The sequence below is a fragment of the Ascaphus truei genome, chromosome 1 (genome assembly GCF_040206685.1).
Source record: "Ascaphus truei isolate aAscTru1 chromosome 1, aAscTru1.hap1, whole genome shotgun sequence".
NCBI classification, from domain to species: Eukaryota; Metazoa; Chordata; class Amphibia; order Anura; family Ascaphidae; genus Ascaphus; species Ascaphus truei.
This window is the reverse complement of record NC_134483.1, coordinates 256,598,420-256,667,118: the sequence shown is the minus strand read 5'-3', so window position 1 is coordinate 256,667,118 and position 68,699 is coordinate 256,598,420. Positions and strand designations below refer to the sequence as shown.

General features: G+C 42.7%; 1 long non-coding RNA gene across 1 annotated transcript; it reads left to right on the top strand.

The window, feature by feature from the left end:
* The first annotated feature begins 17,101 nt into the window (after positions 1-17,101).
* LOC142496625 (uncharacterized) lies at positions 17,102-23,661 on the top strand. Its single transcript, XR_012802072.1, has 2 exons — positions 17,102-17,812; positions 22,906-23,661. It is a non-coding gene; the product is annotated as an uncharacterized LOC142496625 (long non-coding RNA).
* The last annotated feature ends 45,038 nt before the right edge of the window (positions 23,662-68,699 follow it).

Genomic DNA, 68,699 nt, shown 5'->3' with positions numbered 1-68,699 from the left:
GAGAGAAAGTGAGGGAAAGGGGGGGAGAGAATAGGAGGGAAAGGGGGGAGAGAAAGGGAGGGGAGAGAATATAAGGGAAAGTGGGGGACAGAATAGGAGGGAAAGTGGGGGAGGGAATGGGAGGGAAAGTTAGGGAAGAGAATGGGAGGGAAAGTGGGGGGAGAGAATAGGAGGGATTGTGGGGGGAGAGAATGTGAGGGAAAGGGGGGGAGAGAATGTGAGGGAAAGGGGGGGGAGAAAGGGAGGGAAAGGGGGGGAGAGAATGGGAGGGAAAGGGGGAGAGAATGGGAGGGAAAGTGGAAGAGAGAATGGGAGGGAAAGGGGGGGAAAGAATGGGATGGAAAGGGGGGGAGAGAATGTGAGGGAAATGGGGGAGAGAAAGGGAGGGGGAGAGATTAGGAGGGAAAGTGGGGGACAGAATGGGAGGGAAAGTTAGGGAGAGAAAGTAATGGAATGTGGGGGGAGAGAGTAGGAAGGAATGTGGGGGGAGAGAATGGGAGGGAAAAGGGGGGGAGAGAATGGGAGGGAAAGGGGGGTAGACATGGGAGGGAAAGGGGGGGGAGAGAATGGGAGGGAAAAGGGGGGGAGAGAATGGGAGGGAAAAGGGGGGGAGAGAATGGGAGGGAAAGGGGGGAGAGAATGGGAGGGAAAGGGGGAGAGAAAGTGAGGGGAAAGAAGGGGAGAGAAAGGGAGGGAAAGTGGGGGAGAGAATGGGAGGGAAAAGGGGGAAGAGACTGGGAGGGAAAGGGGGAGAGAGAATGGGAGGAAAAGGGGGGGAGAGAATGGGAGGGAAAGTTAGGGGAGAGAAAGGGAGGGAAAGTGGAGGGAGAGAAACGGAAGGAATGTGGGGGGAGAGAATGGGAGGGAAAAGGGGGGGAGAGAATGGGAGGGAAAGGGTGGTGAGAGAATGGGAGGGAAAGGGGGGGATAGAATGGGAGGTTAAGGGGGGAGAGAATGGGAGGGATAGGGGGGAGAGAAAGGGAGGGGAGAGAATAGGAGGGAAAGTGGGGGGAGAGAATGGGAGGGAAAGTGAGGGGAGAGAAAGGGAGGGAAAGTGGGGGGACAGAATAGGAGGGAAAGAGGGGGAGGGAATGGGAGTGAAAGGGGGGAGAGAATTGGAGGGAAAGGGGGGGAGAGAATGGGAGGGAAAGTGAGGGGATAGAAGGGTAGAGAAAGGGAGGAAAGTGGGGGGACAGAATAGGAGGGAAATTTAGGGGAGAGAAAGGGAGGGAAAGTGGGGGGAGAAAATGGGAGGGAAAGGGGGAGAATGTGAGGGAAAGGGGGGAGAATGGGAGGGAAAGGGTGGGGAGAGAATGGGGGAGAAAGGGGGGGGGGTAATGGAGAGAATTTGTGGGAGGGAAAGGGGGGGAGAGAATGGGTGTGAGGGAAAGGGGTGGGAGAATGGGAGGATATAATGGGTGGAAAGGGGGGGAGAGAATGGGTGGGAAAAGGGGGGAGAGAATAGGAGGGAAAGGGGGGGAGAGAATGGGAGGCAAAATTAGGGGAGAGAAAGGGAGGGAAAGGGTGGAGAGAATGGGAGGGAAAGGGGGGAGAGAATGGATGTGAGGGAAAGGGGTGGGAGAATGGGAGGATATAATGGGTGGGAAAGGGGGGGAGAGAATGGGTGGGAAAAGGGGGAAGAGACTGGGAGGGAAAGGGGGGGAGAGAATGGGAGGGAAAGTTAGGGGAGAGAAAGGGAGGGAAAGGGGGGAGAGAATGGGTGGGAAAGGGGGGAGAGAATGGGTGGGAAAGGGGGGGGAGAGAATGGGAGGGAAAAGGGGGGGAGAGAATTGGAGGGAAAAGGGGGGGAGAGAATGGGAGGGAAAGGGGGGAGAGAATGGGAGGGAAAGGGGGGAGAGAATGGGAGGGAAAGGGGTGAGAGAAAGGGAGGGGAGAGAATGGGAGGGAAAGTGAGGGGAGAGAAAGGGAGGGAAAGTGGGGGGACAGAATAGGAGGGAAAGGGGGGGAGGGAATGGGAGGGAAAGGGGGGAGAGAATTGGAGGGAAAGGGGGGGAGAGAATGAGAGGGAAAGTGAGGGGAAGGGGAGAGAAAGGGAGGGAAAGTGGGGGGACAGAATAAGAGAATAGGAGGGAAAGTGGGGGGGAGAGAATGGGAGGGAAAGGGGGGGAGAATGGGAGGGAAAGGGGGGAGAATGGGAGGGAAAGGGTGGGGAGAGAATGGGAGAGAAGGGGGGGGTAATGGGAGAGAATGGGTGGGAGGGAAAGGGGGGGAGAGAATGGGTGTGAGGGAAAGGGGTGGAGAATGGGAGGATATAATGGGTGGGAAAGGGGGGGAGAGAATGGGTGGGAACAGGGGGGAGAGAATGGGAGGGAAAGGGGGAGAGAGAATGGGAGGGAAAGGGGGGAAGAAAGGGAGGGGAGAGAATAGGAGGGAAAGTGGGGGGAGAGAATGGGAGGTAAAGTGAGGGGAGAGAAAGGGAGGGAAAGTGGGGGGACAGAATAGAAGGGAAAGGGGGGAGGGAAAGGGGGGAGAGAATTGGAGGGAAAGGGGGGAGAGAATGGGCAGGAAAGGGGAGGAGAGAATGGGGAGGGAAAGGGGGGAGAATGGGAGGGAAGGGGGGGAGAGAATGGGAGTGAAGGGGAGGAGAGAATGGGAGGGAACAGGGGGGAGAAAGGGAGTGAAAGTTAGGGGAGAGAAAGGGAGGGAGATTGGGGGGAGAGAATAGGAGGGAATGTGGGGGGAGAGAAAGGGAGGGGAGAGAATAGGAGGAAAGTGGGGGGAGAGAATGGGTGGGAAAGTGAGGGGAGAGAAATGGAGGGAAAGTGGGGGGACAGAATAGGAGGAAAGTGGGGGAGAGAATGGGAGGGAAAGTTAGGGGAGAGAATAGGAGGGAAGGGGGGGAGAGAATGGGAGGGAAGGGGGGAGGGAAGGGGGAGAGAATGGGAGGGAAGGGGGGGAGAGATTGGGAGGGAAGGGGGGGAGAGAAAGGGAGGGAAGGGGGGGAGAATGGGAGGGAAGGGGGGGAGAATGGGAGGGAAGGGGGGGGAGAGAATTGGAGGGAAGTGGGGGAAAGAATGGGAGGGAAGGGGGAGAGAATATGGGGAAACGGGGGGAGAGAATGGGAGTTAAGTGGGGGAGATAATGGGAGGGAAGGGGGGAAAGAATTGGAGGGAAGGGGGGAGAGAATGGGAGAGAATGGGAGGGAAGGGGGGGGGGCACACACAGACCAGAGAGAGACAGATATGGCAGGGGCAGTGTCAGTGTGGGGGGGGGGGATTTTTCTTAACCCTTTTGCTGTCAGAGCAGCCGGCATCAGATTTCAAAGCAGTGAAAGGGTGAAGCATGAGAGAGCAGTAAGAACAGGATGGGTAGGAAGGTGTCCTGGATAAATAAACACACTAGTTATTTACATTTTTAGTGGCCCCTTTTTATGATGTTACCAAGTATTAGTGGCCCCTTTTTATGATATTACCAAGTACCTTTTTATTCCTGTACTCATTGCTTTCCTTAAAGTAAAAAGTACATGTTCTAACAATCTCCTATCTTGCTTTTGATAGCAGAAAGACAGACACACACACACACACACACACACACACACACACACACACACACACACACACACACACACACACACACACACACACACACACACACACACACACACAAAGACACATACAGAGAGACACACACAGACACATTCAGAGACAGAGACACACACACACACACTCAGACAGAGAGTGACACACACATACACATACAGAGACACAGACAGACAGAGAGAGAGAGAGAGATACAGAGACAAACACACAGAGAGAGAGAGAAAAACAGAGTGATAAACACATAGAGAGAGAGAGAGAGAGAGAGAGAGAGAGAGAGAGACACAGACACACACATACAGAGACACACAAACATATCCAGAGACACACCGAGAGACACAGCTACCTAGGCACCTCCTGCTTTTCACAAGGGATTCGGGAAGGGGGGGGGGCTTCTGGGCAATGGATGTGCCCTGACAGACATCTCCGATCCCTCTGCACCTCATGGGGAGGGGGTGATTGCAGCCATGTGCTGTTTCTGCAGACTGTGAATATCCCGGACGGCATCTGCAGCAGCGCCCCCTAGCTGATTTTTTTTAAATACTGTACATCGATTCTAAAACGCAGACCTATTTCAGCCATGTGAAATAGGAAAAAAAGTGCGTCTTAGAATCGAGGAAATACGGTACATTTTTTCTTCATATAGTGCTCAAGTATTTTCTTTATATAAACACCAACCATAAATGTGTATTAGACACCACAACTCCACTATAATTTGATTAGCTGGCTAGGGTTCCACAAGCACTACAGTAAGAACCTCACAACTCAGTGTCCAGACATATAAACATTGAAATTGAGAGTATAAGTGATGAAAAAACAGGAGAAATTAATAAACTCACATTAGGTTGGTGTTTGTCCTCCTGGATCCAATGTCAATGCTCCATATAGGGTGTGCTTCCATTTTCCGCAACCAGCAAATAGATGAATACGTGAATGAGTGCGTACCAATTAAAATAAGCCTTTAATGGATCATCAAAAAACAGCTAAATCACGGGGCCACAAACCCCCACCAACGCGTTTCGAGCGTGAGCTCTTTTTCAAGGTGACTAGTTTCAGTACTCACCAGTGAGTTTAAATACCCGCAGTCCGCGCCATCGTCCACTCCCCGTACACTTCCTGATTCTGGAGTGGCGTGGGCGTGATGACGTCAGCGCACGCTAGCGGAGTATCAAAGTCATACAACTTTATTAACAAAACTACAGCAGACACAGATAACCTAATATGTGAGCATAAAACTGGTGGTATCCCGTGTTGGCATAAAATACAGACACACTACACAGCCTAAACAAATTAAACTAAACATATTAAACTAAACTATATGCCTCTACTAAAAGAAAAACCCCTAGACATCAATGAGATATATAGCTACTACTGACATAAACCAATATGTATATCTAGCAATAGGATGATAGAAACATAATTTGAATGTATGCAGATCTCAATGAAAGAAAAAAGGGTTCTATATATAAGCTGAAACACAACAGGTACAATGAGAGCAAATACATAAAGGGCAATGTGGAGAATGGTAGGGTATATTTGAGCCAATATAAATCACAAACAAATATATATGAAAAAACATACGTAATGATAATATAATCTTATACAAGTGGACATATATGTATATGATGAACAAAACATCAATCTTAGGTAAGTTATTATATATTAAATGCTACCATACATATTACATAAAATTCTAACCATCCATCAGATAACAACATGTCCACATACAGTACATATAACCTATGAAACCCTAATTAGACTCCACACTAATCTGTAAAATATAACCCATGCAACAGCATTTGACAATACAAATAATCACATAACCCTATCACAAATATGAACCAAAACCGTTACACGCTCAAAGAGATATAATATGAGTAGGTATCTACGCAACAATCCCAAATTAAAAGATTAATTAAAGGATTTATAGGTATGTGTTGCATATATAAAAACCCATGATCAATCATCTTAAGCATTGTAACAGGGGACTTATCCCTGTTCAGTAATGTGCCTTTAATCTAGCAGTGTGGTGGTTAACTTCTGGTAGTTAATTACTGAACACCACCTGCCTGATTTAGATTGCTTACAAAAACCTGACTGTTCAGACTGGAAGGGACTCCTTAGCTCACTTTTGAGCTGACCTTTGGAGGCATCACATGTCTTGAGCTCTGTCAGAAAACACAGCAGAGCTGATTTCAAGAAAAAGGGAAAACTACTAAACCTGAAGCTGACAAACCCTGAGTGAAGGGAGCTGAACCAGGAACTGAGAAGATTTTCCCTCCAAGAACCAAATAAGACTTCTAAACTTGGACGCTGATATTTTCTGTGCACGCACGGGTGCGGTTCCAGGAGAACAGAGAAGCTTACTCTACAGCTGATAAACAGATAAGACTTTCATTATTAAGAGACTGCTTATATCTGCTTATTTTCATGCTATATGTTTTGGTGCTGAGAGAAATGCTTGACTAGGGAGATGTGAATTAATTGCATAGTGTTTTCACTAGAAATACTCCCAAGTGAATGGAAGCTTTGTTCCCCCCCTTATTTGGATGTTTTCCTGATAAAAAAGGAAAAGGCACAATAAAGCCTTATTATAATTTCACCTTATAAAAGCCTCCTAATTGTGTACCTCTGTGAACGTTCCATCTACATATGGTGTCCGAGGTGGGACAAGAGGTGTCTTTGAAGTTAAAAAGGACCGGAGATTTTTATGTGAAATTTTTTTGTTATGCTTTTTGCCTACAAACAGTCTAAACAACTTGAAAAAAACAAAAAGAAAAAAAAAAAACCTCTCATGCAGCAGGGGTACTGATTTTGCAAATAAAGGTTGCCACACCGCATAGGGCTACCAGCTGTGAATGGAGTATATGCAGAAAAGTGTGAAAATTGATACAAAGACTGTACTGAAGCAGGGGAATTTTTAGCAAACAAATGCTGAGTGTAAAATTGCCCTATAAGGGGAAAAGGTATTTTAAAGCCAATTGCTGAGTGTTGAGTCACCCTGCCGGGAATGAAAGAAATAGTCCACTGCAAAGAATGTTTTTCTGCAAGTAAAAAAAAGTCTGCCTATATACTGTACAGTATATCTTGGGAGAAAAACAGATACCCAAAGTGTGAAGTGTGAATGCCATAATACCCAAAGATGAGACTGAAAATTACTGAACTCAGGCAGAAAACCAAATACTGTTGCTGAAGCGGAGGGATTGCACCTAGCAAGAAAATGGTGTAAAGCAAATAGACTTTTTTACCTAGCAACTGCACATCTTGTATACCTGATAAGAGAAAATGCATACACAGTACTGCTGATATTGTAAAACTTATCCAAGAAACAGATATTCTACAGAGATGCCTGTGAGAGCTACGACCTCTACACGCAAAATATGCCCAACTGTAGGACTAACACAATTGGGGGTTCTAGCAAATACAGTGGCAACAGCTGCAATAGCGCCTCCTGAGGTCAGGAAGAAAATGACACCTGATAGCCTAAAAATGGAGGACAAGATGCAGCGTTCCTGTAATGAACCCTACCCCACTGAAGAGTGGCCCCTCCAGTCCAATAAAGAGGAAGACATCTCTTACAGGGAACCCGAACCGAGTCACACCCACAAAACACCCCAAGAATGGTGGGGGTGCCTGAACTCGGCACGAACAGAAAAGACCGCTCCCTTTGATGACGAATATGATCAGCAGGAGACAGAGCGGGAGCAGTGGATCACCAAATATTTCCATCAGCTATTACAGTTGCAAGAAAAGCCGGGTGGATCCAGTGACGCTGCTAAAACTTCAAATGAAGATGGAGACCCCAGTATCCCTGAAGGGACGGTGTCATCCAAATCAAAAAGGAAGAATAAGAAAAGCGGTTCGTCACTTACCGTGGAAGTAACAGACACGTCCGCAGATCCTGTGGAGAAAAAGGGGGACCGAGTTGCCCTGCAGCCTAGAGAAAATGGAGAATTTGTCCCACGGTTAACCGAATATCCAGAGGGCCCAAGGCAGAAGTCGTGTACCCCAAAGAATTGTCTGTCCGGTGCCAACAGTGAGGAACCCTCAACCAGTAATCCCAGGGAAGCGGAGCCGGAACCAGTGAGTGACGATCCCTTGACCAGCCCTGAAGACGCCCTGAAAATTGCCAGGCGTGACTATGATCTACTTCGAGAACAATTGAAACTTGAGAGAGCAGATAATGCTGAGTTACAGATGGTGCTGCTCACAATGTACTCTGAATCTGGAACAGAATTGGACGATCTCAAGACTGAGCTAGATACTGCAAATGCTATTATTTCTGCCATGGATGAAAAGCAGAGCCAATCTGATAAAATGGTGGCTACGCTAAAGCGGAAGTATGAGGAGGCACTGAAGCAGATGACAGTCTTCCAGCAAGAGGTTCACACTCTTCATATAGAGCTGAATCCCTCACAACAGGAGGTCAACAGTGTCCGGATAGAAGTGGACATATCTCAGAAAGAGGTTCAGACACTCCGCAGAGCACTGGATGCCTCACATCATGAGACCAACAGCTGCCGCACAGACCTGGATGTTTCCAGAAAGGAACTACACAGTCTCACTGAGGAGCTGGACATTGCTAAAGAAACTATTGGTAATCTTGATACAGATCTCAAAGTCTCTCAGAAGGAGCTTCAGACCCTCAACCTAGAGAAGGAAGTCTCACGCCAGGAGATGGTCATTCTCAAAGCAGATGTGTGTAAATGGAAGGAGGACTGCAAAGAAGCCCTGAAGAATACAGAGACTGAAAGAGGAGAAAATTCAAGATTAAAAAGAGAAAACGTAAAACTGAAAGAAGAAAATTTTCAGTTGACAGAAAAAGTCAAGGAAAAGTTTGACGCAGAGCACCGACTGCAGAACCAACTGCAAGGTCTGCGTATGCACCTCGAGAAGGCAGAGGAGAAGCAGCGAACTCTGCAGGATGACAATCTGCAGGCTGTTAAAGAAATTCAAGTGCTGCAGGAACGTCTGATGACCCAGTATGTCACCGCAAAGCAGCATGAGAAACTGAAGGCTACCCTGAGCATCACCAAAGCAACTCTAAAAGCCAAGCTTAGAACCCAGGTGACGCGGCACAAAAGGGAGCACAAGAAGGTCCAGAAACTGAAACAAGTAACTGTGGCCCAAGCAAAAAAGTTCATAGTGCTTCACAGTGCAATAAAAATGTGAATGCAAGCTCAGAGAAAGCAAAGCATGCAGACAAATTCCCTGAGAAGAGACTTGCAAGACGCACTCAAAAAACAGGGATCTCTCGCGGATGAGATTACAGTCCTATAAGGACATGTAGTGACCCTTACTAAGCGTCAGTATCCCACAGCCTCAAAACCCATGAAGACAAGGGTACAGTGAGAGCTGGGAATACCGCTCATCTAAAAGACAAGGTTGCAAAATTTGAACCACCTAAACAAGCACTAGCAAAACCTTCAGCCACCCAGCAGGCAACAAAAGAAGGTACATGTGCTGAATAAAAACCAGAACAATCCTTAGCTGATGAAGCTGAAAAGATGGGACATTCTCTGGAAGTGGGTGTGGAATTGCAACTTAATCTAAAAGGGGCTGTTTTTAAATGCTCTGCCACTGGTGCCATACAGTATGCCTACAATAAGACGAGCACCCGACGCGAGGGAAATCTCATGACCGCGCACGCAGAAAAAAGACTATACTTGGAGAAAGTCCTCCTCGAGCGACTGAGGGGTGCTGATCTCAAACACCTTCAGGAGGAGACACAAATAAACTGGAGAAAGGGCTCCAATCCCAACAGGACTGAGTGTTCTCTTCCTCCATCCACTCTCATTCAAGTCACAGAGATATCTAGAATGAGAGTGGAAGGATGGGCTTTGGCCGTGGTAAGCCCGAGCTTCCCACAAACAGGGGAGGTATGTAACAGGGGACTTATCCCTGTTCAGTAATGTGCCTTTAATCTAGCAGTGTGGTGGTTAACTTCTGGTAGTTAATTACTAAACACCACCTGCCTGATTTAGATTGCTTACAAAAACCTGTCTGTTCAGACAGGAAGGGACTCCTTAGCTCACTTTTGAGCTGACCTTTGGAGGCATCACATGTCTTGAGCTTTGTCAGAAAACACAGAAGAGCTGATTTCAAGACACAGGGAAAACTACTAAACCTGAAGCTGACAAACCCTGAGTGAAGGGAGCTGAACCAGGAACTGAGAAGATTTTCCCTCCAAGAACCAAATAAGACTTCTAAACCTGGACGCTGATATTTTCTGTGCACGCACGGGTGCGGTTCCAGGAGAGCAGAGAAGCTTACTCTACAGCTGATAAACAGATAAGACTATCATTATTAAGAGACTGCTTATATCTGCTTATTTTCATGCTATATGTTTTGGGTCTGAGAGAAATGCTTGACTAGGGAGATGTGAATTAATTGCATAGTGTTTTCACTAGAAATACTCCCAAGTGAATGGAAGCTTTGTTCCCCCCCTTGTTTGGATGTTTTCCTGATAAAAAGGAAAAGGCACAATAAAGCCTTATTATAATTTCACCTTATAAAAGCCTCCTAATTGTGTACCTCTGTGAACGTTCCATCTACAAGCATATATACAAGTTTGTGAAAATCCTGAGAGGTTTAGGAAAAATTGACATGAAAAGCAGTTTGATATTGCAGGAAAAAAAAACATTCTTTGCAGTGGAATATTTCTTTCACTTCCGGCAGGGTGACTCAACACTCAGCAATTGGCTTTGGAATACCTTTTACGCAGTTCAGCAATTACTTTTTCCCCGGTAGGGCAATTTTACAATCGGCATTTGTTTGCTAAAAATTCCCCTGCTTCAGCACAGTCTTGTATCAATTTTCACACTTTTCGGCATATACTCCATTCACAGCTGGTAGCCCTATGCGGTGTGGCAACCTTTATTTGCAAAATCAGTACCGCTCGTGGGTCACCATCTGTATTCACTGCTTCAGCGAAACTTTTGAAAACAACAAACACCTATCCTTTTTAAGGGCTGACTCACTTCTTGAACCCTGACTATGGCTGGAAGGCAAAACCCCTATTTCAATGACCATATTACACTTTGTGATAGGCAAATAAGGTTTAGCTGCTTCAGCAGTCTCTCTCCTCTTGGGATTGGGGAAAAGAGTCCATCTGTGGTTTTGTAGGTTTCAGTGCAGTGTAAGTTTCCTGCCTGGGTGTGTATCCCTTTAACTCTGGTCTCTGCTGCATGAGATTTTTTTTTTTTTTTTTTTTAAGTTGCTCAGACTGTTTGTAGGCAAAAAGCATAAAAAAAATTCACATAAAAATCTCCGGTCCTTTTTAACTTCAAAGACACCTCTCATCCCACTTCTGACACCATATGTAGGCGGACGCTCACAGAGGTATGCAAGGGAGACTGATTAGGGTGAAATTAAATAAGCCTTTTATTGCGCCTTTTCCTTAACATCAGAAAACCATCCAAACAAGGGGTAAACAAAGCTTCTATTCACTTGGGAGTATTTCTAGTGAAATACTATGCGGTTCACAGCTCCCTTAGATAAGCATGTCTCCCAGCCCCAAACATATAGCATGAAATGAACAGATATAAAAAGTCTTGTAAATAAAAGTCTTATCTGTTCCTTGTGGTTTGGAGGGGAAATCTTCTCTGTCCCTGGTTCAACTCCCTTTTCCTCAGGGTGTGTCAGCATTCAGGATTAGAAGTTTCCCCTGTGTCTTGAATGCAGCTCTGCTATTTCTTCTGGCAGGACTCAAGAGAAGTGTCCCTTCCTTGGTTCAGCCCAGTTGTGGACTAAGGAATCTCTGCTCTGTCTCCAAAGTTCAGCTCAGGTGTAAGCAAAGGAGTCTCTCTTCCTGTCTCAAAAGACAGGCTTTTCTAAGCAATCAGGCAGGTGGTGTTTGTTAATTGACTACCAGCAGTTAACCACCACACTGCTGGATTAGAGGCACATTACCTGAAAAGGGATAACTCCCCTGTTACAGACCCCTGCGTGGAATCCCAGAGCTCTCGGATTTGTTTCCGATAGTTAGCGTATTTTCTTATTCTACTGGGAGTGGGGGGGGAGGAGCGGTGGGCTTCCGGGCTTTATTCCAATACAGTTCACTTAGAGATGTTGTGTGGAATAGGTTTAGACAAGTTTGAAGGACTGTTTGCACACTTTTGGTTAGCAGTGACTGTCAGGCCTTAGATGCCCTTAGTTGTCTTCTTAGCTCGGAGGGGGGGTTCTTGAGTGCTATAGGATCTGTCTTCACCAGGTAAGTGTGTGTATGGACTGTGGGGGGAGGGGGGCCTTGCCAGGCCGGAGCGGTCACATTCTGATCTTAAGCAGGGTTTGAAGGGGGTGAGGGATGTTTAGGATGGCATCCCCGCACTCCCCTACTGGGTCACAGTGGAGTGCTGAGGCAAGATGGCCGCTCCTCCTCAACCTTTGAGCCTCTGAGACAGCCACGCCGGTGAGCAGTGCATCTCTGGTAGTTCCCCCTCTTACCGGAGCGGCAGACCTCCGCTAGCAGCGTTCTCCCTCCCTGTCTCCCAACCTTTCTTCCGTGCGGGGCCCCCTCCTCTGGCTCAGCTGGCTGTAGGTCTCCGGGGCCTAATCGTGTCCCTTTGTAGCGGAGCCGATCAGACCTGCGTCTGTTCAGCTCAGAGTCCTGGCCATGCTCCCGGCCTCTATGAGTTTTTAGTGATGCCATTCGGGATGAGGAATGCCCCGGCTACCTTCCAAAGCCTAGTCAATAGGTTACTGGAAGGCATACAAAGTTAAGCAAGGGTATACCTGCATGATATAGCTGTATTTAGTCAATCATGGGATTCACATCTAGTGCCGTAGCAGCGGTTCTAGCCAGAATTAGGGAAGTGGGGTGCACATTGAAACCTACCAAGTGCTTAGTCGGAATGGCAGAGATATTGTACCTAGGGCACAGGGTGGGCGGAGGGCATCTTAAACCTGAGCCAGCTAAGGTTGAGGCAATAGTGCAGTGGCCCATCCCTAAAACTAAGCAGCAGGTTATGACTTTTTTAGGCACTGCTTGCTACTGTAGAAAGTTTGTACCGCAGTACAGCTGTGGCTAAACCCCTGACTGACTTGACCCAGAAATGACTCTCAGTACTGGTTGTCTGGTCTCCCGCCTGTGAAATTGTTTTTCACGCATTGAAAACCGCACTGGCCAGTGCTCCAATCTTGGCTGCAGCAAACTATTCAAAAAAGTGTTTGGTGCAGACCGATGCCTCTGACTTTGGTATCGGTGCAGTGCTCAGCCAAGTAGGGGAGAAGGAAGGAAAGCATCCTACACTTTGAGGTGGGGAGGTCTGACGGTGAAGGGGTACCAGGCCAATAATAAATTCCTGTGCTATTGGCTGCTGCTGCGACTGATACTGGGAGCCGTCACATGAGGTTTCCAGTTTGGAATAGGGTGTACCCGGAAGTTCTGTGTTCGTGGAGGGCGGAGGAACCGCAAGGTGCATGAGTCCTCTGCAGTACAATGTCACAAGTTGGATCACCTACCCCATTACCAGGACGCTATTCTGTTTACCATGCCCATATCCAGGGTATTCCTGTGAGTTTGCATTGCCTACCGCTGCTGCGTTTTTTCTGTATGCCAATACACTCTCATTATCTCCTGCAAGCTTTTTGGAGTGGTCTGTTTGTGTGTGTATGTTGATATAAGTTTTCACCAATACATTTTCTCTCCTGTGCCATTCAGCACATACCTCACCATTGCTGGGATGACTGGAATATACTGTGTGTTCTCCCATCTATTTTATCGGCAGATGGGAGACTTGCCTATTTGTACCTGTTTCACTGAAGTCATTACTGTGTACTAATATAGGTGTTTCACGCTTATTTAGACAGAGTTGCACTATTATTGTGTGTTTTGTTTTTCATGTCAATACTGGTGATCTGCGCGCTCCTTGACTCCTCCACATCATAACACTCTAAGGATCAACAAGGAAGATCCAGCGAAGGTTGAGCTGCATTCTGTCACCATTTGTATTTATCCCTTTCAATTGCACCAATTACTGTGGTTTTTATATTGTTTATCCGAGACACCCATAGGAGCGCCTGATGAATTTCTGTTTCAATAATAAAGGTAGTATGCCCGGCTGGGTGCCCCTGAGCCATAAGGGGGAATTGTGAATGTCAGCTCTTCAACCCAATCATGGCATGTAACTGCATTTGTAATGAAGATGTATGTGTATTTTTACTGTTCCAGGCATGCCAACCAGCGGGGTGTGCAGGGCGGGAGTTTCAGGGGTGATTTTACAATAAAATGTTGTCAGGGTGTGTTTGGGTAGAAGGGGGCCAGTGTTGAGGGTTACCCCTCAGATTCCTGAGGACATGAGGAACACAGACCACCGGACAAAATCCTCCCTAGAAAGCAGTTTGCAGCTCACCGCCAAAACTCCCTGCTTCAGCACAGATCAAAATAGTAAGACCGGGCAGGGGAATCAATCACATTCACAGTACCCCAGTATATGCCAACAAACCCCAGGACCCAGGTTTGGGTTCAGTGTATCTCCCACCAGGTATAAGGTGGCGAGAGTTATATGTTTTTTAAGTTCAAGTAATGTTCAGTAGGGTAAAAATCCATTTGCATGGGAGACAGAGTGGCTACTCTGCCCTCTAAGCTTCAAAGGCAATCCAGGATATAGAAGTGTTAAACCAGTTGTTAGCTTGCTTGGTAGGGGAAGAGAACTTCAATAAGCCATCCTGGCAAAATGTCACCCTGCCCAGACTGAGTGGAACCAGGTAAGAGGGGCAGGGTGTCAAATGCTAAGCGGCAAAGGGGCAGCAGTGAGCAGGGCAGAATGAGAAGCCCCCTCTGCCAGGTTTGCAAAGTATTGGCAACTCCGTGATAGGGGGACGGAAATATTCCCCCACAGAGATAAGCTGCACTACTTAAGTATAGCAATGTTAACCCTATAAGAACCCATGCAGCCCATCAGGAATGAGAGTCATCATGCTGTAACAGATTCACCTAAGATTCATCATGCTGTAAGAGATTTGTAACATCATAACAAAGATTCAGCTAAGCTTCAAGTGTTCGTAAGAACGAAGGTTCCAAGATCCAGTACTACAAGAACAGAACGAAAGAAGCAGCACCGAAGTAGTAAAAGTGCAGTGGCAAGTTGCGCTGCTTACCGAGGACTGTTTCAGGCTCTTTTCGCAAGCTACTCCCGCTCCTGGGAAATTTCTCCTAGAGATTTTGTTTAGCAACATTTAGTTTTGGAAACAAGATATTTCGTTTTACCCCATTCCAGTACATGTATTTTCATTGTAATTTTAAACCAAGCTGTGTACTGTAGTGCCAACGGTTATTCTAACACAAACCAGTGGCAATTGCCAAAAAGACCCAGGTACATGCTGGGTACATGCTGGGTCGTTTTTAAGGAAAGTTTAAGGCATTTCTGCATTGAGTAAAGGCCCATCAGATTAATAGCGAGGGTCCCTGGCAGTCCCATTCAAACTGAATGGGACTGCCAGGGACCCCTGCTGTGTTAATCCGATGGGTCATTAGTCAATGCAGAAATGCCTTAAACTTGCCTTAAACTAGCCAGGTTACACCCAGCATGTACCCAGCATGTAACTGGGCTAGTTTTAGGCAAGCCTTAGAATACTTGTTGTCTCGTCTGTATGTTCCTCCTGTAAATAAATCTAAATGTATTTTATCTCTTGCTTTGCTCAATCAAAGGATCTGGGTATTTTGGTGTTAAAAGTTCTGGTCTATCGTGACAGTCCCTTTTCTTCTTCCACTTTAATTTCATAATTTCTTACATACCCGACTCAAAAAATTGTGAAGGTAGGCGCCCTCTCTTTCATATTTTGAGTAGAAGACAAGGTCGAAGATCGAGAGGAAACCATGCTCATTCCATCATGTATTATCTCCGCCAATACATTCGACTCGTTGGAAGACATCATAAAGGGCCAGTCCCAGGTTCTGGAGGGTCTCCAAGTTCCAGAGGGACATCTCTTTACCGCACCTGCATATCGTAGAAAGGTACTAGAATGGGGTCACTCTTCTAAAAGTTCTGGACACCCGGGTACCAAGAGAATCATCGATCTCCTGGAACGGAGCTTTTGGTGGCAAGGCATGCGTAAAGACATACAATGATTTGTCTCCGCATGTCCCACCTGTGGCCAGAACAAAACTCCCCATAACAGGCCTCCTGGTTTGCTGCAACCAGTCCCTATCCCGGATCGCCCATGGACTCTCCTCTCCATGGATTTCATCGTGGAACTATCTGTGTCCAAATGTAGGAACATCATTCTGGTGGTAGTCGATCAATTTTCGAAACAGGCCCACTTCATACCTCTCAAAGAGCTACCTAATGCCCTTAAACTTTCCGAAGCCTATATTAAAGAGGTGTTCCGCCTTTATGGGGTTCCCCAGGTGATTGTGTCTGATTGAGGCTCCCAATTTATCTCGAAGTTTTGGCGGGCCTTCTGCAAGCAACTAGGGATCTCTCTGCACATTTCTTCTTGCTATCATCCTCAGACTAATGGTCAGACGGAGTGAACTAATCAATCACTGAAACAATTCATCCGTTGCTTCATCTCGGACACCCAGGACAACTGGACGGATCTTTTATCCTGCCTTGTTCTCTCAATAATCTTCGCAACAAGTCAACCCAAGACTCACCGTTCTTTACCAACTTCGGCTTTCATCCCTCAGCTCTTCCTACTGCAGGACCAAGGTCCGGGGTACCAGCAGCAAATAACCAGATTCTGCATCTCCAAGATTCCTGGTCTAAGATTCAGGAGAATCTATGTAAGGCAGTCTCTATGCAGAAAAAATAGGCTGACAGACATAGTCGCGAGACTCCTATTTACAACGCGGGACAAAAGGTATGGTTGTCCACAAAAAACATCTGATTGAAGGTTCCACCAGCTAAATTGGCACCGAGGTACATTGGCCCTTTTCCCATTATTGAGCAAGTCAATCCAGTGGCCTACCGGATACGGTTGCCAGCTTCTATGAAGATTCCATCTGTGTTCCATACGTCACTGCTCAAACCCTTCATAAAGGAACCTCAGTCCCAAGCTTCGGTCTCCTTGCCTGAACCCCTCTTGGTTGAGGGACAACAGGAATTTTAAGTACAAACCGTCTTGGACTCCAGACTCACCTGTGGCAAAATCCAGTACCTGGTTCATTGGAGGGGCTTCAGCACCGAAGAGTGTTATTGGGTCCCTAAGGACCAACTTCACGCCCCTAGGCTTGTTCGGGCCTTTTATCTAAGGTTTCCCTCCAAACCGTCCCTGTCATGACCGAAGGTTGCCCCTGAAGGGGGGGGGGGGTGGGGCAGTAAGCAAATTTGTGATTTAAGCATTCCAGCGCTGGATCTATAGCTGATTATATACGTAATACAATTGTATAAAAAGAGGCACAGTGCTAAGGGCTAGTGACGTACAATTAATAACAGTGATTCTAAATGAAATATAAAGTCCTAAGAGACAAATATTCCCTGAAAGTTAAGACTAATGGGTTGTAGCCCATTCGTCAAAACCTCATTAGGATAGTCCCTGGACTAGTATTGGTACATGAGATACACTTAGTAATACAGTATATAGCTATGTACTGACGAAGTTGAGACATTAGGGGGTCTGGCATAACAACATAACAGCATTTAGGATGAAGCCATTTTGTGTGAATATTGCAATCCGCCATTTTGTCTTGTCTTTGTGAGTCTAATTTCTGTGTTTCATTTCTGTATAAACAAATGTGTGAAGCAGAGAAAGGAATGTTTTCGCTCTTATTGACTCTTCCTCATCCAATCAGCTTCAAATTGAAAGTGTAAACAGGCTAAAAGTTATGAGAACCCATGAGATAAGTTTAGATTCTTGCAGTAGAATTTATTCTCATAACATATTGCTAGGCGACAGAATAGGCACATCCCATTTAACCCCAGAATGGTTTCTAGCTGACAGGTAGTTATACAATATTGTTATGTATTACAAAATGACATCAACTTTAATATTGTTATGTATTACAAAATGAGGTAATGTTTAGTGACGTGCAAGCCCCCCCATAAAGGGGTGGAGCTTTAGGATTTAGGGTATAAATATATGGCATATCGTGTTATTATTTAGAGAGCTTTTGTTTTGAAGCTGTCTCCGTTGTGCACTTGACTTGAATAAATTCACGTGTTATTCTGTTTCAAAATAACCTCACACTGTGTTTTTTATTTACGCTTTCCACAGATGGCGCATTCCGAAGTAGGGACTCAATATCATCGGAATCGAGCACCCGGATTAATCACTCCTCCATCACTCAAATCTGAGCTCACATATGAATCAAGGTAAGGCTACCTGCATTTTTTAGACAAACAGCCTGATTAAATTGTTTTGAGTGGTGCGTGGAGCTGATTTTTGAACGGTGTCTTATCTGATGTGACGAGTAAGAATCCCTAGCAGTTTCACGTGAATTTATTATTCTCTGTTCCTGTATTCATTTTAAAGTGTAAGAGTTGTTAAGAGTTGTTAGGGGCTAAGGTAAGAGTCCCGTTAAAGGTTTTGGTGTTTTGGTGATGAAAGTGAGTGTTTTTGTGCTTAAAGGGATTGTTTTCAGACCGTCCTGGGTTGTGATAAATATTTTTGTTGTCGGAGCAGGACGGGTCCCTGATTGTACATTTGCTCTGTTTTGTCATTTACATACCAAGTGAGTTCATGGATATCTGGTTAGAAGGTCTTATCTGTATCCATGTTATAAAAGTATAAGGTTTATCAGGACTGGGTTGGACCCGCTGAAGTGATTCAAGTTTTTCTTTGGTATAGTTATGGTGAGAAAATGTGATTGGGGAACAGTCTCGTGACAGGTCCTTATCTGCATATTTACACTATTCAGAACAATAACATGCCAAAAGAGTTGTATGTAATCAGCTTGCGTTGATTATTGTAACGCTAAATTGTACAGGTCAATTAACAGTTGATTGCTGTAGCCGAAGTATTGTACAGGTCAATTAAATTTGATTTCTGTAACCGAAGAAGTATTGTACAGGTCAATTAAATTTGATTTCTGTAACAGGGGAATAATGGGAAACCAAAAATTCTCAAAGGATTGTGTGTCTGCAGACGAAAATAATAAAGAATGAATACAGAGAACGAAAAGAGACAATATAAATATTTTGTTGGCCAGTGAATGGCACTGTTTTTGTTTGTACTATTATCAACTAATTGCGCAGATGTTTAAATGAAAGAGGGGTCTTTTTCTGTGGGATTGATAGGCTCAGGGAGCGCCGTCTCATGTGTTTTTGAATCCCACAGGGAAACATACCTTACGTTAATATGGGTCAAAAGAATTATGTTGAGGGACAGAAGGATCCCGCTGTATTAATTTTTACTATTGCCAGGACAGAAGTTAATATAATAACAAGTGAAAAAGAAAGTGAATAGGAAAGAAATAGCAAGTGAATTTGCCGATAGATAATTAAGGCATATGTGGTGTTGAGGAAGTAGAGGGTTATTTTTATGAAAAGTTTATATGCAAAAATTGGGATAAAATTAGAGACTGTGTGTATATTGTTTGGAAGGGACATAAAGTGTTATAAGTGTAAAAAGGTAGGACATGTTGCCAGTAATTGCAGAGCAGCCCTAAGAGAGAGAGTAGAAGAAAAAGAATAGAATTGAAAAGATTTGTTCGTACTGGCCACACGAATAGGTCTTTTGAACCAGAAAATATTCTTTTTCCTTCTGTTCTAATGGCAACTAGAAAGAGAATAAAAGCAGGTTATTTATATGAGAAGCTGTGTAGGAGAGAAGTTTGTGTCTATGTTCTTTGGGTGTCTGTATTGTGTGTGTTCTGTATTGTGTGTAACCAGTAAAAACACTTGGAATATTTTGTGTTTAAAAATATGGGTAAAAGCTCATAAGCATTGTTTCAAGTATATATTGTATTGTATGTTTTCATGTATAGAACGCCATTAATAGGCTCAGCGCTTCACAGGAGTAGTGCATGTCGTAATCATATAGTTATCAAATGGTAAAGGTAAGAGGTCATAGAATAAGTGATCCAGACATAAAAGTAAAAGTTGAGCAAAGAGAAGTCACTGCTCTGAGGAGCTTACAATCTACTTGGTAGGTAGGGAGAGCATATAGAAACAGTAGGACTTGATTAGAAGCCAGGAGAGGAATTTCAGGAGGGGAAACGCAGAATCAGAGTTTAAAGAGTAGAGTGATTCTCGCAGCAGCGTTTGGGATAGATAGTAGGGAAGACAGGTGAAAGTCAGGAAGCTGGGATAGCAGGGGATTACAGTAATCAAGAGGGGAGATAATAAGGGTCTGAATCAGAGTTTTTAATAGTTGAGCAACAGAGGAACAGGTGTATCTTTGTGATATTGTGGAAGAAAAAGCGACAGTTATAGAAATGTTTTGAATGAAAGAGGAGAATATGAGAGAGGAGTTGGGAGTGACCCCTAAGCAGCGTGCTTGAGCTACTGGATGGAAGATTCAAGAGTAATGTGGAAGGAGATAATAGGGTCAGGTTTGGGAGGAAGTATGAGGAACTCTGTTTTTGCCATGTTTAATTTAAGGCGAAAGAGGATCTTCCAGGATGAGATAACAGAGAGACATTCAGAAACGTAGGTTTGTATGGCAGGTGTAAGGTCAGGGGTTGAAAAGTAAATGAGGGTGTTGTCAGCATAGTGGTGATATTTAAACCTAAGAGATGTTATTAGGTCACCTAGAGAGAGTGTGTACAGAGAAAAGAGAAGAGTGTAGTCCACAGAGGCAAATGCTTCAGAGAGGTGGAGTAATAGGAGCAGAGGGTAATGACCTCTGTCTTGGGCAGCATATAGGTCATGAGTTATTTTAGTGAGAATTGTCTCCGTGGAGGGAGCAGTGCAGAAGTCAGATTGTAGAGGGTTAAGGAGAGAATGGGTGTGAGAAAATGGAGCAAACAGGAGAATGCAAGACAAGTTCAGTAGTTAGAAAGAGAGGTACACTGGCGACACACTTTATTCGAGCTTGGCTAGTCCCACGAATTCGGGTATACCCGGGTGTATTGAGGTTTGTGACTGTTTTCTGCCCGAGTGCATTGAGTTATTTTCCAAGCAGGGATTGAAGCATTTTATTCCCACTGGCTGCAATACTGCACAGTATATATATATATACTGCATTACAATTCATGAATTTATGCCATCTGGTAGACACGCGAAGCATTGCAGCCTATTAAATCCTAATCATTATCATTTAACAGATCAGCCGCCCATCAGCCAGGCATGAACCCAGGCTGGGAAGGCAAACGCAACGGGGCTTGTCAGAGGTGAGGAGCGGCGCATTCCAGGTATCTGCCAGGTACATACCGGGTATTTGCTCGAATAAAGTGTGTCGGTGCAGTAGGGTCAAGCTTGCTATTTTTGAGTCATGGTATAACTATTACATGTTTGAAGGAGAATGGAAATGTAGCAGATTAGAGGGAGAAGAGGAGATCAACAGTGATGGTGACACTCTTTTGAGACAGTGGAAAAAGAGTCAAGGAAAGCAGGCAGAGAGTTGGAAGCAAAGTAGGATAGGAGGAAAAAGAGGGAATGTTCTGGTGTATGGATTCAACCTCTTTCTTAAAAATAGTCAGCAAAAGTCCTGAGGTGAGATGAAGGAAGAATTTGTGTGGGGTAGACTTATGAGTGTTGATTAATGGAAAGAAATAGGTTTGTGTAGCTTGAGAAAGGACAGAATTGCAACAGGATAGCATAAATTTGTAGTGAATTAAATCAGTGAAACTATGAAAGTTCATACAGAAGGCATTAAAGAGAACTGAGTGGAGGGAGATAGCATGAGCGTGTGGCGTTATTTGTGTGTTAAGAAGTTATATGAACCTCAGCTATATAAAGGCCCGTTGGTTAATTTTTGAAAGGTCATAAAAAATGTAGTTCTTAGGGCTCTGGATAAAGCTCCATGTATTTAAACTTTAAGCAAAAGTTCCAATCCAATAATAATTATTTTTAGGAGGAAGCGGTGGTGTGTCATTATCTTATCTTTTCAGGGTCAATTGGCGAAACGCCCAGAAACAAAATGGCTCTTTGCCCGGAAACAAGTCTTATAGAAAATATTTTTTCTTTAGTCAGATGAATATGCAGAGTGTCTTTAAAATGATAAAGCTGACCGTGTGCTCAGCACTGTGCAAAGAGATTATATAAAGCAAGACATTAGTGTGAAGTCTTATACAAAATCATTTGTCTATTAACTGAATATGTGATATATTTTATAATTTTTAACCATTTATTTTTCCATTGGTGTTCTATTTTATTATAAGAAGTAGTTATTGTTAAAATATTTTTAGAATGTTTTGCCAAAGTGGTGCATTTGGAGTCACCTCTCGTTTTTGGATATGTTCTAGGTATAGAGTTAAAGGACAGGTGATATATAGTGGCAAATACAGTTACATAAGTGAGCAGAGTATATATTATATGCAAGGCATTTCACATTTTAGCAGAATAGTTACAATGGAGTGTTTGGGGTGGAGGCCTGACTGGAATTGGCTAGGGGTATTTGTCTTAGTATAGTAATTGTTTAATTGGGAGTGAACACATTTTTGTCCATGACTTTGGATAGTAGTGTATTGCAATGTATGACTTTATATATATATAGCGTCAAAAATGTTCTCAGCACTTCATAAAGAATACAGTAGAGGGAATTATGATAGAATAGTAAGTGCAGCAAAATCAGACAATAGGAAAGGAAATCCCTGCCCTTAAGAGCTTACAATCTAAGGTTTAAGGGAAATTTACAGAGATAGCAGGTGAGGGAATAAGTGCTGTAGATGGCAGTGCTTGGCCACAATGGGTGTGGTAGGAGTGACTGTGTGTGAAATAATAGCCATGAGTGCAGGCTATTGGGATGTTTAATTTGTGGGGCAAGTTTTAAGGTTAGTTAGTATTTTATGAAAAGGTTGATACCATTTGCATCGGAGGAGATGATAGTGAGGCATGAATGAGAGCAAGTGTGTATTGGGAGAAGAGATATTGGTCTGTAGTTTGAGACAGTGTTTTTGTCCCCACTTTTGAAGATTGGGACAGCTCTGGTAGTTTTCCAGGTTTTAGGGATATGGCCTGTAGACAGGATAGAGTTGATTATGGAAGCAATTGGTTTGACAATGACTGAGGCCCAAAGCCTTAGGAACTTAGATTGTAGTACAGTAAAGTCCACATTAGCTGCTTAGTTTTAAATATGAGGAGCATTAATCGGAGATACCTCTGTCTATATGTGGATGCTAAGACAGGAGTAAACACATTGATACAAGAATTTAGTCCTAGGTATAAATTATCTCCCTATGAGACACTTATGGGATGACTTATGACTATCAGTAGTTCAAAGGAACAAATTAAGGACCATCTATTGGTAATAAAACAATTAATAAGTATTGTATGCCACTAATATATTTTTTGAGTCTCTCTAGGCATAAGGTATGATAAAAGTGCACCTACACGAGACGGAGTTAAAGGTCAAGTAGTTCCTAAACAAGCATGCTCTTCATCCCAGATGAAAGGGCCCGTACTAACCACCAATACAGCAATTAAAGTGGCAGAGTTCTTTCCCTGGACCCAAAGTACAGTAAAGCTCATTCCAGCTCCACCAAAGACCAAAGGCATCTAAAGCACAGCCGCATCAAGTTAACGTTTTGACGAGACATAAACTTTGACCGTTAACCAACGAGGAAAATAAGATACCAGGCAGAGGCCTGGTCTTATCAGGAACATTTCATTTTTTCAAAGACTCAAAACATTCTATTTTTTAGAGACTCAATATTCCTGATTTCTATCAGAACATTTCATTTTTCAGAGACTCAATATTTTTATTTTTTAGAGTGTGTTTAAGTTAGAAATTTAAGGTGTATGTAGAAATGAGCCTTGATGGGAGGATTGGTTTCCTGGAAGTGAGGCTTGTGAAAACTCTTGTATGTGTTTTGGCAGTACTCATCACTCTCTATGTATGTGTCATATGCAGCAAAACTTTGATCCAGAAGTGTGTTGCACCTCCAACGAGAGGAGGGGGTCACCCAGGGGGTGTGTCAGCCACAAGGATAGGATCATAAGTCAGCCATGTTGACCATCGCAGACATTGTCTGTTCTGATATTCAGAGTGAATGATGTATACAATGCGTGCAGGGGTGAGGATCATGCATTTCGCTTCCACAGATACCAAACCCCTTCAATTCTCAGTAATAGCTGAAAGTATATGATGATAGAGATAGATGCAATTTCCTTTATCTAGCAACTGCATATCCAAAGAAAGGTTGCTTGCATAAAATAAGGTTTTTAGTATTATGTGTATAATTTCTGTATTTTCCCATTTTTTAAGGGAACCTCTTTAAAGGGTGTATCACACACTAGGAACAAGAATCAATTTATGGGTCAAGTGTCTCCACCAACCAATGAAACCTGTGTAAAAATGTATGTTCAGTCAGATAACAATTTACAGGAAGGATGTGGCCTTAATTTTGCAGTTTTTAATTTCATCATTAAACCAAGAACAGGTTCAGATCAGGCTTATGGCCTTACAAAACAGAATGGCTTTAGATTACATTTTAGCATCAAAAGGAGGTGTATGTGCCCTAATTAAAGAACAATGTTGTGTTTTCATCCAAGATCAGAGTGGCTAGGTACAACATGAGTTAGATAAGATAGGAGAAATTCAAGAAAGACTTAGGAAGGAAGGTGACACAGACTGGGACCCTTTGGGGCTGACTGGATTGGTGGGATCACTAGGAGCGAAATTTTTGAATGTGTATGATTGTGATACTCGTTGTCTTCTATGTTTGTGTTACGTTTGTCAAAGGCATGATCCACAAATATGCAACCCCCTCTGCAGACATGATGCCATTGTTTGCAGAACCAATCTACAGCAGTCCCTTGAAGAAAGAAGATGCCAACAACAATGTTCTAACTCCGGAAAAGAATTTGGCTATAACGCCATACTACGAGACTATGACTACATTTGGCAGGCACCCTCGTGCACTGTCCTATACCCTCAAGCAGCATTATGAAATGATGGAGCACCCTTGTGCCTCCCAACGTGTTTCTGGACTAAAATCATACCAATAATTCTCAAAAAGCAATGTTTTAAAGAATCAGAGGAGGGACTGACGAAGTTGAGACATTAGGGGGTCTGGCATAACAACATAACAGCATTTAGGATGAAGCCATTTTGTGTGAATATTGCAATCCGCCATTTTGTCTTGTCTTTGTGAGTCTAATTTCTGTGTTTCATTTCTGTATAAACAAATGTGTGAAGCAGAGAAAGGAATGTTTTCGCTCTTATTGACTCTTCCTCATCCAATCAGCTTCAAATTGAAAGTGTAAACAGGCTAAAAGTTATGAGAACCCATGAGATAAGTTTAGATTCTTGCAGTAGAATTTATTCTCATAACATATTGCTAGGCGACAGAATAGGCACATCCCATTTAACCCCAGAATGGTTTCTAGCTGACAGGTAGTTATACAATATTGTTATGTATTACAAAATGACATCAACTTTAATATTGTTATGTATTACAAAATGAGGTAATGTTTAGTGACGTGCAAGCCCCCCCATAAAGGGGTGGAGCTTTAGGATTTAGGGTATAAATATATGGCATATCGTGTTATTATTTAGAGAGCTTTTGTTTTGAAGCTGTCTCCGTTGTGCACTTGACTTGAATAAATTCACGTGTTATTCTGTTTCAAAATAACCTCACACTGTGTTTTTTATTTACGCTTTCCACAGTACTCACATAATGTTGTACCCCCTGTCCTGTTCCCCTGTCCTGTGTCTATGTGTGCAGCCAAGTGGGCAAAAATAGATTTTTGGGGGCGCAAAGCCAATAGAGTGGGTTACAAAAATGGAATAAGTAAAATTGAATACTTTATTGGTCCATGGTTAAAAAAACAGAGGTAAACACCCTTGTAACAGGGGACTTATCCCTGTTCACAAAGGTGCCTCTAATCCAGCAGTGTGGTGGTTAACTGCTGGTAGCAAATTAACTAGCACCACCTGCCTGATTACAGGTAGTAGAAAAAGCCTGCCTTTGAGACAGGAAGTGACTCCTCCCTAGCTCTGACTGAGAGCTGACCTTTGGAGAGACAGAGCAGAGGTTCTTGAGTCCCAGGAGAGACTGACCAAAAGAAACCCAGATCTCTGGAGCTGAGCGGTCTTGAGCTCTGCACAGCAGAGCTGAATTCAAGACACAGGGAAAACTACTGCACCTGAAGCTGAACCAGGAAGTGAGATTTTCCCTCCAAGAAACAGATAAGACTTTTATTCTTAAGAGACTGCTTATATCTGCTTATGTTCATGCTATATGTTTTGGGGCTGCGAGAACTGCTTGACTAAGGGAGATGTGGACTAATTGCATAGGATTTCACTAGAAATACTCCCAAGTGAACGGAAGCTTTGTTCCCCTCCCTGTGTTTGGATAATTTCCTGATGAAAAGGAACAGGCACAATAAAGCCTATTATAATTTCACATTATAAAGCCTCCTAATTGTGTACCTCTGTAGTTAAAAAGGACCGGAGAGTTTTTTGTGAAATTTTTTGTTATGCTTTTTTGCCTACAAACAAGTCTGAGAAACTTAGAGTAAACAAACAAACAAAAAAAAAACCTCATGCAGCAGAGATCAGAATTAAAGGGACACACCACTGCACTGAAACTTACACTGCATTGAAACTTACAAAAACACAGATGGACTCTTTACCCCAATCCCAAGAGGAGAGAGACTGCTGAAGCAGCTAAAACTTTATTTGCCTATCACAAAGCGTAATATGGTCATTGAAATAGGGGTATTTGCCTTTCAGCCATAGTCAGGGTTCAAGAAGTGAGTCAGCCCTTGGAAAGGGATAGGTGTTTGTTGTTTTCAAAAGTTTCGCTGAAGCAGTGAATACAGATGGTGACCCACGAGTGGTACTGATTTTGCAAATAAAGGTTGCCACACCACATAGGGCTACCAGCTGTGAAGGGAGTATATGCAGAAAAGTGTGAAAATTGATACAAGACTGTGCTGAAGCAAGGGAATTTTTAGCAAACAAATGCTGAGTGTAAAATTGCCCTATAAAGAAAAAGGGTTTTCAAAGCCAATTGCTGAGTGTTGAGTCCACTGCAAAGAATGTTTTTTTTTCTGCAAGTAAAAAAGTATGCCTTTTATCTTGGGAGCAAAACAGACACCCAAAGTGGGAAATGTGAATGCCATAATACCCAAAGATGAGACTGAAAATTACTGAACTCAGGCAAAAAAACAAATTCTGTTGCTGAAGCGGAGGGATTCACCTAGCAAATAAATGGTGTATAGCAATTAGACTTTTTTACCTAGCAACTGCACAATCTTGTATACCTGATAAAAGAAAATGCATGCACAGGACTGCTGATATTGAAAAAAAAAAAAAAAAAAAATACCCAAGAAAGAAAAATCTACAGAGATGCCTGTGAGAGCCACGACATCTACAAGCAAAATATGCCCATCTGTAGGACTATCACAATTGGGGGTTCTAGCAAATACAGTGGCAACAGCTGCAATAGTGCCTCCTGAGGTCAGGAAGAAAATTACACCTGATAGCCTAAAAATGGAGGACAAGATGCAGCGTTCCTGTAATGAACCCTACCCCACTGAAGAGTGGCCCTTCCAGTCCAATAAAGAGGAAGACATCTCTTACGGGTAACCCGAACCGAGTCACACCCACAAAACACCCCAAGAATGGTGGGGGTGCCTGAACTCGGCACGAACAGAAAAGACCGCTCCCTTTGATGACGAATATGATCAGCAGGAGGCAGAGCGGGAGCAGTGGATCACCGAATATTTCCGTCAGCTATTACAGTTGCAAGAAAAGCCAGGTGGATCCAGTGACGCTGCTAAAACTTCAAATGAAGATGGAGACACCAGTATCCCTGAAGGGACGGTGTCATCCAAATCAAAAAGGAAGAAAAAGAAAAGCGGTTCTACACTTACCGTGGAAGTAACAGACACGTCCGCAGATCCTGTGGAGAAAAAGGGGGACTAAGATGCCCTGCAGGCTAAAGAAAATCGAGAATTCGTCCCCCGTATAACCGAATATCCAGAGGGCCCAAGGCAGAAGTCGTGTACCCCAAAGAAGTGTCTGTCCGGTGCCAACAGTGAGGAACCCTCAACCAGTCATCCCAGGGAAGCAGAACCAGTGAGTGACGATCCCTTGACCAGCCCTGAAGACGCCCTGAAAATTGCCAGGTGTGACTGTGATTTACTCCGTGAACAATTGAATCAAAAGAAAGATGGTTAGGTGGAGCTACTGAAAAATAACATGAATCTACAGGAATATGTGCTCGCAATGTACTCTACAGCCAGGACAAAATTGGACGATCTCAAAACTGAGCTAGATACTGCAAATGCTGCTATTTCCGCCATGCATGAAAAGCAGAGTCAATCTGATAAAATGGTGGCTACGCTAAAGCGGAAGTATGAGGAGGCACTGAAGCAGATGACAGTCTTCCAGCAAGAGGTTCACACTCTTCGCATAGAGCTGAATGCCTCAAAACAGGAGGTCAACAGTGTCCAGATAGAGGTGGACGTAGCTCAGAAAGAGGTTCAGACACTCCACAGAACACTGGATGCCTCACATCATGAGACCAACAGCTGCCGCACAGACCTGGATGTTTCCAGAAAGGAACTACACAGTCTCACTGAGGAGCTGGACATTTCAAGGAAAACTATCCTACATCTTAACTTAGATCTCAAAGTCTCTCAGAAGGAGCTTCAGAACTTAAACCTGGAGATGGAAGTCTCACGCCAGGAGACAGCCCGCCTCCAAGCAGATGTGCAAAATGGAAGGTGGACTGAAAGGAAGCCTTGAATAGTATACAGACTGAAAAAAGAGAAAATTTAAGATTAAAAAAAGAAAATTCTGAGTTGACAGAATACGTCAAGGGAAAAAATGAAGAGCTGCAGGCTCTTAAAGAAATAAATAAACTTTTGAAAGAGGAAATGTTTGAAGCAGAGCACCGACTGCAGAACCAACTGGAAGGTCTGCGTACACACCTCCAATATGCTGAGGAGAAGCAGCAAACGCTGCTGGAAGAAAAGTTGCAGGCTGCAAAAGAGGTACAAGCGCTGTGCTGAATACCCAGTACGTCCCCACAGAGCAGTATGAGGAGCTAAAGGCCACGCTGCATGTCTTCAGAGCATCATTGGAGGCGGAGCTTCGATACAAGGTGACTCTGTATGAGAGGGAGCGTGAGAAGGCTCAGAAACTGGAGCAAGAGCTGGAGAGACAGAGAGACTGTTCCATTCCCTTGAGTCAGTACACCAAGGAGGAAACAGACGCAGCGGCAACCTTGACAACAAAAATTACGGTGCTCCAGAATATGAAGGAGACTCTAATACAGCCACCTAAGAAGAAAGCACTAGCCAAACCTACAGCTACCCAACAGGCAACAAACAGAGGTAGGAGTGCGGAATCAAAGCCAGAAGAATCCTTAGCTGAGGAAGCTGGAACAATAGGACGTTCTCTGGAAAAGGAGGTGGAGGTGCAACTCAGTCCCAAAGAAGGTGAACTGGTGACTCAGTGGTGTGGAGAAGAGCAGAAAACTCTAAGGGCTAGTCCTAACTGTTCTACAACTGTTTCCATACACTTTGTCTATAAAAAGAGGAGTGCCCGACGCAACAGAAATCTCATGACCACGCACACGATAAAAAGACTTTACGTGGAAAAAGTCCTCCTCGAGCGACTGAGGAGTGCTGATCTCAAGCACCTTCGGGAGGAGACAAAAATAAACTGGAGAAAGTGATCCAATCCCAGCGGGAGGGTTCTCTTCCTCCATCCACTCTCATTCAAGTCACAGAAAGATCTCGAATGAGAGTGGAAGGATGGGCTTTTGCCGTGGTAAGCCCGAGCTTCCCACAAACAGGGGAGGTATGTAACAGGGGACTTATCCCTGTTCACAAAGGTGCCTCTAATCCATCAGTGTGGTGGTTAACTGCTGGTAGCAAATTAACTAGCACCATCTGCCTGATTACAGGTAGTAGAAAAAGCCTGCCTTTGAGACAGGAAGTAACTCCTCATATCATACTTTGAGGGGATTTCACCCACCACCCTGGGAGTGCTGAGGACAGACACCATCCTGAATGAGATCTTGCATCATCGCAGATTGAACAGGATACCTCTGAGTACTAGCACTCACACAGGGCCGTGTGAGTGAAAATTATATATTTATTTACTCTATCATATCTTCAGGTGCAGATGTTGGCACACAAATTGGTTCTATTAACCCCTTCTAGTGCCGACACTGAGCATTTATAATACACCATACTGATACTGGCTGTCACTCTGTGCATTCACACTGAGGGGGGAGTCCAAGTAGAAACGGAGTGTGCAGTATCCAGACGTAACCAGCAGGATACCTTTGAGTACCAGCACTCACACAGGACCGTGAGAAGACCACCTGCCAGACATCAGAACACAGAAGTGGAAGACGACCATGTGGGCTCTACCTCAGAAGATTTCAAGATACCTTTATACAACAGTGCTCACACAGGGCCATGTATGTAAGAATTTATATTTATTTGCATCACTCATTTCCCAGTTTGTTGCTCTAACTGGGCCTTAGACACTCTGAGCAGCAAGCACAGTACTTATAATTTGTTTGCTTTGATTTCACCTCAATAGGGTTATTATATCCCCTTATCATTTATATTGTGCTCCCCAGTTCCTCTTTGTCTTTTTTATGTTAAGGATCCTGGATAGATCCTGGTGGGGGTGAGCCATAGGAGGAAACTCCACACACATGGGTATGTATCTCCCAAAGTAGTATCTTACTGTATCTACATTGCATTTATGGTTTTCTCAAGAGAGCGCCAAGGTACCATCTGTTCTTTTATACCTCCTAAAGACACAGGTAGTTATTACATTAGAATCATAACGTAACAAAACTATAAATATACCATTTAACCTTCTGAAGTTGTTATTAACCCTCATGAATCTTACCAATTATAATCCTAATGAACCAAATTGACCAAACAGAACATCTAAAAGTTCTGTCATCTGAATAATTCGGCAAAGGTCTTCATATCCGACATAATTACATTTAATTTATAATAAGCCTCAGTGATCCATAGCCTCTTAACCCTTAAGGAGTTTCAAGTATGGTTCATCATACACATATAGACCGAGGACAATGGCATAAGAATAGACGAAAAACAAAATGCATGTAATATGAATACAGTGTGCATGCAAAGGGTCCAAGTTTGGTCTAGTGTATTTCTATAACATACCTTAAATATGTGAATAGTGTATATTCATGGAGTAGAAAAATCTGAAGAAATCCTAAATCGAACATTTCTATAGTATGAATTTGAGAGTAATATGTTCTGAAAAAAGTTCTGAAAAGCAATATATGTGAAAAGATCAAACACTTCTACGATGTAAATCTAAAGGTAAAGGGAAAAGAAGGGAAGGGGGAAGGGGAGGAAAGGGAAGATGAAAAATGTATGAGGAAGGTCAAAAATATGTATAATAATGACACCAGTTCATCTTAAAAAGTGTCCCAGCTTCGATTCAATATTAATGCCCTCTGGGGCTCGAGTCCATAATAGGAAAATACACTGTGCCTCCCTGTGGTCCAAGATATTAATAATATCCCATCCTCGTTCTTTCAATATAATTCGGTCAATTCCCATGAAGCTAAAGTTTGCAAGGCCTCCATCCTTACACTCACAGAAATACTTGGAAACAGGATGTAGTAGGTCCCTTTTCTTGGTCAACCTAATGTGTTCCTGAATTCTCGTTTTTAAGTTTCACATTGTCCTGCCAACATATCTTTTCCCACATCCACATGAAAGTAAAGAAATAGTAAATGTGGAATTACAATTGATGAAATTGTTAACTTTATACTTTTTATGTGGAGTGTGGGAAAAGAAAGAACTTGATGGATTCATATATCCACATACACTACATGTACCACAGCAGAAGGAGCCCTTGGTAACAAAAACACTGGCCTGTTTATTAACCTTTGAAATATCACTTGGAGAGACATAACCAGCAATTGTTTTTGCTTTCTGAAAAACGCACTTGGGACCTCACTTAACATAGACTTTTAGGCCCGAGTCCATCTGTAAGAGACTCTAGTGCTTACATAAGATTGAAATAACCTGATTGCTCTTCTTATTAAACTGCGATATAAACAATGGTATATCAGGATTGTCTGAATTTGTACCCCTCTTGTTCCTCTCTTTGATCATCTTCATCCCAGACACCTTGGGATCGATAAGAAATTTCCTATCGATATTCAAGACCTATTGTAGGGCTATTTGCAATGATTCAGATCTGTAACCTCGCTCAATAAATATTTTTTTCAGCTCAGACTGAGCAAGGAATCCCTCCAAAGTTGAGCAATTCCTCCTCAGTTCAAGGAACTGGCCTTTAGGAATCCAAGAGACTAATGACCAGGGGTGGCAGCTGTCAAGTCTGAGAAACAAATTCCTCGAGTTCTTCTTCCTATAAGTAGCTGTTTGGAGCCGCTGGTCAAGGTCTATATAAAACAAAAGGTCCAGAAATTGTATTTGTTGTATATTATAATTATAAGTGAATCTTAAATCATGTGTTATTATTAATATACTCAAAACAGGTGCTTAAAATGTTGGTATCCCCATTCCAAATTAAAATTAAATCATCAATATAATGTTTATAATAAATAATATTGTTTCTAAAGTGATTAGTGCTGCTATATATAAACTGTGCTTCCCACCACCCCATAAATACATTTGCATATGAGGGGGTGAAACTCGTCCCCATTGCTGTGCCTTTTAATTGTAAAAACAATTTGTGCTCAAACAGAAAGTAATTGTGCGTTAATAAAAAAGAAATAGCCTCAATAATGAAAGTGGCATTAAACAGTGAGTTTTCTAAACCTTCTATGAAATATCGTACAGCTGTCAACTCCACGTCATGTCTGATAATTGAGTAGAGAGAGGTCACATCCAACGTTGCCCAGATGTATTGTTGGCTTAATTTGATCTCTTGGATCTGTTTCAATAAATTCCCTGGGTCTAGGATGAAGGAAGGTAATACTTTCACGAATGGCTCCAGATATCTGTCTACATACCGTTAGAGCCCATCCCTCACAGATCCAATACTAGAGACTATTGGTCGGCCAGGTGGGTCGACCAACGTCTTATGGATCTTTGGGAGATGGTAAAAGATAGGGATCACTGGGGCTGGGTTGACAATGAATCCTACTTCATCTTTTGAAAGTACATTAGTAATAATTCCAAGATCTACAAGATCTAACAAGGATTTCATAAAAATGCTGGTCGGGTCCAGTGGTAGTCCAGAGTAGGAGGAGCCACCCCCAAGTTGGCAGTAAGCCTCCTTTAGATAGGCCGTCCTACTCTGGACCACTACTGCTTCCCCCTTATTAGCATTCTTGACTACTAAGGCATAATTATCCTGTAGAGATTTCATTGTTAACCTTTCATCCCTATTGAGGTTTTCCTGACTAGCATATGTGGAGGAAAACGAGAAACCCTGTGCTAAAAAACGAAGATCTCTGATCACTAAATTTTCAAACATTGTGATGTAAGGGCCCTTTCCATGCACTGGATAGAAAATTTAGCTTTTTTTTTAAATGAGAACTCCACTTACTAAATGATTGATGGGTTAAGATATACAACTGTCCCCCCTGTTCCTCCCAGAGATCGTCCATATCCCTCAGGGCACAATGGTCCCTGAAGGTGAACAGACGATCCATGGGAGGAGAGTGATGGGCAGTGAGAACCCGATGATGATGAGAGGGAAACTAGACTTCTTTCAGAAACAGGTTCAGAACTGTCTGGCAACGGCAGAGTGCTCTCAGGTTAACTACCATGTTTGAAACAAATCTTTAGAGTAAGTTTGCGAACATATTTATGGACATCGATTGCCGTATTGAACAAATTGAAGTCCATAGTTGGCGCATATTTGAGATCCTTATTCAAGAGCGAAATCCCTCCTGCAGACAGCCTTCTTTAGTGCGTTTTTCACCTTTCATCGGTTCCTCTTCTATTTCCTGGTTCCTTGGCGTTATTTTGGAATAATGCAAAGTTTTTTTGTGGCTGTTGAAGATATTGCGAATTCCTTGAATTCCCCATCGAAGATTTAGACCTTGACTGATACTCTCCAGAGGTACGACCATCCTCTCCCTTCTGTCTTACCGCTTCTCGTGTCATATATCCTGACTGGTTATCCGTATCCACAAGGGAAACCGCATGGGATGATGCCTCTACATTAAACAGCTCTGATTCTCCACTTTGAATATCTGTTCTTCCCTTCAAAATGGATTTCCGTGGGTTGGATCTGAATGATGAGCTATTCCTGTAAGATCGATCTGTGCTTTGATTAACTCTCTGCCAAATGTAGATTCGTTTTTTGTCATAATCTGATTTATCCCTATCAAATTTGCTTTGCTTCTTCACCATTATTTCTCTTTACACATCATCAATTGTTTTCAATAAGATATGGTCGTAATTCTTAAATCCTTCAATATCCTTGAATCTATGGAGTTTGTCTTGTAGATATTTAATTTGGCCATCCAGCAATTCCTTTTCTTTAAAATTTTCCTGAATAATGAGTTCCATACATTTAAAAAAACAGGTGTTGAGTACAATAATCCATTGTTCTTCGAACTCTTTATGCTGGAAGCCGAACGTTGGTGACTTTTTGATTCACAAGCCCCTTGGAATCCTCTTCACTTTCATGTAGTTCTCTAGGGTCACTGCATCCGACCAGACCCTTGTATGAACAATTAATAATTTCTCTAATTTCGGAAAATGAATCTTCAGATCTGATACATCATTTGACTATACATCTATAATATTATCAAATTCTTGAAGGGCTTTTTTTCTTTCTGGAAGTATCCTCACAACAATTAAAGGCATAAGCTGCTGGAGGACTTGAGTCCTGTGAACTGCCTGTCTTCCATTTTCATATATGCACTATTTGAGTACCTACAATTTGTTTGACTTATCAAAAATAATTCTCCAAATAATTGCCCTTGTAAAGCAAGAATATGTGCAAAGGGAACAATTTCAGACACACTCTGAGTATCAAAAAATGATCCAATCCATAATTAAGCACGGGCAACCATCACAGTCAAAGTTCAAGTAAGCAAATTAGTGATTTAAGTGCTCCAGCGCTGGATCTATAGCTGATTATATACATAATGCAATTGTATAAACAGAGGCACTGTGCTAGGGCCTAGTGACGTACAATTAATAACAGTGATTCTCAATGAAATATAAAGTCCTAAGAGACAAATTCTCGCTGAAGGTTAAGACTAGTGGGTTGTAGCCCATTCGTCGAAACCTCATTAGGATAGTCCCTGGACAAGTATTTGTACATGAGATAAATTTAGTAATATATAGCAATGTACTCACATAATGTTGTACCCCTGTCCTGTGCCTCTGGAAGCGTGCAGCCAAGTGTTTGCAGCAAGATAGACAAAAATAGATTTTTTTGGCGCACAACCAATAGAGTGAGGTAAACACCCTCCTACGTGTTTTGTGCATACAGCACTTTATCAAGGAGTCACAACATGTGCAAAGAACCATTTAAGTAAATCTTCAATTGCCTGTTTAATGTCAAAACGCAGGGACGCCAGAGCGTCCTGCGCATGCGCGATGACGTCATGCACAATAAAACTGAATAATTACAAATAGCCCTAAATGAGGTCTTGATTATCGCTAGGAAATTTATTATCAGTCCCAACGTGTGTGGGATGAAGATGATCAAAGATTGGAAGAAGAGGGGTACAAATTCAGATAATCCTGATATACCATAGTTTATATCGCAGATTAATAAGAGCAATCAGGTTAAATGAATCTTATGTAAGCACTGGAGTCTCTTACAGATGGACTCGAGTCTAAAAGACTATGTTAAGTCAGGTCCCAAGTGCATTTTTAGGAAAGCAAAAACAATAGCTGGTTAGGACTCTCCAAGTGATATTTCAAAGGTTAATAAACAGGCCAGTGTTTTTGTTACCAAGGGCTCCTTCTGTGGTATATGTAGTGTACTGTATGTAGATATATGAAGCCATCAAGTTCTTTCCTTTCCCACATTCCACATAAAAAGTATAAAGTTAACAATTTCATCTATTGTAATTCCACATTTACTATTTCTTTACTTACATGTGGATGTGGGAAAAGATATGTTGGCAGGACAACATGAAACTTAAAAACGAGAATTCAGGAACACATTAGGTTGATCAAGAAAAGGTACCTACTACATCCTGTTTCCAAGCATTTCTGTGAGTGTAAGGATGGAGGCCTTGCAAACTTTAGTTTCATGGGAATTGACCGAATTATATTGAAAGAACAAGGATGGGATATTATTAAAATCTTGGACCGCAGGGAGGCACAGTGGATTTTCCTATTAAGGACTCGAGCCCCAGAGGGCAATAATATTAAATGGAATATGGGACACATTTTTAAGATGAACTGGTGTCATTATTATACATCTTTTTGATCTTCCTATTCCTTTTTTCCTTTCTCCCCTTCCCCCTTTACCTTTAGATTTACATCGTAGAAGTGTTCAATTTAGGATCTTTTCACATATATTGCTTTCAGAACTTATTTCTCTCAAATTCATACTGTAGAAATGTTTGATTTAGAATTCCTTCAGATTTTTCTATTCCATGAATATATATAATTCACATATTTAAGGTATCTTACAGAAATACACTAAACCAAATTTGGACCCTTTGCATGCACATTGTATTCATATTACATGCATTTTGTCTTTCGTCTCTCTTCTTATGCCATTGTCTCGGGTCTATATGTGTATGATGAACCATACTTGATACTTCTTAAAAGTTAAGAGGCTGATAGGGGGCATGGCTTGGAGCCGAACTAAGATGGCTGTGTGATGCTATAGCTCCACAAAGAGGGATCAAACATCTATATTCATCCTGGCCCATACTTCGCCAAATTAATTGATCTTATTCAAATCCAAATAGCCCATGAAGCGCTGCATATTTCGAAGTCATAAATACACATATATCACATTAATTGGACATTGCATGAATAACCTGGTGATTTGAGGCCTCCCAGACAGAACAGCAAGTTGCAGCCCTAGAGCAGAGCCCCTTCAAGGATCGTGACCCGGTATCCATTTCTCCCCTGGCATCCCCTGCTCGCAGGGGGCAAGAGCTATCATAAGAGCAAACTCACAGGAGGGAGAATTGGGTGAGTAGCCCGTGGACTATTAGCCTGAGGCAGCACAAAGCTTTGGAGCGGCTGGCTGGCATCCAAAATGGCTGCCACTGCCCTATAATGGAGAGGGAGCGGAGCTCCGGGCATACCTTCCCCCGGCCGGGGGTCAGTCAGAGAGCGCCTCTCTGTACCTCCCTCCAGCTGTCAACTCCACTGTGAGAGGAGGGACTGGGGCTACCGGCGAAGCATACGGAGGTGGTGCAGGGCCCTGGTGCAGCTGCAAGCTGCCTAAAATGGCCGCTTTGTAAGGGAGAGGGGGCTGAGTGCCAGATTTACCTTCTCCTGGCTGGCGGCCGTTCGGGGTGAGCCGTACCGATCTACCCCCTGCTTACCTGTGTTCCCTCCGCTTCCCTCTGCCTTCCTGTGCCCCCGCGGTGAAGGCTGGGCAGAGATGCTGCCGGGAGTGGAGCTGCCTGGCTCCCTGCGTTTCAGCCTGTGTGTCGGCCAAATCCAAGATGGCCGCCACAGCTCTGATTTAAAGACACAGCTCCCCACAGGAAAAAAATAAATAAACAGAAAAAAAACAAAACAAAGCAGCTTCAACCTTGCGTGGGGCTTGCAGGGCACAGGAGGGGGCCCAGGGCGGTGGTGGGAGCGGGGAGAGGAGAGGAGGGAGCTCCGAGGAGGTGGAGAGAGAGAGGTGCCCGTGTGTTCCAGCCTGCAACTCAGAGGTGCTCCAAAATGGCCGCCGTCGGCCAGAGTTAAAGGCACAGAACACACAAACATATGCAACCACTGGAAAATTGAAAAACAGGGCTCTGAGTTGTTCTCCAATACACTCTCTCCCCATCCCTAATCCTAATAATAAAAAAAAATGTGAATGATCATGGTGCTTCAGGAATGAGGGGGTTTATGTCAATGTAAAAAGAAAAAACGAAACTTACATCACCCAAACAATTAACAGTGTTGATCAAAAAAGAGATTTGATCAGAAAGGTAACCCTCTATATGCAGCACTCTAAACCTATATAGTATTTAATTATGGACATAAAGGCTTGTCCAACAATAAGTGCTGTCGGAATCACCGTAGAAGTCAAAAACAATAAAAATTTATTACGTCTTAATTGACTTTAAAAACACAGATGCAGTATTAAAAATCCCCATTTGAACGTGGCTATAGTAGATATTGATACCAAATAAGTGTTGGAAATCAAGCTATAATTTTATCAATATCCAGTCATCCAGACTTATATGTATATAGTATGAAAACTGCTGAGAGGGCTTATGCTTGTTTCAAAGACAAATACTCCTATATACGTGATAAATTCACGAACAATGTTGTAACAGATGTTGTCTAGGATCCCCTTTAACAAGGGTGTAGCTAGCCTTTGAATGGCTCTTTTTTTGTGTAAAGAGAGATCCAGCAATGTGTCTTTATATAGGTATTTGGAACATAGTATATATTCAGAATATTAAGTGATACAAATGTCTGCCCATATAGTCATACACATGTAGCAGTCGAGTGGTTTTTATGTATCATAGAGCCCAAAAATCTTAATTGCTGGCTGTATATATTAACCACTAGCAGTATCTATTTCAACTGCTATTACAAAGGACACCGCCGTGATATATTTGCTACGGAGATTAAATCCTCTATTCAGAACATTACATAGATAGTACTGTGTAGCAATACACGGGTAATGTCATAAGCCAACATAATAATACACTGATGTGCCCAGGGTCTGCAGCAAACAGTTTGGAGTGCTGCAGATAATAAGTCGTTTCTGGTGTGTATCGGACACTAGTAATATATGTTGCCACTGTTGTTACAAAAAATGTATATAGCTGTGATATGCACACTATACCCCATTGACTTATTATATCACATTGATTATGCAGTTTTATAATAACCAGGTAATGATATGAGCCACACAAAATAAGCCACAGATATACTCAGAGTCTACAACAGTAAATATGAAGTTGCAGATAGTAAAAAAGCCGCTGCACAATACAAGCCTGCTCATCTGCTAATGTCCGGATGCTGCCACTGAGTGTGACGTCACCGCCATGACGCACTACGTTCCCCGACGTACGTTTCACGTGTTACACACGCTTCATCAAGGGGAGGAGGGATAGGAATATGATCCTAACGGTGAGTCTTAAATACACCTTTTTGGTACATCCCCCTATCAAAATAGGCGGAGTCTGACCCAAAAGGGGCTGTTCGGTCCATAAGGAATGTGGAACCTGAACAGTAATAGTGTCCCTTGAAGAAATTAACCCTGTGATTTCAGACCTTTATTAGGAGTTGACACAGAATGCAAGAATGTATAGGTCTTATAATGGACTATAAATGAATTATAATAAATAAATAAAATAAAAAATGTGTTTGTATAATTATTGTGTATATTTATTTGTGTGAATAACCTCAGATGTGTATAGGTATGTAGGAGTGTTCTAAGATATATAAGACCTGCCCATAGTGGACAATGCAGGTCAAATTAATGCAAACCTATATGCTAAAGTGTGGTATGTGTAATATACAAGTGTAGGATTGCATGATGGTTCCTTATGTAAATAATTAAATAAACTTCCCAAATTAAAATAATAATTAAATTAATTACAAAAATTGAGATCCACATTGGGGTGTTGACAAATTTTAACTAGTACCTAATACTAATCATAAAACCTAATATTAATTTTGAAAATATAATGGAGGAAAGTGATGTGCATGTGTAGGAGTGTATATTTAGTTAAATAAAAGACCTGCCCATATTGGTCAATGCAGGTCACATTAAGTTTAGGTTTAACTAATATGTGATATGTGTAATATACTGTGTAGGATTGGGTGATGTGTACACTAGGGATTATAATTGAAACAAAATCAAAATCAAAACAGTGACCCAATATAAATTATAAATATTATATACTTATTAGGTTAATAAATTGTTGTATTATTATTAGTGGGTGTGATATATCTGTGTAGGATTGTATACTGATTATATAAAGGACCTGCCCTTAATGGTCAATGCAGGTCATGATTATTTTTAATTGTAAATAATATGTGATAAGTGTAATATACAGGTGTAGGATTGGGTGGTGTATACATTGACTTAACCATAGTTAAATAATAGACTAATAAATAAAAACACTTAATATCGTAATTGTGAAACTAATTTAGTAGTGTTAAGAATAGAACACATTATCATCTATTATGTATGGGTCCAATATCATATAAACTCAAATGAATGGTGTAAATATGAACCCTTCATTAAGTCCATTTGGGGCAAGAGTTTGGAGTTGGAAAATCCAACGACATTCTTGTTGCAATAGTCATTGGTCCCAGTTACCTCCTCTTTGATCCTTGCATATATAATCTATTCCGCAGAAATGCATAGCTCTGGTATCACCTTTATGGTGTTCTATTACATGTCTTGCAATAGGGGTATCTTTAGCATTGCGGACATTCCCCACATGCTCTAAAATCCTCGTCTTAAGAGGTCTGTGAGTCTTCCCCACGTATTGAATACCACATTCGCAGGTCATCAGAGATATTGTACCGCAGGCTAAGCAATTAATGAAGTATTTAATCTTAAAGGACTTTGTACCAGTAGAGTCTTTGAACTCTTTTGTAACTGACATGAAAGAACATGCTTTGCATCTTGAACAGGGATAGGACCCACAAGGTTTAGGGCCTAACCATGTTTTAATCTGATTTTTATCCAGATGACTATGTACCAATCTATCCTTGATATTAGTATTTCGACGATAGCCTGTTGAAGGAGTATCTCTAAGGACTTTCCTAAGGTCAGGATCCTCAAGCAGAATATTCCAATGTTTTTGTAGGATGTTTCTAGTTGTATATGATTGATTGTTATATGTAGAGATAAATCTAATCTCTTCATCCTGTGGAATAATCTGTTTGGGTATCAAAAGCTCTGTCCTGGGAGTGGTCAGTGCCCTATAGTAGGCTTTTTTGATCAATTTTTGGCTATACCCTCTTGTTTTAAAACTGTTAGACATGTCCTTTGATTGTCTTACAAATTCTTCAGTGGAGGAGCAGTTTCTCCTCAATCGAAGAAACTGTCCCACTGGAATGTTGTTGGTCACATGTCTAGGGTGATGGCTGTTTGCTCTTAGCAAGTTGTTTGTTGCCGTGGTTTCCTAAAAATACTTGTGGCAATGGTGTCACCCTCTGATCTTGATATGGTAATGTCTAGAAATTCAATTCTAATTTTATCAAACTGCATTGTTAGTTTTAAATTGTGATTGTTGTGATTTAAACTGTTGATAAAGGCACAAAGAAATGTCTCAGTTCCTTTCCATATCAGGAAAATATCATCAATGTATCTGACCCACAACTCCACATGCTCAGTGTAATATTCGTTGGCCTCTATGAAGACCACTGTTTCCTCCCACCAGCCTAGATATAAATTGGCATAGGTGGGAGCACATGTGGTCCCCATAGCTGTACCCTGTATCTGGTGGTACAGGGTATTGTGGAAAATGAAGAAGTTGTGGGTCAGTACATAGTCCAGAAGTTTGAGGACCAGTTGGTTATGGGATACACAGTCTGTATTTCTTGCCCGTAGAAAGTGAGCTACAGCTTCTATGCCACTAGTGTGAGGGATGCTGGAGTAAAGCCCCTCTACGTCAAGGCCAACTAAATATGAATCTGGATCCAAATTGATGCCTTCTAGTTTACGCAAGACATCTGTTGTGTCTTTGACATAGGATGGTAAAATTTCAACAAATGGGCGTAAAACTTTATCCAGATAGACACTCGTATTAGAGGTGACATTTCCTATACCGGAGACTATTGGTCTACCAGGTGGAGGTCTCTTATCTTTATGGATCTTCGGTAGGTGATAAAAGGTGTCAATTCTTGGTGTTTTAATCAACATGAAATCATATTCTCTCTTAGAGATAAGTTTTTCTTCTAGGCCTAGGTCCAATATTGTTTTTAATTCATTCAAGTATGATGGTGTAGGATCTTGTCTCAAAACAGTATAACAATGTTTATCTGAGAGCAGGCGTTTAGATTCTATTATGTAGTCCTCCTCATTTAGAATAACGATATTACCACCTTTGTCTGATGGTTTCACTACGATGGTTTTATCCAATTCTAAATCTCTCAAAGCCATTCTCTCTTGATAGTTAAGGTTTTGTGATCCTTTGCTGTTTTTCAAATTAGTTAAGTCTCTGGTCCCCAATTGGTTAAAAACATGAACATTAAAGCAAACTTCACTAGGGGGTGTAAATGTAGATTTCTGTCTCAGGTCTGTGAAAGGGCCTTCACCAGGAGGCCCAAGGCTTTCTTCCTCATGTGTTTCTAGAGTATCTAAGTTTTTCAGATCTCGTGTATTTAATAACTGTAGGGGGGTATTAATGTTTAACCACTGTTTACGTCTTTTAAAAAAATTGTGTAATGATAACTTGCGACAAAACAAATTTACATCCTTTATGCAGTCAAATAAGTCCATTTGACTGGTAGGGCAAAAAGATAGTCCTTTGGACAGGACATTGATGTGGTTAGGGTTCAATATTTTATTAGACAGATTTAAAATCTGCGTCGCTTGGCCCTCCCCCGAGGATTCCTTTTCTTGGATGGCTCCTGATATGCCCATCTCTCTCGATCCCTTAGATAGTCTGCCCTTCCCCCTCCTTGTTTTCCTCTTATGTTTGGAATTGGAAAAAGGCCTGTTGTCTCTAAAAAAGAGGGGTCTAATCGTTGTGGTAAGGGAAAAGGGAGTTCAGTACCTGAGTTAGTGAAGTTCTCTTTGTGTGTACCAATGTCCTGTTCAAGATCACTGGCAGAGGCCTCCCACTCTGTGGAAGACTCTTGTGCTTTTGATAGTGTTTTTTTAGAGTGATATCTGGTTTTGTAACGGAATTTTTTTCCTTCCTTAAAATCATCAAAATCCCTCAGAAATTTGTTTTGTTTCCTCTCTTTGAGATCTTTTGTAAATTTGTCAATGCTAATTTTGAGTTTGTCTTCTAGCCCTCCAAATAATGGGTCTGGTTGCCATTTAGATATGAATGATCTTAAAGTAACTATTTCAGCTTTCACGTAGTTTCATGGTCAACAAGTAATTGCATCAGCTGTGCTGAGCATTGAAGCAAGATTTTTTCCCATTTCGCTATGAAATCTGTGTCAGTTATTTGGTGTGAAGGAGGAAGTTTGACTCTAAGTCCTCTAGGTACAAGTTCTGTTTTTAAATAATTTTCTAAACTTGCAACCTCCCACCAAATCTTGGCTCTTGAGCTAAATGCTTTCTCCAAATCTCTAAAATAGATATTGATATCCGCAGAGGTACCTTCTTCAACGGGTTTAGATGTGGTGGAAATTTTTTCCAAAGCCTCATTAAGCCAGTGATCTATGTCCTGTCCTTCAGTCAGAAATTTAGACATTATTGTCCAAGGAAAACACTATTGATTGTGGTTTACTATATAAAGGATATGGGAGCTGGTTTCAAAATATAGAACAATAGCTGTTCCAAAATCACACTAAATATGTAACTGAAACCGCAATCACCAAAATAAATATCAGGAGAATGGAAATATATAGCTGGTGCTTAAAGGGTTAATGCATGGTATTAACAGTGTTGATCAAAAAATATATTTGATCAGAAAGGTAACCCTCTATATGCAGCACTCTAAACCTATATAGTATTTAATTATGGACATAAAGGCTTGTCCAACAATTAGTGCTGTCGGAATCACCGTAGAAGTAAAAAACAATAAATTTTATGACGTCTTAATTGACTTTAAAAACACAGATGCAGTATTAAAAATCCCCATTTGAACGTGGCTAAAGTAGATATTGATACCAAATAAGTGTTGGAAATCAAGCTATAATTTTATCAATATCCAGTCATCCAGACCTACAGTATATGTATATAGTATGAAAACTGCTGAGAGGGCTTACTGTATGCTTGTTTCAAAGACAAATACTCCTATATACTGTACGTGATAAATTCACGAACAATGTTGTAACAGATGTTGTCTAGGATCCCCTTTAACAAGGGTGTAGCTAGCCTTTGAATGGCTCTTTTTTTGTGTAAAGAGAGATCCAGCAATGTGTCTTTATATAGGTATTTGGAACATAGTATATATTCAGAATATTAAGTGATACAAATGTCTGCCCATATAGTCATACACATGTAGCAGTCGAGTGGTTTTTATGTATCATAGAGCCCAAAAATCTTAATTGCTGGCTGTATATATTAACCACTAGCAGTATCTATTTCAACTGCTATTGCAAAGGACACCGCCGTGATATATTTGCTATGGAGATTAAATCCTCTATTCAGAACATCACATAGATAGTACTGTGTAGCAATACACGGGTAATGTCATAAGCCAACATAATAATACACTGATGTGCCCAGGGTCTGCAGCAAACAGTTTGGAGTGCTGCAGATAATAAGTCGTTTCTGGTGTGTATCAGACACTAGTAATATATGTTGCCACTGTTGTTACAAAAAATGTATATAGCTGTGATATGCACACTATACCCCATTGACTTATTATATCACATTGATTATGCAGTTTTATAATAACAAGGTAATGACATGAGCCACACAACATGTCACGGGAGACTCCTGTGGCGGGTAGGATCTCGGTGGCCGGAACAGCACGAGCGTAGTAGGGGTCACAAGCAGGGGTCCGAGGCAGGCGGCAGGTAGCGAAGTCAGGTACAAGCAGAGGTCCGAGGCAGGCGGCAGGTAGCGAAGTCAGGAAACAAGCAGAGGTCCGAGGCAGGCGGCAGGTAGCGAAGTCAGGTAACAAGCAGAGGTCGGCAACGAGGAGACTGGAACAGGACAGGGGAGCAAAGACAGGTCTGGGGCCAGGGACTGAGAACAGGAACAAACAGGGACAAGCCAGATTACCAGCAAGGGCTTTTACTGTGAACAGACTTCTATAATACAGGTACAGGTACAGAAAACAGATAAGGATCAGAAGCATGTGCATAAGGAGTCTGACTTCAAGCAAAGGCAAAAACAACAGACAAAAAGCCAGCTATAAAGGACAGAGACAGGAGCAACAAGAAGACAGACAGACAGAGGAACCCAGAGCCAACAGAAGGTAGCAGCACACCCAGTGGACAAGGAAGCTATGGCTAGGCAGGAGGTCTAGGCGATCCTGACATTACTCCCCCCTCTCAAGAGCATTCTCCGGACGATCCTTCAGGCTCTTCCCGGAGGCCTTGATGAAAAGTGGACTCAAGGTGACCCACCTCTGTTGGTTTGTCAGCGGGCAGAGAGTACTCCACAGGTACAGACTGAAAAAGTCCATCAGAAAGCCGACAGAGGAATTCAATTCTCTCTCGGAACAGTTGAATGTCAGGATGCATCAACCCAAATGCCAGAGAATTTGTGAGCAATAAGCTTGACTTTGCAGAGTATGTCACAGGCTCAGCAGAGGACGCATCAGATATTCGTAGATAAACGGAAGAACGTGCGCTTGTCTTCACAGCAGGAGCAGAGGAGCCAGTAAATCCTCCTGAGAACCCTCCAGGTTTAGCAAGGTGTCCCTGATGGAAAGCTGACTCACGATGGCCTTCGGACAACATTTCATGTTTTGCAGGAACATAGGGATAAGCAACAACTCCGGACAACCCTCCAGGCTCTTCAGGGAAATCTTGATGGAAGGCCAACTTAATGTGTACGTCAAGTGCTGATGGGAAATCTTTGAGAGGTGCATTTATCCTCATCGCAAGAGCGTTGGCCTCAGCATCAAGAATATTAGGCATAGCAAGGAACTTCACCAGGGATCCGTCTAACGTCATAGCAGGAGCATCGGGAACAGATACATCAGGCTCTTCACATGCGGCAGAGGGGACATATTCACTTTCCGTGGTCTCTTTTTGTGACCAATATATCTCTTTTAGTTTTGGAATCTGGAACTTCCCAATGGATACGTTCAACTCCATTGCAGAGGCATGGACATCAGAAATGTGGGCATCAATGACGGGTGCAGACTTTTCACATGTGTAAGTGAGAACATAGAATTCACGCTCCATGGTCTCCTTTTGTGACTGCCGTTTTGTGGTATCACCTAAATTCTCATTAAGACCAGATATTTGATTTTTCAGCTCTTGAAGCTGTCCTTCTGCACTTCTTTTCCCACTCAATGCAGTTGTCAGTTCGGCTTCTTTGGAGTTGAGTCGCGACTCCATATCTCCCAGCTGACTCAGAGTAAAGCTTAAATATGTTTCATCTTCTTCATTTCTGATCTGCAGCTCCCGGGCATTGTCCAGCTCCAGCTGCAGCCGGACCTTATCACGGTCTGTGTGGTCCAATAATTTGCAGGCATCGGCCATTTTGACCTCATAGCGCTGTGTCAGGCCAGCCACTTGACAGACGGACACCTTCTCTCTCTCCTTCTTTTTGGCAAGCTTTGTCTTGAGCTCAGCGATCTGTGCCTGCAGCGCTGTGAGCTGCTGAGATGTGTGTTCAGCTGCTAGCTTTAGCTCTTCCTCCAGCGAGACTCTGGTTATGCTCAGTGTGGCCTTCAGCTCCTCATGCTGTTCTTTGGGGACACACTGGGTACTCAAATAATCTTGCAGCATCCTTATTTTGTAGGCAGTCTGGAAACTTTCTTCCTGCAGAACTCGCTGCTTTTCTTCAGCATTCACCCAATTCTCCTTGGTGTCCTGCAGATGTGTACACAGTTCTTGCAGCTGACTCTGCAGCATATATTCTGCTTGTGTGCGCCGCTCCAAGGAGACACGTTCTTCTTGCAGCACTCTCTCTGCATTCTGCAGTGCTGTCTGCACGTCTAACTTTTCCTGGGCCAACTGTTTCTTCTCCTCTCCTAATTCATGGAGTTTCTTATCTCCTTCACTGACTTGGACATAGAGATTCTTGCACTCTTGGGTTACAGTTTCAAAACTGATATTTAACCCTTCGAAGATTTCTCTCATAGAACGTATCTCTGTTGTCAAGTAGCATCTCTCCTCCCGATCGACTTCCATCTCTTTTTTGAAGTAGCAAATATCCTCATGGGAGACTTTAAGCTCTGTATTAAGCCTGACAATTTCCTTCATAGAGATTTCCAGGAATTCGTTACTTTTAGAAGCGTGGCGCCGATTCTCAGCAGCATCAGCATATGCCTTCTCCAGCTCACCTGACATGACATCCAGGTCACTCTCCAACTGGTGCTTTTCTTTTTCCTGGAGAACACACTTAGCAATTGCTGAGGATAGACTGCTCTGTAGTGCAGCCTTAGCTTCTTGCGCTTTATCTAAACGTCCAGGAAGACAATCAATCTCTTTTCGTGCAGCTTGAAGCGTCTGAGTAGGAGCATCTTTCTTCTCTTCCACTATTCTTGGGATACGTCTGTGAGTTGCCTTAAGCTGCAGCATATCTCTTTCATCAAATGCAGACTCTGAGGTTAAATTTTCATTCTTAATTCCTTCTGCAACTTCCACAGTAATGCCTCCCTTCTTTTTCATCTTCTTCCTTGCTTTGAGAAGTTCTGAAGAATCAGTGGTACTGTGTTCACATTTACTGCTCAAGACTGTGTTTGAGTGGGAGCCATAATTAAACCACACTTCCCAAGAAACCAGTAAAGAGGAAATGTGTTTTTAAAACATAAGCATTAGAATGAACAACAGGAATATTAGACACAAAGAGACACAAGATAGGAGAGCTGACCCTTTGAGACTTTAACATCAGTCACAGAGATTATAAATGCAAGGAAAAAACATAGACAGAGAAACCTGTAGTTATATCTGAAACTTTAGAAATCAGGGGTAGGGATATCATACAGACAGAGAGAACCTGCAGTTACATCTGAATCTTTAGGCATCAGGCGTAGGGATATCATATAGACGAAGAAAACCTGCAGTTGAATCTGAAACTTTAGATATCAGGCATATTAATATCATAGACAGCAGGAAACTAATACAGAGAAAACTTGTAGTTAGTTCTGAAACTTTTGACATCGGACATAGGAATATCAGGCAGAGAACCCTACAGTCAAATCTGAAACCTTTGATATCAGGCGTAGGGATATCATATGTTGCAGAGAAACAAACTTTAGGGGAACTTGCAGGTAAACCTGAAACCTTAGAACCAATCATATGAAAAACTATAGATGCAAGAAAATAAAAGCATGCAGCAACAAAATTATGGGAGCACTTTTGTCTTTTGAAATGGGGACCCTGTGAACAGCTGTGGTCCAACCAGGGAAAGCAGTAAATCAAGGTAACCGTCTTAAATAGAAATGTGAGTCTGAAAATCTGCAGTGGCCCACCCACAATGCAGAGACAATTCTTGTCCAGGTAATGAAAGTCTGAAAATGGCAAAAACAGGTACTGCAGGGAGGGTTTTTTTTTTTTGTAAAAGGGAATTCTTCTCAGGGAGAAAGTGGCACAAAAAACCCTGCAGAAACCTTTGCAGCAACAAAACCTTCAGGATCCCAACTGGGATTTCAAAAAACAAAAAAAAAGTACTTATCTTCCTCCAAGCGGATGGGGTCTGCTGAAGCAGGAAGGCAGAGAATCTGTTCCAGCGAGATCCAGAAGTGGCCTTTGCTTTCTGTCACGGGAGACTCCTGTGGCGGGTAGGATCTCGGTGGCCGGAACAGCACGAGCGTAGTAGGGGTCACAAGCAGGGGTCCGAGGCAGGCGGCAGGTAGCGAAGTCAGGAAACAAGCAGAGGTCCGAGGCAGGCGGCAGGTAGCGAAGTCAGGTAACAAGCAGAGGTCGGCAACGAGGAGACTGGAACAGGACAGGGGAGCAAGGACAGGTCTGGGGGCAGGGACTGAGAACAGGAACAAACAGGGACAAGCCAGATTACCAGCAAGGGCTTTTACTGTGAACAGACTTCTATAATACAGGTACAGGTACAGAAAACAGATCAGGATCAGAAGCATGTGCATAAGGAGTCTGACTTCAAGCAAAGGCAAAAACAACAGACAGGAAGCCAGCTATAAAGGACAGAGACAGGAGCAACAAGAAGACAGACAGACAGAGGAACCAAGAGCCAACAGAAGGCAGCAGCACACCCAGTGGACAAGGAAGCTATGGCTAGGCAGGAGGTCTAGGCGATCCTGACACAAAATAAGCCACAGATATACTCACAGTCTACAACGGTAAGTATGAAGTTGCAGATAGTAAAAAAGCTGCTGCACAATACAAGCCTGCTCATCTGCTAATGTCCGGATGCTGCCACTGAGTGTGACGTCACCGCCGTGACGCACTACGTTCCCCGACGTACGTTTCACGTGTTACACACGCTTCATCAAGGGGAGGAGGGATAGGAATATGATCCTAACGGTGAGTTTTAAATACACCTTTTTGGTACATCCCCCTATCAAAATAGGCGGAGTCTGACCCAAAAGGGGCTGTTCGGTCCATAAGGAAAGTGGAACCTGAACAGTAATAGTGTCCCTTGAAGAGATTAACCCTGCGATTTCAGACCTTTATTAGGAGTTGACACAGAATGCAAGAATGTATAGGTCTTATAATGGACTGTATATGGATTATAATAAATAAATAAAATAAAAAATGTGTTTGTATAATTATTGTGTATATTTATTTGTGTGAATAACCTCAGATGTGTATAGGTATGTAGGAGTGTTCTAAGATATATAAGACCTGCCCATAGTGGACAATGCAGGTCAAATTAATGCAAACCTATATGCTAAAGTGTGGTATGTGTAATATACAAGTGTAGGATTGCATGATGGTTCCTTATGTAAATAATTAAATAAACTTCCCAAATTAAAATAATAATTAAATTAATTACAAAAATTGAGATCCACATTGGGGTGTTGACAAATTTTAACTAGTACCTAATACTAATCATAAAACCTAATATTAATTTTGAAAATATAATGGAGGAAAGTGATGTGCATGTGTAGGAGTGTATATTTAGTTAAATAAAAGACCTGCCCATATTGGTCAATGCAGGTCACATTAAGTTTAGGTTTAACTAATATGTGATATGTGTAATATACTGTGTAGGATTGGGTGATGTGTACACTAGGGATTATAATTGAAACAAAATCAAAATCAAAACAGTGACCCAAAATAAATTATAAATATTATATACTTATTAGGTTAATAAATTGTTGTATTATTATTAGTGGGTGTGATATATCTGTGTAGGATTGTATACTGATTATATAAAGGACCTGCCCTTAATGGTCAATACAGGTCATGACGTCGGGGAACGTAGTGCGTCACGGCGGTGACGTCACACTCAGTGGCAGCATCCGGACATTAGCAGATGAGCAGGCTTGTATTGTGCAGCGGCTTTTTTACTATCTGCAACTTCATACTTACCGTTGTAGACTCTGAGTATATCTGTGGCTTATGTTGTGTGGCACATGTCATTACCTGGTTATTATAAAACTGCATAATCAATGTGATATAATAAGTCAATGGGGTATAGTGTGCTTATCACAGCTATATACTTTTTTGTAACAACAGTGGCAATATATATTACTAGTGTCTGATACACACCAGAAACAACTTATTATCTGCTGCACTCCAAACTGTTTGCTGCAGACCCTGGGCACATCAGTGTATTATTATGTTGGCTTATGACATTACCCGTGTATTGCTACACAGTACTATCTATGTGATGTTCTGAATAGAGGATTTAATCTCCGTAGCAAATATATCACGGCGGTGTCCTTTGCAATAGCAGTTGAAATAGATACTGCTAGTGGTTAATATATACAGCCAGCAATTAAGATTTTTGGGCTCTATGATACATAAAAACCACTCGACTGCTACATGTGTATGACTATATGGGCAGACATTTGTATCACTTAATATTCTGAATATATACTATGTTCCAAATACCTATATAAAGACACATTGCTGGATCTCTCTTTACACAAAAAAAGAGCCAATCAAATGCTAGCTACACCCTTGTTAAAGGGGATCCTAGACAACATCTGTTACAACATTGTTCGTGAATTTATCACGTATATAGGAGTATTTGTCTTTGAAACAAGCATAAGCCCTCTCAGCAGTTTTCATACTATATACATACAGTATAGGTCTGGATGACTGGATATTGATAAAATTATAGCTTGATTTCCAACACTTATTTGGTATCAATATCTACTATAGCCACGTTCAAATGGGGATTTTTAATACTGCATCTGTGTTTTTAAAGTCAATTAAGACGTAATAAAATTATATTGTTTTTGACTTCTAAGGTGATTCCGACAGCACTAATTGTTGGACAACCCTTTATGTCCATAATTAAATACTATAGGTTTAGAGTGCTGCATATAGAAGGTTACCTTTCTGATCAAATCTCTTTTTTGATCAACACTGTTAATAACATGCATTAACCCTTTAAGCACCAGCTACACTGGCGACACACTTCATTCGATCTCGGCTAGTCCCACGAATTCGGGTATACCCGGGTGTATTGAGGTTTGTGACTGTTTTCTGCCCGAGTGCATTGAGGTATTTTCCAGGCAGGGATTGAAGCATTTTATTCCCCCTGGCTGCAATACTGCACAGTACATATATATATACTGCATTACAATTCATGAATTTATGCCATCTGGTAGACACGCGAAGCATTGCAGCCTATTAAATCCTAATCATTATCATTTAACAGATCAGCCGCCCATCAGCCAGGCATGAACCCAGGCTGGGAAGGCAAATGCAACGGGGCTTGTTAGAGGTGAGGAGCGGCGCATTCCAGGTATCTGCCAGGTACATACCGGGTATTTGCTCTAATAAAGTGTGTCGGTGCAGTATATATTTCCATTCTCCTGATATTTATTTTGGTGATTGCGGTTTCAGTTACATATCACCCAAACAATATCAGCTTCAACTATATGCCAACGACCAACAACAATAAATATGCCACCTACCAAAACACCAAAAAAAAACCCGCGGGAGGCCGCACTCTTCTTTAAAAAACCGAAGATAGGTAATAAAGATCAAGACGCGTCTATCGCTGGCGAAGACGCAGAACCAGAACCTGACTCCGAAGAAGAGACAGATACTCCGCTTACTCGCAAAGAAATGCTGCTGTTTGTCCAAGACATTAAAAGCTCCTTTCGCTCCGAAATGCAGAGTTTCCGTCAGTGTCAGAGAGGAAATAGTGTCTATAGAAGACCGTATCGTGGATATGGAGGAGAAAGTGGACACCACCGCCTCTGCCCAGGAGACCCAAGCCCAAGAAATCCACGAATTAAAAACACAAGTTAAAACATTTTTCGAAAAATTGGAAGATACGGAAAACCGATCAAGACGCAACAATCTGCGGATCAGGGGGTTCCCGGAAGAAGTGGACAATGCTCAACTGGATGCATATCTCATCCAGCTCTTTGGGTCTCTGCTACAAGAAATGCCGGAAGACAAACTCCAGATGGACAGAGCACATAGACTGCCTAGACCTAGAGGACTGGACCCAAAAAAAACATGATTTGTGATTACACGTCTACACTACTTTCGTAGTAAAGAGGAGATACTGAGAGCCGCTAGATCTGCTCCACGGATAGAACAAGACAACGTTCAGCTTCTCATTTTCCCAGATTTGGCTCAAATCACGTTGAACAAGCGTAAAATGTTCACAAAGATCACAAACACACTAAGAAAAAATAAAATACGCTACCGTTGGGGTTTTCCGTGCAAGATAATATTTATCTACCAAGAACAAACACATATATTTCTCTCTCCAGAAGAAGGCGAAGAGAAATTGAGAGCAATGGGTCTCCTTGAGCCAGAGGAAATGGTGGCCTCCTAGCGGACTCAGCCCCCACCTAAACAACAACGCCCAACATGGGTAAAGACCCCAACTCCGCGAAGAGAACAGAACCAGCCCACTTGAAATTTGGAGCTGATCACTCATTGAGTTTCCAGTTAATTCTACAGACTGACGGAATGTTGTTCGGAACATAAGGCACAGCTGAACTTGTCGCTTACTCCAGATATGCTCTTTTTCCTGAACAGGAGTGGAGACACCTGGCGTCAATTCGCTAACTTGAACCACTCTCAAAGGCCAAGGCAATCTGGTTATCAAGAATCTCCCGAAGATAACTTCCCATACTGTGAAAGGTTTTAGTTTTAAAATACAGGCTACCACGATGGTTGCTTTGGAAATGTTTTTTCAAAACTGACTGTTTCTAAATGGACTGAAAGTCTCAAAGCACCTAGAAACTGATAGACAGCCTGATCTAAGTTGAATGTTTCGTGCAGTTGACACATGTTGGCCCAAGTTGGGGTTTTTCGGGCTCAGTCCTCGGGGGCCGTCGGAAGGCCGGCTTCTGTGGGTGTCCCTGCTTCAGTGCGGGTGGCTCGGACGGTGGCTCTTTCTTTGACTGGGTCGCTCGATGGGCCGCCTGGGCTGGAGGGCATCCCGCTGGTGGCTCTTGGGGCCCGGGTTTGGACACCCTGGGCCTAATTCGAAACCGTTTCCTAGGTAAAAGTATGTCCTGGTTGCAGGATATCTATGTTATTTATTTTTTGCACTGTTCCGTTTGTGTCTCTCTTCCCCTATAGACTAAACATAGATTTTGAGATGGCCGAGCACTGGATGCTAGTCTGATCTACTCAATGTGAGAAAGCTAAGGAAAGATAAGGGGATGTAAATAGTTACGATGTTTCATTTCCCCCTCGTTTTTCTGTATCCTGATGTGTAAGACTACACATACAATCCACCCCGTACTTTCCGGGGTGTTGCTTTTGCTTTTGATCTCTGAAGATTTGGCTCTCAAATACAGGAGCACTGTGGCATTAAGCCGTTGGACTGCGACCCCCCCCCCCCACAGGTTTGCGCCTCCCATGACTGCGATACACTCGCATCACGGGACCTGAAATGGTTGGTCCCCCCAAACACAGTTTGAAAACCGGGGTCCTCTTTTTTACCCCACCCTACCTTGTCCACCCTCAGCCCACACCCAGTTCTACAAGCATTTGTTACTACAGAAAGTTAATATGTGTATCTCTCAAGGTGTATGTTCACGACACAGACTGTTTACAATAGTTAAGATTCTGTTTCTTCTGCTATATATAAGTCATCACTCTGTTCACCTGTATCATAGACCTTTCAAGCATCACTATGCCAATTAATATAATTTCCCAAAACACCAAGTGCCTCAATACCCCCCGTAAGAGACGAATAGCCATTTCAGAGGCTAAAAGACTAGCAGGAGATATCATTATGTTACAAGAAACGCATCTGAAAAAGGAGGATCAATCATTGCTGTACAGTAGCGACTACCCTCTAATCTATCACTCATCATCCCATACAAAAAAAATGGGGTGGCTACACTTTTCCACAAAAATCTAAATTTCAAAGTAGACAAAATTAAAAATGACCCGGCTGGGAGAATTTTAATTGTTACAGGATTACTAGACTCTAACCATCTGACAATAGCTAACATATACGCCCCTAACGAAAATCAAGAATTCTTTTTCCAGGAGCTCACAAATTTAATAAACTCTGTCCAGAAAGGTTTTCAAATTCTTGCAGGGGATTTAAACGCAATCATGGACCCAAATTTAGATACATTTCCTAGTCTTCCACCACCACAAAAGATAGTTCCCTCAACTCGTGGTCTCGTATCCATGACCAAGTACCTGATGATAGTGGACTCCTGGAGATTAATGAACAATAAGGAAAAATATTTTTCCTTCTTCTCTCATCCCCATAACAGTTATTCACGTATCGACTATATTTTAATTGACCAACAGGTTAGCGATAACATTTCCTCAGAAACAATTGCCCCCTCTGCTTGGTCAGACCACTCTACAATTATAACTAAATTGGGTGGCCTCACAACCAAAAACAAAACAAGGTTGTGGTCTTTAAATGAATCATTATTGTCGAACCCACAAAATCTCCAACAATTGGAAGAGGAACTGGTCCAATATTTTGATATAAATAACACCCCAGACATTTCCTCTTTTACCCTTTGGGAGGCCCATAAATCTGTGCTTAGAGGTAAACTGATTGCTCTGGCTTCTCAGAAAAAGAAGGTAAAAGCAGAACACATTGTGACATTAACACAAAAGTTATCACAACTAGAAAGTATCCATAAAGCAAATCCCTCCCGAAAAAACTATAGACAAATAATCTCAGTTAGAGGGCAACTAAATCTTTTGTTAGTGACAAAAGCAGAGAGAGCTATACGATGGACCCAACAGAAATACTACTAAAAAAGTAATAAGGCAGATAAGATGCTGGCACGTAAGCTAAAACAAAAGCAGGTTAAAGCTAAGATCCATAATATTTATACTAAAAATGGAAAGATATCTCATAGCCCCAAAATTATAAGTGACACCTTTAAGGAATATTATGCATCTCTTTACAATCTGCCTGGCCCAGTGGGAGAATCGGCTAAAAAGAAAAAAGCGAAAAAAATTCAAAACTTTCTCATTTAATGCCGACTCTCCACGCTGGAACCAGAAGATATAATAAATCGTGAAAATAATATAGAACCCCCTGAAATCCTGGAGGCTATCAAATCTTTGAAAAATGGGAAGGCCCCTGGTCCGGATGGATTTTCAAACCTTTACTACAAAAAATTCTCCACAATACTCCTCTCACACTTAACCAAAGTATTTAAAGAGATGCTTTTAGGCCTCCCCCCACCCAGAGATATGCTACGAGCAACCATAGTCGTAATCCCAAAAGATGGAAAAGATCCCATGATGTGCTCTAGCTACAGACCTATATATTTGTTAAATACTGATCTAAAAATATACGCAAAAATCCTGGCCACTAGATTAAACAATATTCTTCCACGATTGATCCATCCGGACCAGGTCGCCTTTGTTCTGGGCAGGCAAGCCCTTGACAAGACAAGGAGGACGGTGAACTTAGTACATGTAGCAAAACAAACCACACGCTCATCATTATTACTTTCACTAGACGCTGAAAAATCTTTTGATCGGCTGGATTGGCAGTTTATGAACGCCACACTCTCACAAATTGGATTTACTCCCAAAATCTTAAGCAGCATAAACACGCTATACTCGACTCCGACAGCCATAGTAAAAACAAATAACTCCTTGTCTGACCCTTTCCCAATATCGAACGGAACCAGACAGGGGTGCCCACTGTCCCCCTTGTTGTTTGCTTTGGCAATAGAACCATTAGCCTGCCAGATAAGAATGAACCCCAATATCACGGTATCAATGTTGGACAGAAGGAAATTAAGATAGCTCTCTATGCGGATGACATCCTATTGACGCTCTCAAATCTGCTTATCTCACTCCCCAACCTTTTCCAAGCTCTATCTGAGTTTGGCTCCCTCTCAGGATACAAAATTAACCACTCTAAATCTATGGCTCTTGGCTTAAACCTTCCCAAGGATATGGTAAAATAACTTCAACTTAATTTTGACTTCAAGTGGAATCAGACCCACATTAAATATTTAGGGGTTCAAATAACAAAAGATTACTCATCCCTATACAAAATAAACTTTAAACCTTTATTCGACCAAGTTGCAAAGGACTTGTCCACCTGGAATCCATACATCATCTCTTAGTTCGGAAGGATCGCCACTATCAAAATGAACATCTTACCTAGAATACTGTACCTCTTCCAAACTCTCCCAGTAAAGATTTGTCAGAAGGACCTCAATAATATTCAAAATACAATTCTGAAATTTGTATGGCAAAATAGATGTCATAGAGTCCGCAAAGATATCCTCTATAAATCTAAGTTAGAAGGAGGCTTAGCCCTTCCAAACCTACAAAAGTACTATAGAGCGGTACAACTAGGGCAACTAGTTAGTTGGCATTCAAACCCAGCCGAAAAAAGATGGGTCGAACTAGAAGAATTGATCTGCTCCCCATTCAAAATTAAGACTCTCCTCTGGCTTAATAGAAAATCCAGACCAGCTGAGGTTTACACAAATTCGGTGCTATCTTTCGCATGTAATCTTTGGGACTCCCTTAAAGTTAGGTTCCAACTTACTGATACCCCATCCCTCATGCAACCCCTGTTTTCAGATCCTTCCCTCCCTTTTTACACTAATAACCAACAATCTAACCTTTGGGTTCAAAAGGGACTCCTAAGAGTTAATGATATTCTCATCAAAGGTAAAGTCCCTCCATTCACCTCGTTACAAACGAGCCACGACATTCCTTCCTCTGAATTTTTCAGATTTCTCCAAATTAGGCACTATATCCAATCCATTTACAAGCCAAACCAACCACATGTGTTAACGCTATATGAAGACTGATGTGTACATCAGCCTCTTCTGAAGGGCATTACTTCCAGGCTATACCATAGTTTGACTCCCTTCAAAAATAGCCAAACTCCTGATAAATATATGGTGTCCTGGGAGAAGGAGTTAAATACCAATTTGGACCTTGATGTTTGGAAAGATGTTTGGGAAGCCGCCTCCAAAAATTCTTCCTGTGTGGTGATTAAGGAGAATATTTACAAGCTAATATATAGATGGTATATGACTCCTACCAGGTTGAACTCTTTTCTCCCAGGTGTTTCTCCTTTATGTTGGCGTGGTTGTGGCGAAATGGGGAATATACTGCACATATTCTGGTCGAGCCCAAAAATTCAGCAAACATGGAGGGAAGTGATTGCTTTAATACACAGGGTTTTGGGCATCACTGTCCCCCAGGACCCAGTATATATAATACTGGGAAAGCCAATGGCCAATTGTAACAAAAAATAAATTAAACTTATCTCCCAAATTCTAAATGCTACTAGATGCACCATTGCCAAAAACTGGAAACAACCAACTCCCCCATCCTTAAACCAAATCAATAACAAAATCTGGCATATAGTCTACATGGAAAAACTCACTGCCTACCTAACTGGTTCCACTTCACAATTCTCAGGGACATGGGCTCCTTGGTTTAGACATGCAGGTATATCCCCATATTTAGACTAGATTATTCCGAACAGAGTGACTTAAGATTTATGATCTATGTTGTATTTAGCCTGTTATTTAATATGTTACATGATTTCAAATGCTGTCCCCCTCCACCCTACCCATACTCTCCCCCCTCCAAATGTGTAATCAGAATATTTTCAATATTATACCGTTGTATTATTCCCCTCCTTTTTTTTCTTTTTGTACTCTCTTACTTTTGAAAAATGGTTAATAAAAAATCGAAGTAATAATAAAAAAAAAGTTAAGATCACCGATGCTTATTATAAATGAAATAATGTAATTATGTTGGATATGATGTCCCTTGCCGAATTATTCGGATAACAGAACTTTTAAATATTTGTTTGGGAGATTTTCTCCCATATACATGCTGCTGTGACAGGAATATTACTCTGTAGGCATATATGCAGCAACCTATAGAGGAATCATCAATTATTGTTGGAAGATTCATTCAAATAAAGGTATTTAATTCTGACCCTTAGGCTAATTAGACAAAGTCGTTAATAAAAGTAGATCTAGTATAGACTTTTTTCAATTTTCATTTGGAAACAATTTTCATTGGAAAAAATTTCATTAGAGTATGTTACACTTAATTCATACTTAACATTTTGCAAGAATAATTACTTAATTTTTCCTCTATATGTGTCTGCATGTTGCTATTGAGGTTGCTTATAATTTTGATCATAGTTATATTAATTTATTATTGCTTAATTTCGTAATATTGGTCAATTTGATTAGGATTATAATTGGTATGATTTATGAGGGTTAATAACAACTTAAGAAGGTCAAATGATATCTTTATAGTTTTGTTAAGTTATGATTCTAATGTAATAACTGCCTGTGTCTTAGGAGGTATAGTTAGGTTCATAGACCTGTTTTATTTTTTCTGTGTAATGGATTTTCACACGGGTGTTTGTTACTAAAGTTTTCTGATTTTATGGAAAGTTTTTTCTACCTCTGGATGTTGTAGTCAGAAACAGAATTTATTTGTTTACATGGCCATTTCCGCGGGAACGAGTGACGTCATAGGAGGGGGGTCCTGCTCGAGCATGCGCACTGAGCCTTTTTGACTCAACTGAGGGCAGATTATGAACATTCTGTTTGCCCTTAGTTGATTTGGATCTGTGAGCATGCACGTTTGTGCGTGACGTCATCGCTCATGCGCGGGACTCTCTGGCGTTGCTGCGTCTGAACAGGCAATTTGAATATTTACTTAAAGTGCTGTACGCACGAAACGCGTAGGAGGGTGTTTACCTCTGTTTTTTAAACCATGGACCATTAAAGTATTCAATTTGACTTATTCCATTTTTGTGACCCACTCTATTGGCTGTGTGCCAAAAAATTCTATTTTTGTCCATCCTGAAAAGGGGGGGGGGGTACTGTGAGGATCGGCCTACAGCCCCACCTCGTGACGTGATCATGATGAGACGGGTGATGTGTTCCACGCTACCAGGCTGGGGACACACCGCATGGACCACGCTCTAGCTCCGCCCCGTGACCTCACAGGTGATATGCATTGCACGCAAGCTACTCTTAGGCACCGCGTTGCCATGGGTACTCGAGGAGTTAATCGAGGGGTTAATTTCATCTCCACTTATTCTTCACCTGCAGTTCTACAGCCCCTGAATATGTCAATGGGGCAGGTTTCATTCATTACCCTGCAGATGTCTGCTATCCTAACATTGGCTGTCTTTTCCTTAAATGCTCAGCCAGCCGTGCTGCAATCTGGCTGAGCATAAACTTCGGTTTGTGTAACTAGTGTTTGCCTCAAACATCCTGCTGCCCTGTTATTGCCTTGTCTGACCTTGTCTTGCTTCTCTTGTTCCTGTTTGACCTCGGCTTGTACCTGTACCTCTGCCTTCTCTGACCCCTGGACTTGGCTTGTATTTGGACTTCTACATTCTATACTCCTGGACCCAGGCACCGCTCAATGACTATACGATTTCTCCTACCCTTGATCACATCATGTACCACAACCGTTCTGTCTTCTCCTACCCTGACCTGGCTACACGACCTTGACTCTGCACTCCAGACTTGGTTGCTCGGTTGCAGGTCAGTGGTACCTAACTTCCCCACCTCAGCCTTGCGGTCCTGTCCTGTTTGTGGTGAGCACCCATTACAGCTACACACCTGAAGAATAATAAATAACTGCACATCGTATTGAAACATAAAAGAAGCCGCTGCTCAGTGATCACCCCTGAGAACTGACACAAATATATACACAGTAGACATATATGTCTATAGTTACCTTTCTAACCAGAATGTGTCAAGTGTGGCAAATAGCCACCACTTGATTTACAAAAAATAACTTGCAAAGACAAAACAGATTAAAATCAATGACGACTGGAGATATATGAAAAATATAACATGTTAGAGCGGACTAATATACTGAAAATGAATTTGACATAAATCCATATGGATATAATGGTAAAAGAAAAAATATCCTAATCAACACAATATGCATAAATAGTACACAATATCCATAAATAGTACCAAATAATAATATAAAGTGAAAGACATATATATAACTCTACTAAGTGTTGTACGACTATAAGTGAAAAATATGAATGATAAACTATCAGACTTTATTCATATAGGACTTTATTCATGTATATTCGTTAATCTTCTGGGACTTGTTAAAAACACACTCTGGTTTGTGTTATGAAAACTTAAAATGTAAAAAATATAGATCTGTGTTAAATGGAAGTTGATTAAAAAGCTTCCTAACAAATAAAAATAGGTGTAATGGGAAAGCTGTTAGAAAATTGTACAGAACACATACAGTACTGTAGTCTATGTGTGATAAATAGATTCATAGTGGTAAAGATGTGTGATCCCAAGATGGCAACAACAGATTGGAAATCTTGAATGGCAAAACAAATCGAGAATGAACTCTTTTTTATATATATACTAACTTTTTTGCCCAGCTTCACCCGGGGAATGTAAAATTGAATACATGTCCCCACCCCCCGTCCTCCCCCCCACTGCTGGCACATCTCCCTGCCCCCCCCCCCCTGCCCCCTCTGCTGCTGGATGTAGTGCGGGGTGAGATTTGTCTCTGTCTGTGTGTTTCTGTGTGTGTGTTTGTGTGTGTGTGGTCTGTCTGTGTGTATATGTGTGTGTCTGTCTGTGTGTGTGTGTCTCCCCCCACTGCCGGAACTTGTCCCCGAAACCCCCTCTCCCCTCGCTGGCGGCACATCTCCCTATACACAGGAAAACCAGGGGAGCGGTTGCACCTTAAAATAAAAACAAAATCTACATAGTGTGATATTGTTAGCACAATGAAGTGGTTTCTAAGAAACTTAGAAAACTAAAAGAGGAGGCTATAACACATATAACCACCAAACAATGTGGTAAAACCACAGGAGGAACTAAGATCTCAAGTAGAGACAAAACACAGGGATAAAACAAACACTTTTATCCACAAACGAATGAAATGGAGGCTTACAGGATCCAAAAGGATAAACAGCATAGGGATCACTGCTGCTGCGCGCCACCCGACTGTGTCTCGAACAGCCGTCACGTCACTTCCGGAATTCCGGCCGGTTGGAGATGACGTCACGGGCTCAACGTTCTCTCTCTCTCAGTCTCAGGGTCACACTCAACGCGTTTCGACGCTCTAAAATGACGTCTTCATCAGGAGTGCTTGTGACCTGCTCTAGGGGTCTTTTTATACCCACTGGAACTTTACTATTAACCCCTCCTCCAAAAGGTTAACTGTTTAAAACACCCTAGCTTTTGGGCAGCTATCATATCTATCCCATATATCTAGGTGCAGTTTTAAGTGCAAGAAATTTTATATAATTCATAAAATATTCTAATTCTGGAAGTGACGTGACGGCTGTTCGAGACACAGTCGGGTGGCGCGCAGCAGCAGTGATCCCTATGCTGTTTATCCTTTTGGATCCTGTAAGCCTCCAATTCATTCGTTTGTGGATAAAAGTGTTTGTTTTATCCCTGTGTTTTGTCTCTACTTGAGATCTTAGTTCCTCCTGTGGTTTTACCACATTGTTTGGTGGTTATATGTGTTATAGCCTCCTCTTTTAGTTTTCTAAGTTTCTTAGAAACCACTTCATTGTGCTAACAATATCACACTATGTAGATTTTGTTTTTATTTTAAGGTGCAACCGCTCCCCTGGTTTTCCTGTGTATACTGTTTCTGGACCTTGAAACAGTCCATCTAAGGGTTTGAGTGATTTATTGTACCCATACTTGCACTTGTTGATTTATACCTTATTATCACATTGCACTTTTGTATATCATATATATATACTATTCACTTTAATAATTTTAGTATTAGAGCGCCATCTACTGTTTGTTTTGCACATCTCCCTACTCTGCTGTGGCATGTCCCCTTGCTGCTAGCACATCTTCCCGCCCCCACATTGGTACATCTCCCCTCGCTGGCGGCACATTTTCCCAGCCCCCCCACATTGGTACATCTTCCCCCACTGCCGGCACATGACTCCACCCCCTCACCCTGCTTGTACATCTCCCCCTGCTAGCAGGCACATCTCCCCCTGCTAGCTGGCACATCTCCCCCCGCTGGCACATCTCCCCCCGCTGGCACATCTCCCACCCCCCGCTGGTACATCTCACATAACACAAACACAGAGACACACACAGCCCCGATCCAGGCAAGGACACGCCCCTCTCTTAGTAGCCACGTCCCCCCGCCCCCTGCTCCTGCTCTAACAGATTTGCTGGATAACCGAGGGAAATTTAGAATGTCCATAATTTGGGAGGTGAGTCACATTGGAAGCTCAAAATAGTTGCATTGACCTACAAACCCGCAGCAGTGTGTACAGTGAAAGGTTTGTTATGCTACGTGGTGCCATTTCTGGGATTTCGATGCTTCGGACATACAAACAAACAAACAGACGGAATCCAACTTAGAATTATAGTATAGATTTTAAATACATGCAGTTTTTTTAAGCGATACCTCAAGATGTACCAGATGTAAACATACAGAAATATTATTTCCACTTTTCAGATTTTAATACAAATTCCTCAGTCACTACCTATTAATTTGTATTGATATCAAAAACAAAAGTAAGAATGAACATACTGTAGTGCCGATGGTTATTCTAACACAAACGGTTATTCTAACACAAACCAGTGGTAATCGCCAAAAAGACCCAGGTCCATGCTGGGTACTGCCAGGCACCCCTGCTGTGTTAATCCGATGGGTCATTAGTCAATGCAGAAATACCTTAAACGTGCCTTAAACTTGCCATGTTACACCCAGCATGTACACAGCATGTAACCGGGCTAGTTTAAGGCAAGCCTTAGAATACTCGTTGTCTCGTCTGTATAGTCATGTTAACATAGTCTTGATAGCTAACATTTTAAAGTGACATTAGGACATGTTCAATAAATTGCTATAATGACATTTCCATGTGAAAATGTAATTGCATTTTGCTGTAAGCAATTTTCAGTTATCTCTCTCACCCTCTCTTACTGAACAGCCCTACTTTGTATGTCTCAGGAAGCCATAATTTCAGTCTGTGACTTTTCCAGACAGTATTGCATGAGATCAGGCATGAAAAGGAGATGTCAAATTATATGATTTTTATGTATAGATAATTGTTATTGAATAGGGGGAAAAGACTGATTTTTACTGTTTCAAGTGGCATTCATTTTCAGCAACAGTATTGGTAATTAATAGGCCCCATGTAGCTGCAGGAATTTTAAGTGTGAATTTTACTATCAAGTATACTGGGATAAATTAATACGTAATAAGTAAGATATACAGTACAATTGCTTGTGTTTTTAATTTCAAATGTTAGAATTCATGGGAGTGCCTAAAAATAATAAGCAATTAACTTAAAACAGCACTACACTGGCGACACACTTTATTCGAGCTCGGCTAGTCCCACGAATTCGGGTATACCCGGGTGTATTGAGGTTTGTGACTGTTTTCTGCCCGAGTGCATTGAGTTATTTTCCGGCAGGGATTGAAGCATTTTATTCCCGTTGGCTGCAATACTGCACACTACATATATATATACTGCATTACAATTCATGAATTTATGCCATTTGGTAGACACGCGAAGCATTGCAGCCTATTAAATCCTAATCATTATCATTTAACAGATCAGCCGCCCATCAGCCAGGCATGAACCCAGGCTGGGAAGGCAAATGCAACGGGGCTTGTCAGAGGTGAGGAGCGGCGCATTCCAGGTATCTGCCAGGTACATACCGGGTATTTGCTCGAATAAAGTGTGTCGGTGCAGTACCTCTCCAGAGGCTACCCTTTTTTACAGTTGATGTGGGAAGCAGTGGAGTATTAAGAACCACCTTAATTGCATCTCTGAAAGCCAATTGATTGCCGAGATACAGCAGAGGGCAGATGTTCCCCCCTGTCTCTCCATCAGTAGTTCTGTATGTCAGACAGTTTCACTTGTACTGTAATTAAATAATTAATGTGTTAAACACTTACTATGTTGGTACACATCTTAACACGTGCACTCTATGAATTTGTGTTGCATTGATTTATTGCGCATGCATAGTCGATGGGACGGTAGTAGTAAATATGGCTGTTGTTAATTTAGGATCAAGCCTGCTATTACCCCTATCTGTCAATAACACACAGGTATTATGTTACGTGTATGCATAATGTATTATATCTTAACCTGGTTACAGCACCTCAGGGACCAGGAGTTTATTTTCTATGCAGGAAAAATGTTGTTAAAGGTTCTGTGACCTTTCCCTTTAGCATTTTGTATGTTACACTTTTAATGTTGCATTTCTACCCACCAATCATGGGCTGGGCATGTAGACAGCATGTGGCCATGAGAGAAGCTGCAGTGTCCACTCCGGTGCTGGTGTCAGGCCTGGAATCCTGTTTCAGAGGACATTGCAGGGAAGAGAGAAAATGGGAAATTTCAGTAAGGATTCCCCTGTGCCTAAGACTAACTTTTTCTATACATTAATTTTATAAACACTAGTGTTTCTGTCTGGCGAGTTGATCCCTGGTATTAGTCCTGGTCTCCTGTGAAAGGCTATACCTACTGAATGGAATGCATGTGTTTCATTGACATTGCATATGCATGTAGAAGCTAGAAAACAGTGCTAAGATACTAAAAAGTCAATTATACAATTCTGATATTCTGTCAATGGACGTGTTTTCTGCATGAACACAGTGTTCCGGTTTTCACTATGGTCCAGGTTTTCTGTCTCTCCTGCCCTGTCTGCTCTCTGTGGCCATTTTGGGTACTGGCAGCCTGCTTTATAAGGCTGCAGTTACCATAGGGAGTGGCTGATCAAAGTTCTGTGTGTTTGCAGCTCCTGTCGGTCTTTGCAGTTACGTTAACGGCTTAGTGTGCCTACTGCGTGGTTTACTTACACCCCCCTAACAAACTGAGACGACACAGTTTTGTGGAAGTAAAAATGGTCACAGCTTTATTGTTTTAACAATACCTGAAAATAACTGTCAGCCATAATCTTAGTCCTTTGTCATCCCTATTCTCTGTATCTTCCGGCGGGGGAGCCCTCCTCCACCAGCCCTAATCTACCGTCCGTGAGACACTCTCCGCCATGAGAGACACTCTCCACGGCCCCCGTTTACCGTTCACTGGGAGAGACACTCTCCTCCGCGAGAGACACTCTCCACGGCCCCCGTCTACCGTTCACTGGGAGAGACACTCTCCGCTGCGAGAGACACTCTCCACGGCCCTTAGGTCCCCCTTTTCAGAGCCGCCTGGGCCTACCCGCATAGGATAGAGCCCAGCTGCCTAAGATTGGTGCCAGGGGTACAGCGCCTGACCACCTGCATCTGCGCCTCCAGCCCGCACAATCTTTTCAGGGGGACCGTTACCTTGCGGCCCATCCACATCGGATGGAGCCACATTTCGGGTATTCACGGTGTCCCTACGATGACTGGCCTGACAGTTCCGCCAAAGCTGTAACGATGGATCTGCTAACAGATTCATAAGATATGGTTAGACACAACACAACATTACATTCTCAATGGGATTGGACGGTGGGAAAACAGAATCAGTGATCAGTTTCTGCAAGCGCTGGGCTTAAATAGCCTGCCCCATTAGCCCCTCCCCTTGTTGATTCGTGCGCAAATCCACCAAACCTCGTGGTGGGGGGAAGGAAAGGAAGGCACGTTAAGTACCCCCTGGAGGCACGGAGCCATTATGGACGCGACGGCCCAATTTTAGGACCTCTGCTTCTCTTAACGGCTTGGTGTACCTACTGCGTGGTTTACTTACACCCCCCTAACAAACTGAGATGACACAGTTTTGTGGAAGTAAAAATGGTCACAGCTTTATTGTTTTAACAATACCTGAAAATAACTGTCAGCCATAATCTTAGTCCTTTGTCATCCCTATTCTCGGTATCTTGCGGCGGGGGGAGCCCTCCTCCACCCACCCTAATCTACCGTCCACCAGGAGAGACACTCTCTGCTGCGAGAGACAGTCTCCATGGCCCCTGTCTACCGTTCACTGGGAGAGACTTTCTCCACCGCGAGAGACACTCTCCATGGCCCCCGTCTACCGTTCACTGGGAGAGACACTCTCTGCCGCGAGAGACACTCTCCACGGCCCCTAGGTCCCCCTTATCAGAGCTGCCTGGGCCTACGCGCATAGGATAGAGCCCAGCTGCCTAAGATTGGTGCCAAGGATACAGCGCCTGACCGCCTGCGTTGGCGCCTCCAGCCCGCACAATCTTTTCAGGGGAACCGTTACCTGGCGGCCCATCCGCATCAGATAGAGCCCCTTTTCGGGTATTCACGGTGTCCCTATGATGACTGGCCTGACAGTTCCGCCATAGCTGCAACGATGGATCTGCTAACAAATTCATAACATATAGTTAGACACAACACAACATTACATTCTCAATGGGATGGGTGGGTGGGAAAACAGAATCAGTGATCAGTTTCTGCAAGCGCTGGGCTTAAATAGCCCGCCCCATTAGCCCCTCCCCTTGTTGATTCGCGCGCAAATCCACCAAACCTCGTGGTGGTAAGAAGGAAAGGAAGGCACGTTAAGTAACCCATGGAGGCACGGAGCCATTATGGACGTGACGGCCCCATTTTGGGACCTCTGCTTCTTTTTTATCCTCTTACCTGTTTGAATTCCTGTTGCTGACCCTGGACCGTGACCTGATCTCACTGCCTTTCGCCTTTCCTGACCTCTGCTTGCCTCCTCGACTTGCACCTCGAGTACCGTCACATTTTGCTTGGCCAAACATGGATCCCACAGTGGTAGCGCGAGCCGTATCTCTCCAAGGGAACTACTTGGAGATCATGAGACACGCCTCGCACAGCAAAACCAACAGATGACATTCATTTCAAACCGAGGTCAGGACATTATCATCCGGCTGGATACATTTCAGTTGGGTTCTACCCCTGCACCACCACAGCTAGCAGCTTCCCCGCCACCTGTTATGTCATCTCCTATGCCCAGAGAGCCACGAATCCCGATGCCACCATGTTATGGAGGGGACCCTATGACTTGTAGAGAATTTTTGAAACAATGTTCGATTCAGTTCAAACTCCAGCCCTCCATGTTTAGCACTAATCGATCCAGGTTAGCCTACCTCATTTCTCTACTGACAGATGAGGCATTGGCCTGGGACTTCCCCCCTGGGAAAAGGAATCTCCACTGATTAATGACTACGCTGCCTTTCTCCAAACATTCAAAAAGTTTTTGGAGCTGCCGGTCGCGTCTCTTCTGATTTGCACCTTCGAATCCGGCAAGGAATCCGTACTGTGGGCCTGTATGCCATTGAATTCCAAACCCTTGCCGCAGAGACAGGCTGGAACAATGAAGCTTTGCTGGCAGAATTTTGGCAGGGGATTTCTGAGGGGTTAAAGGATGTACTAACTTGCCGGGACACCTTCAATGATCTGGAGTAATTAATTGCTCTCTGTATCAGAATGAATCCCCAGATGCGGGAACAACAGACCGAGCGAGACCAGCTCTCAAGGACCCCTAAAATCTGGCTTGCACCCCACTTTCAGACTCCCCTTTCTACACCTCTCCCTGAGGAGGAACTGATGCAATTAGGTGATACCAAGTTACCTGAGCAGGAGAGAATTAGGAGACATTTCAGGGGGCTGTGCCTGTACCCTGTGCTCAAAGTTCACCATGGCAGAGACTGTCCTAAATCAGGAAAACCCCAATACCCAGTGAAGATAGAGGAATGTTCTCTGGATATTTCTTCTATTCTTCCATCGCCACAACCTTCATGGCTCCTCCTGCTGGTTTCACTCTCCTGGGGACCAGCATCCATTTTCACTCAGGCTTTTGTGTATTCAGGAGCCACAGGTAGCTTCAAACAGCCGCGGCCCCGTTTATACTCCAACATCTCCGAATTTTTTCGGGGATTTTTTCCAAATGCCATGCACTTCACTGCACTTCACCACGTTCATGCCGCATTCATAGCGCATTAATACCACATTCATGTTGCATTCACAACCGCGGTTGATGTGTTTATTGATAATGGTTCGGATTTAATTGGTTGTAATTCTTCAGAGATTCTTCCAGTAGCGCCGGACCTTCTCCAAAATCTACTCTACAACTCTCACGGTCGCACGCAGGAGCAGCGGAGGTAAGAAGAGAGCAGGACCCAGATCGGAGAGCATCTAGAGGTAAGGAATTCCCCCCCCCAGCCCCGATCCAGCTTAGTGGTCTACATTTGCCCCTCTCACTCCGCTCCCAAGTGGCTTATACTGACACCAACGGGTGCTGTGGCTGTACATCGTAGCGCAGGACAGTTTCATTGTTCATTTGAACTCCTTTCTTACCTGCGCCATCTGACACAACAAAGCTATACCCACTACACTAAAACACACCCCTACAAATCCTCCTCACGTATTTTCTTTCTGTCCATGCTTCTCCTCTTTACTTCTGGGGATATCTCTCTCAATCCTGGTCCCTGCCATATTCCTACATGCTCTCATCTTCTTTCTCTCTCACTCTCTACTCCTATTGGTTAATACTGAGACCAGGCTCACTCAGTCTGACTCTGCTCTGGAAGCTGCCCTCTCTTTCTCCCACACTCCACACCTGGATGGCAGGGATGGAGGCGTGATACTCCTCCTCTCCTCTCTCTGCCGTTACCATACCCTTCTTATTCCTCCCTCTCTTGCTTTTCCCTCCCTTTGAGGCTAACACAGTCAAGATCTTCTCTCCTCTCCCGGTCCACGTGGCGGTCATCTATCGCCGACCTACCTCTTCTTATCCCCTTCTGCCTTTCTCTCC